Source organism: Cibotium barometz, chromosome 5, assembly GCF_041138505.1.
Source record: "Cibotium barometz isolate CiBa-2024 chromosome 5, ASM4113850v1, whole genome shotgun sequence".
Classification (NCBI taxonomy): Eukaryota; Viridiplantae; Streptophyta; class Polypodiopsida; order Cyatheales; family Cibotiaceae; genus Cibotium; species Cibotium barometz.
The window spans coordinates 31,956,477-32,028,565 of NC_141050.1; the positions used below are offsets into that span (position 1 = coordinate 31,956,477).

The 72,089-nt window shown below is 41.7% G+C and overlaps 1 protein-coding gene across 2 annotated transcripts; it reads right to left on the reverse strand.

Moving 5' to 3' along the window:
• Positions 1-13,056: 13,056 nt before the first annotated feature.
• LOC147638362 (putative methyltransferase PMT3) lies at positions 13,057-53,541 on the reverse strand. 2 transcript variants are annotated; one of them, XM_086798288.1, is made up of 8 exons: positions 53,153-53,541; positions 51,847-52,230; positions 51,523-51,687; positions 15,098-15,280; positions 14,420-15,014; positions 14,129-14,241; positions 13,790-14,010; positions 13,057-13,632 (listed from the first exon to the last, which is right to left on the reverse strand). In XM_086798288.1, exons 2-8 carry the CDS (start codon positions 52,213-52,215, stop codon positions 13,317-13,319), a joined length of 1,962 nt encoding a protein of 653 aa, XP_086654414.1. In that variant the 5' UTR covers positions 52,216-52,230; positions 53,153-53,541; the 3' UTR covers positions 13,057-13,316. The 2 variants fall into 2 exon arrangements, with proteins under 2 accessions (XP_086654414.1, XP_086654415.1); XM_086798289.1 differs by lacking the exons at positions 51,847-52,230; positions 53,153-53,541 and adding an exon at positions 51,156-51,292 and having other exon boundaries at positions 51,523-51,648.
• Positions 53,542-72,089: the final 18,548 nt, after the last annotated feature.

A 72,089-nucleotide genomic window follows, 5' to 3' on the forward strand; every position in this document is an offset into this window, starting at 1 on the left:
CGAGTCACGTGCTTGATGATGAACAATTGATTTCTCTGACTCAAGGCCAGATGGTACTCCAACTTGAAGAAATCCTTGACGTTCGGGCTCAAAGAGTTTTCAGTATAGTGGAAGTTCTTCCCTCTAGAAGATGCCACCTGGGAGAAAGAAGAATTGGTAAAATATTACCCCCACTTTGCGAGATGAGGACATCTCGTGTTTTTCAAGTGGGAGAGGATGTAAGATTCCTCCTCAGCTTGAATAATGAATAAGCTTTTACCTCAATCCCCTGTAATCATTCCCTATTTCAGAATGCAAAAAAATATTATTTTTTCCTGTTTTGGCCTAGGGAGAAGAAAAATTCTAGAGAGAGATAATTCAATATTGAGATATTTTTTGATATAAAAATTCTCCTAATATCTAAAATATAATTCCCTGAAATAGAAGTTCAAAATATATTCTCTAATGTGCACTAGGAATCAATTAAAATTTGTATTAAAGGCCTTAGCCTAAGGGTCCAGATTTCAAAAAATTTTGCATTATGGTCCAATTAAGGTTCCAATGGGCCAATAGGGTTAATCCAAGTGTTGGGATGACATAAATCCAAAGAATAAAAGAAAATCCCAAAAATGATTAAATGCTCACATAAGATAAAAAGTTGATTGAGTACAAGGTTTATTAGTTAAAAATTATGAGATATTAGTAAAAAAATGAGATATTTAGAAGAAATGATGCATTGTTGACACCTCAGTAAGGAGGGAATGCCACATCAAGGAGGTGCCTTTTTCTTCATGATTACTTGAGTTTTTAAATCCAAAAAATGGGATATTTTTCTCTCTCCTCTCTCCTGGATCAAACTAGATAAAAAAGAAACCCAAACTGGTCCAAATCTTGTCCAAATTGAGTCAAACTGACGCTAGAAAGTCCTAGAATCCAGTTGGACTTGGTTAGTGGCCTCCCTCACCTATGAATAGACCCTCAATCCTTTGTATTCTCATCTTTGAGCTATACCATGCTAGTATTATCTTAAAATAATCATATTTCTATTATCCCTTAATTTTCCTCTTCTTTTGGGGAGGTTGGAGCTTCTCTCTCTCTCTCTCTCTCTCTCTCCCCAACAACTCTTGAAGTTGCTCTTCTCCTCTTGGTAACCAATTGATTGGTTGGGGGCTTCACTAAATAAGGAAAGAATCAAGCCAATCTTAGTTGGTAAGATTAATTTTTATGGTTTTTTTAAATTATCTCAATAACTTTCTTCTCAACCCCTCTCAAGCTTGAGAAGCTTTCAAAATGATTGTTTTTATACAAATCAAGCTTTCCCTAAGATTCTTAATTTTTAACTAGAATTAAGTTAATCTTTATGCTTATTTGTAATGCTTTTCTTAAGTAAATCTCTCTCTAAAAGAATAGTCATCTTTATGGCTAAATCTTTAGTAAAAGAATGTTTCTCAATGATAATCTCTTATTTCAAAACTAAACTCTAGGCTTGATGAGCTAGAGATTAAGAAAATGATATTTTCATGATTTTGTGCTGGTAAAAATAATGGTTATTTCTTTTCAGATTGTTTATGAGTAGATAAAAATTATTTTAATTCATTCTAAACGAGAAAAAGATTATCCTAGTAAATTGGAAAAAGAGGAATATCTTAATTAGCTTAATCTAGTAGAATAATCATAATTATGTTTATAATTATGATTAAAATTATGATTTGAATACATAGTTTAAATTTAAGCTTTTAAAAAAAGGAGTTCTATCATATTTTCATTACAAGCTTTTATTCTTTTTGAAAATTTGAGAATTATCAGTTATAACAGCGAAGCTACATAGTAAATTTTTCAGAAAAAAATACATATCTTATTTTTATGCATAATACTAAAAGAGGAATTCCTACCATATTGTAGATTTAGCAATTTTAAGCAAAAAGAATGATTTTGACTATATTCATGAAAGAATACTTTTTTGTATTTATGCATAATTATTTAATTAAGAAAAAAGAGAAATTTTTGATAAATTTATTTTATGCATAAGAGTTTTTAAATGATAAAAGAAGAATTCCCATGACATTCGAGATTCAATCATTTAAATGCAAAAAGAGAAATTTTTGGCATATTTAAAAATGGATATTTTTATTTAATTTAAAAAGAGGAGTTTTCTTGGTATTTAGGTAGAAAAAGGTTTAGATTAATTTTGATGATAAAAGAGAAATTTTTACCATAATTCCACATAGAAAATTAGGGTGTACTAATGTTGATGATTAAATTGGTGGAAAGAATATTCTTAGATATTTTTATGTGGATAAATCAACAAATTGATATATACCTAAAATTGGATTAGTGGAAGAAGAGTATTTTTATTAAATCCCGATATTCTCGTATAGAACTATTTTTTTAATTCTATTGTGGTAGAAAGAAACTCATAAATTAGAATTTTCTTACGATTAGAAGTTCCGTTAATTTATTTGAAGAAAATCCTTAGGAATCAAAGTTAGAAGTAACCCGAATAATTTTTGGTTAGACCCATGACCGTAAGAATGGCGGCCAGTAAATTACTTGTCCATCTCTCGAATCTGAATCAAGCAAAAATCTCATGTGACCAATTGTGTAAAGAATAGACTACCGTTGAATTAGAGTAGTTTTCCTTTAACTGCAAAATCACCAAGAATCAAGTTAGAAATTTCGTCAAATGATGGGTAGATTACCCTGATGTGAGATCAATGATTCTCATTAAGAAAATCTGGATTATGGAAAAAAAAAAGGGTCTTATGGAATCAAACTCAAACCGAGAATTCTACTTGCATAGAACCTCTGTTTTTAAAGGACTGTTTTACGCTAGAATGCTGGAGGAAGCATTTGGTTTGTGATTAACTAAGGAGAGACTCATTGCAACAGCTGGTGGGGCAGTCGTCGAGGGACGTTGCTCGCGGCAAAGCCTGCCAAGGTCTTGACCAGCCTCGATATGGTTAAAAAGGTGCACTTCTGTACGATGGGCGAGGACTGACAAAGCGGTCCGTGAGTGAAGTGCAAGGACACCTAAGTAGGATCCTAGAGGGTTCTGAGACCAGGTGATGCATGGGCTCGCGGTTTCTAAGACACCCATACGTACGTCGAGCAAGATATGGATAAACTGGAAGGAATTTACTTGTGAACTGGATTTCGATATTGGATCTCGTTGGTTGACCAACTGGTCTTCAACGGAGAGTCCAGATGATATATTTTTGTAAAACAATGGACTCAATATTTTGGAGGATTATGATTAGTAATACTATGGTTTCATTGAAAGATTATTTTAAAGATAGCCGAATATGTTAAAATGGCAATTTCATATTGGGTGTGTAAGTGGTATGACTACCTTGAATTTTGCTTGAAGCGCCGACTAGGGGACCTGGGAATTCTTTTCCTTGGTACCCGGGCAAAACATAACCAAATTTTTATAAAGGAATCCCACCAATACAATGGTTGGGCGGTTGGCTAACCCATGGGCCGGTTGTGCTGGATCAGAGGATTCCTACGATACAAATAGTTACGATTAAACTACGTTAGCTAGCTTAAGTCCTAGGAAGACCCTTGTTCCGTGGGAGGGAATCAGCGGATGTGCCTCGCTAAAGGGGGGGGGGGGGAAGCGGTGATTCTATGGACCAAGTGCAAGTCTCTTCCTTGATCTGGCCATGTGACTCTCGGTTTCGGTCGGATCAGTTTGGTTAGTTAAGACTTTGACTTGTTAGATCAATTCTCCCGTTAGATGATTTTCCTGGTGGAATCGCTCGTGCCTTCCGGGCGAGGGAAGTTTTTTCGGGTTCGGTTTCGGAGGGACCGTCGGGCTAGTCTCTTGTTTGGACATCCGTTGGGTGAGGCCCCGAGTATGGATCCCTGCCCCGCGTGAGAGGCTGACGGCCGCTTCCGCCGCCGCCAGCGTCCTCGGAGGGGGCATCTCAGAGTGGTAGGGGGTCTCACAAAAAGAGACCTTTACAAGTATTAGGCTTCCCAATTTTGATGTTTTGGTTCATATGCATATTAAATTCCATTATGTGATGAGAAGAGGACAAAGCTAGAGCCAAAATCAAATAAGTATATTTTCATTGGATATAGCTTGTAGATAAAAGTATACATCCTTCATGATTCAAAGATAATGAAAATTACAACTAGATGATGTAGTCTTCGAAAAGACATTAGCTATCACTTCAAAGGTGTACCAACATGGGCGAAGCTCGATGTTCAACACCAATCATCAAGGTTTTGAAGGAGCAGTAGATAGGTGCCCTAGAAAGCCAATAGCTCAAAGACTCTAAAAGATTCATACCTAGGTGGTTGTACTAGACCTTGAAAGACTTATGAAAGTATTGGATATTTGTAAGATTTAATTATTTATATTTACACACACATGTAAATATACATAAACATATATGTATGTATAAATGTTATGTGTATACATAAACATATTTGTATGTATAAATGTTATGTGTATACATAAACATATTTGTATGTATACATATATATGTTTATATATGCATATATAAACATGTATGTATGTATAAATATTATGTGTTTGTGTGTTTGTGCATGCGCAACGTGCATATATGTGTGCGCATGAGTGTGTGTGTGTGTGTGTGTGTGTGTGTGTGTGTGTGTGTTTTAGTAGTATATGTGTCAACAAAATCTCTTGAGTTGTCTTAAGTCTTGGTCCTACTCTTGGTCTTGCTCCAACATTGTAACTGTTACTTATGAAAGAAAGCAACATCTAGCTTAGCCTTGGATTAGCCTAATTAGCCTAGATTAAGGAAAGCTTGAGAGATTAACACTAAAGGACGATGGAAAGTAAAGTGTAATGATAGTCCAAAGACTTCAAAAGGTGTATCAAAGTTATCCAAAGTTACAATAGTCCTAGAGCACATGCATTTTATAGTCCCAAGGCCCATGTACCCTAACCCCACATGTAAATGATCATAAGCCCATGTGCCTAGGTCCATCCCATGTACATGTGCATCCACCATCCCCTCCTAACATGATTTCGTCCTCGAAATCTAAGGTTGGCAGTGCATGAAAATACACATACAAGAGACTAGTATATACAAAAGCAAAAAATCAAACTTATAGTTCGTATACATCCAAGTGTGGAAATGAAGATCATGGTAACAATGTTTTTTCAAACTCCAACAAGCGAATGGCAAGGGGTTATTGGCTAGATTTAGCCCACTCCATAGCTTCCCAAATTGACTATCATAAAAAATACTCCTTCCTTGGAGGAAACCATTTTGTGTAGTATCATGAATAACCCTCTAAAGAACGGGTTGAAGCGAAGCCTAATACTCATTGCCTTGATAAGATTTTGTAAGTAGATCCAAGCAGAGTTATGGGCCTCCACTGCCTAATATTGGTCTTGTCCCCACCTTTCAAGGACAAGGTGGATTAGACCCTCTATGAGAAAAGGAGGCATCATACCTGCACTCAACATCTCCTACTACAAAGCAGTAGTAACCTCATCACCAATGTAATCCCAAAATCACCAAAAAGAAGGACAAAGAGAGACCATCATCCCTTGGGCATTTGTCTTTTGAGAGGGCAGTCAAAGTATGTGTCAGCTCATCCTTCAAAAAGCATGTCAAAATTTCCAAAAAGAATGATAAAGAGAGACCATCATCCCCTAGGCATTCATCTTTCAAAGGGCAGGCAAAGCATGTGTCAGCTCATCCTTCAAAAAGCATGTCTCGGCTCATCCTTAAAAAAGGGGGGCATCCAAAGGGGCACACATATCATCTGTAATAAGCCTAGACATGCACTCCTATACTTTTTGTTGTGAAACATCTTTATCCAAAGAGCAAGCCTCTGCAGAGAGCAAGGCATGATAAAAGTTTGAGGCAATACTCCTCACCTTATTAGGCTCAATGAGAAATTCTTCCTGAGAATCTTGGAAGCATCTCAAACTCTCCCTATTGTGCATAGGTGCATGCACTAAGAAAAATGGTTTATTGCATATGAAAATTGGATGGTTCACCTAACTAGAGCCATGATGCTAATAAAAAAAAAGAGGCCAACTTCAACCTTATTTTAGAGTATTCCGTTCTTGAGGCTTAAAAGAAAAAAAGAAGGGCACCTGAGGTGAAGAGGAGGGGAAAGGGACGGAGGAAGAGGAGGCAATGAAGAATAGGGAGGAGGAAAAGGGGGGAGAAGGGGAGGTTAGCAAAGAGGAGGAAGGAGGAGGGTTGAGCAACGAAGGCGGAGGAAGGAGGAGGAGAGGTTAGCAAAGAGAAGGAAGGAGGAGGCAATGAAGAATAGGGAGGAGGAAAAGGGGGGAGAAGGGGAGGTTAGCAAAGAGGAGGAAGGAGGAGGAAGGAGGAGGGTTGAGCAGGAAGGCGGAGGAAAGGGCAACGAAGAGGAGGTAGAGGGGTGCGCGATGATCCGCCATAGGCAGGGGCAGGTAGGCAAATGAAAGGGTAGTGAGGCAAGGAAGGGTGTAGGTCAGGGATGCAATAGGGGAGCACTCAAAATGGGGAGTTGCTAAAATGACCAAATTATCAATTTTTAAATCTACCTTCATTGCTCCATGTGCTTTTCATGCTTAGGACAGAATATCCTTCCTCACAAGAGCACCCATATGCAAGATAGTTGTGTGTCAGGGTTCAACTGGCACAACAAGATGGATGTTCGCTAAAAGGATAGATCTGGCAATGCTTGGATGCCCAATATATAGGATCTCTAGTCATACTATGTGTGGTGCGACACACACACACACACGCGTAGAGAAGTACATAGACAGATTGTTGAAGGAGACTATGGCAGATGTACTAAAAGAAGAAACTCAATTAAAGCAGATATAATAGGATTGTAACTGAAAGAAGATAACTCAATTAAAGTAGATATAATAGGATTGTACTATTATACGCAAGACAAGACTACAAGAAATCTTGTACATTACTCTATGAGAATACTCTATAGTGTGAGTGAGTGAGTGAGAAGCTACTTCTCTCCAACTAACTCTATCTAAGTATGCTTAGGAGGTTACTTATACATCCGAGCATGTCGGCTACATTTAAGGTCTAACGGATTGATTATTACAAGGTAATGTACAAAGTAGTGGATAGTCGAACAATGCAGTTTGACATGTACGCACACACAAAGAGAATCACACAGATAGATTGTTGGTCACACAGATAGATTGTTGGAATGCAATGAAAGAAGAGTACATAATTAAAGAAGATGCGACAAGACTATACTATTATCTATACGACAAGACTACAAGAGAACTCCTCTACATTACTCTATGAGAATAGAGTGAGTAAGTGAAGGAGAATCTACCTCTCTCCAACTAACTCTGTCTAAGTCCGCATAGGTCACTCATACATCTATGCTTACTAGTTACATCCAAGATTCTGACGAATTGGTGATCACAAGGTAATGTACAAGGTAGTGGGTACATGGGCAAATGCTAGCAAGTTGTGTTTTATGGAGTCGAGGCCATGTGGCTAGACTAGTAATACCAAAGTCTGTTAGGAGGTGGATAATGGTCTGACGACCTTCATGAGGTTTGACGACACTTCAGGTAAGGGTGGGTTCCACATATCAATACTTGGCATGCCTAGTGATTCTCTACTTTAGCAACCTACAGTCATTGTCAAAGAAATGATTGATAAAGGGGTGGAGGTGGTATTATTGGATTTATAGGCTTTCATGCCTCTTTCCTTTCTTTGCATTTTTTCTCCATTTCATAAGCTTCTACGGCTTTTGTACTGCACCCTAGGCTGTCCTCAGGCTATGGATCCCATGATTTGATCAAAATGTTTTTATGTGGAGGGGTGCAAACTTTGATAAGCAGATTCCTAAACATAAAATTTTTCTTCCATCTAAAATTATGTCCAAGGGTTTGATGTTTGTGCATCTTCCTAATCCAATACCATCGAGTTGCCGCCTTTTGATGTAAAAGTAGCCCCTTGCCTTATTGCAAAGAGGCAGTGCTACTTACTATACCTGAGGTAGTGTCTTGGGCTATAGTCACAAGATGTGACTCTCGGACTGCACACAGATCTGCTAAGGTGGTTTTAGGCTAATGTGGCACCTTGTTGTGTAGGATTTGAGGGCTTTTACATATCTTCCATCAGCCGTGTTAAGACACTGTGTGTAGTCATGCTTGTTTCTTAAAACATTAGCCTTGAGTTTTTGCTTGCCGTTTTAGTCTTCATGTCTGCCTGCACATCTACAGGATCTTCTGGTTAACACTTTAACTTGCGGATCTACTGATACTCATTATGCAAACACACTTTTTCCAATTTCTTTCCTTTTAATGTCTAATGCATATGTCAGCCTCTTGATTTTTTTGTTAGCCTCCAACAATTCCTCCGATAGTTCCGTGTGTGCATCATTTTCTGACAACTTTTTTTAATTCCATTACCCTTATTTTGAGTCTTTATGTTTCAGCATAGTCGCCTTTTTTATTTGCTATTTCTGAGCATTTGATGCCTTGTTAGTATCCTCTTTGGACTCCTTCCTTTTGGTAGTGCTTACCTTATCCTTACCAGCTCTTTGCAGACTGTTTTTGTAGTTGCTTTGGCTTTTCCTCCAGGTGCTTTTTGAGGTCTTCTAAATCTATGAATAGCTTGGCACTTTTTAGTTATCTCATGATGTCTGTTAGCTGACTCGAAGTCTCGACCTTCTGGAACCTCATCATCCTGAGCTCCTCATGTGTCGAAGTGGTTGTCATCAAACTGTGTTAACCACTCCATCGGTAAATCACCGAAGGTGGCTGCAAGCTCGTCTCTCTTCAACTCCTTTAGCATCTCGGACCATGGACCCTACTAACTTCCCATGCTTGCTCAAACTGCTTAACATGGATGTATGGATCCTCTGTTTTCTTCCCTTTGTATGTTGGGAACTGTTTATAGCTAAAGTTGTTTGCCATTTTGACTCCTTACTCAGGTTTGGCTTCTTGGAATATTCCTTGAAATCCTAAGTACTCTTGTTGCTCCTTTGCCTCTTGTTCTTGAGCTTCTTTTTGATTTTACACTAGTCCTTGCATTAGTTCTTAGATCTGCAGTGGTTCTTTGCTAGTTCTTGGGCCAGCAGTGGTTCTGCTGCTAGTTGCTAATGGTTCTACTGCTAGTTCTTGCATTAGTTCTTGGGCCTGCAATGGTTCTACTGCTAGTTGCTATACTGGTTTTGTGAGCAGGGGCAGCTGCTACTTGGGCTCCTCTGGTGCTCCTTCTCCGTCTCTACTAGGATTCTTTCCAAATTAGCATCATGACTATTCCCCGGTAGGATCACAAAAAGTGTCAGGGTCAATGGGAACAATAAGATGCATGTCTGCTGATTAGGACAGATCCCATAAAAATGCTTGGATCCCACAATTAAAGTAGAACATGACTCTACTATTATCTGTAAGATAAGACTACAAGAGAACTATTGTACATTACTATATGAGAATACACTAGAGTGTGAGTGAGTGAGTGAGAATCTACTTCTCTTTAACTCACACAAGTTGCTTATACATCTACGCCTATCGATTACATCACATTCAACATCCTAACGGATTAATGATTACAAGGTATTGGGTACATAGGCGGATGCCAACGGCAGGTGGCGTGGTGTTATGGAGTCTGTCATCATGTGGCTATAGGACTAGCAATGCCGAAGTCCGTTAGGAGGTGGGCGACGGTCCAACAAACTGCATGAGGTCTAATGGCACTTCAGGTAAGGGTGGATCTCTCGGATCGACAAGTTGTCATCATTTATAAGAGCAATCGGTAATTTGAAATTATTCTCTCTGTCTTCTTATTTAGTTCTTATCCAATGAAAGTCTTGCTACTTGTGTTAACACCCAAGGTCTTTTTTCTTACATGGTATTAAAGCTTGGGCTCTAAACAAGGCTTCGTAACAAGTTATTGTGTATAGGAGATTTAGAGAAATGGCCTATATAAAATATCCATCAACGCCCGCTTGTTAAGCACTCCAAATAACATGGCCTATATAAAACATGCTTTGTGCAAAAGATATCCTTCTCGGATTCTTGAAAGATAAATGAAGTAGGGGTTTATCTCATGAAGACAAAATATGTGTGTTGTTTATTATAGATTATGTGGGAACCTACTTCAAAACCCCCCCCCCCCCCCCCCCCCCCCCCCAAATCTTATGAGGATGCATGGCAATCTTAAGGGTCAAGATGTTAGGATCATGCTAGATGATAGTGCAAGATACACAACTTCTTGAACTAACACTAGTCAAGAAGTTGGAGTTGCTAGTATGCGATGTCTTTGGTGAAGAGTACTAACAAGAACCTCTGGTATACTATGATAAAATCGTGTCATCGTAAAGTAGCAAGGACACTCAATAAACCTTTGTTTCAACTTTGAGATGTGACCATATGCGGCCAAATGGTTAAGCGACAACTTAGGTAGACATCATACCAACAAGTAGAGTCTTATTCGATTGCACCAAGGATAGAAGATCTTTTCATGACACAAATCCTCGGGTTGCTGAGCCTGAACGAGAACCTATATGACTTTTGATGGATCTACCCTCTTCCTTTTTCTTTGGGTACGTATGTTCATTAAGTTAGAGTGGCCAAGTTCCATGCATCTAAAATGAAGACTTTCATGATTAGCCTTTTGAAAATCCTCAAGTGACAAAACCATAGACTTCCATTGTCGCTTCTTGGGCTCCCCCTAAGCAGCACTTTCCAGCTTCCTTGTAGCCAACTTTTTCTTCTATTAAACTCCTTAAGTTCTCCTAAGTCTCATCCAAACATTTTATTTTTAGACTTCAAAGTATTATAAAAGATATAGACAAGCTTTATAGCATCTTCAAGAGTCTTAGAAGAGTGCGTATTTATAGTTATGAAAGTCTGATTCTTTGATAACTCCCTAACCATTGAGCTTTAAAATGCTTTCCCTATAAGAAGTGATTCATGTTGTACTTAGGGTTAGCAAAACATAACTAACCTGAGATAGACAATATGTACTCATCATGTGAGTGTAGAGAGAAAGAGAGAGATGCCAGAGAATTTGCATGACTCAATGATAGATTGATTCGATGTGTTGAAGTTCACCACGTATAATGTTTTTTGTAGGCTTTAGAGTAGCCTTAACTTTTGACACATGTCCACACACACACACACAATAATGACATGTGGCACAGTTATCTTATCCACATATAAGAGGTTACTCACATCCAAGTAGGTGCACACACACACACACACACACACACACATGAATAAGGCTACATATAGGATGGTTACATACACAAGATAGACACATACATGAAGCTCCCAAATACCCAACAAACCCCCCTTTAGAGTGAAGGTGGTGAGACCCAACATGCAGAGGAAGAAGCTACCTTCTAACTCCATCACATGCTACAAAGGAGCGATCTAGCCATGCATACCTCCCATGCCATGCTCATCCTCCAATCAACAAGAAACTGATGTAACAATGCCAACTCTTTGTCACAAGGGACAAATTATAAGTAGAGACACACAAAATGCACAATAACATTTATTACAAATATTTTTTGAGAGACAACCCGAGCAGAGAACCCTCATTGACTCAACACATAAGAAAACTAGAATGCCCAATCATAGTTTTTCTCATTATTGAGGAAAACCTCACTTGTTGGAGTTATTTCTTCTTCTTCAATCGACTCCTCGTCTTCAACAACAAAAGATCTGCATGGTGCTTTTCTTGCTCTTTCTCAAGCTTTTTAAAACATTTCGCTTCTTTGTTGCCCATTTGTTTGCAATGCCTCCAATAGATCTATTTATTGCTTTTTCATTTATGTACTCTAATAAAAGCCTTTTCGTGATCAAGGTTGTTGCTTGTTCCTCTTTATTTCTTCTATCCTTCTCAAGAAGCAAAGCCACTAGGCTTTCAAAGTTTGTAGCTACCATATGAAGGATTTCCAAAGTCTAAGCATACCGAGTGGTCTCTCACACTCTTAACGAGTACAACCACCTAGTCATCTTCAAGCTCACATTTAAGACTAGCAAATTGATGGGCTAGAGACCCAAACTTGGCCAAATGATCACTTAACTCTTCATTTTCATTCATTTTAAGATCATAAAACTTGAGCTTCAGCTCGTGGTTTTATTACAGAAGATACCTTTCATTTTTGCCTAGATTTACTTGCCTACAGATTCCAAGTTTACATGAGGAATCTGCAAGACGTCGGCCGCTCAAAGGATGGCTCTCTCATTGTGTTGCCGCCACATCTTTCGCTTGTCTAGTTCAGTATCTCACTTGGTTCTTGGTCGTCTCCTGAGACAGTTTCCCATACTCCCTCGCGCATTGGTTGCTTGGTGGGGAGCCCGGTGCTAGGGAATCTGTCGATCGCTGCCACTGACAGTGCCATGACGTCAAAGCAGAGGTAGGTTTAGTGGGCAAGCAGAGATGAGTGGTGATGCCACACGAGTAGCTCAACGCAGGTGCAAGAGTTGAGGTTGAGGTCCAGGACTGTGGCTTTGATAGGTGGCAAATGGCTGAGCAGAGGCAATGCGCCGGACTGAGCAAGTGCACAATGGCGGGGCAAAAAGCAGAAGCAACCGCAGGAAGCGCCGGCGAAGAACAAACGAAACAGTCGCAAGCAGAGAAGGAGAAATAGGGTGAACGGGAGTGTGAAATGCACGGCCCCACAGGAGGCGAAAAAAATGATCGTGGCAAGGCCAGCAGGCGAAAAAAGTACCGCCCAGCAAGGGCAGAGCCCTGCGGAAGGAGCAGGCAGCTAGGGTCCTTGCCCCCTCGGTCTGCTCAGCGAGTAGGGCTATCCTGAGGGCCGCCACTCTTGCCAGCAGACGATGGTGGCGTGCAGGCAAGAGGCAAAACCGGTCGAGGAAGGTGCCAGACCAAGGAAAGACCAGGACTTTGGCGGTGGGAGGGAGCCTGGATCTGATACCAAATGTTGTACTTAGGGTTAGCAGAACATAACTAACCTCAGGTGGATGGTACGTACTCATAATGTGAGTGTAGAGAGAAAAAACTCAGATGCACAGAGAGAGAATGCTCAAATGCACAGAGAATTTGCAGACACAGAATGCTCAGATGTGAGTGTCATCCTTTTGGTGTGCACACGTGCTCTTTGATGTTCTACTGTCATTGGATACTGGCTTATAAAACCTCTAATTTGAGAAAATTTAATACATTAAAGAATATGCGCCTGTTTGGGAGCAAACATTGAACAAACTAGGCTTGGCGGTTGTAAACCATTACACAAAGAATTGGCTATGGAGAACATATGGTGAAACATACATAGCATGCTAGTACCCTAGTTTGAGAGTGCTATATCAGTAGCTTTGAGTGATCAAAGCCAATCAAACGTGTTGCTGTTCCTTTCATTCTCTAAAGAGATGTAGAGAGCTTGCTCTGCTAGGCGTCATCATCGTCTGGTTTCAAGAGGTGCTTCCTGGCAAACAAAATTTTCTCATCATCATTTGAAATGTCATCTGACTCAGCTTTTACCACTTTTGACCAGGCATCCCAATGTAGAGCTGTTAGATGCATGCTTATCTGGTCCACCAGTGGCCCCTTGTCTCTGATTATTACAAAACCCATGGGCCTCAAGAGCCTGTCCATCTCCAGAAGCAGATCCTCCATGCTGCAGCCCTGGTTATCAATATCCGAGAAAATAGTCCAGGCATGTAGAAGGTCGTATGTACGAGGGTAGGTTGAGAAAGCCTCACACCTACAAAGTCCCATGGTTGTGTATGTCATAAGCACAATGGAGGAAAAAACATCACATAGGAACCTTCATGCATGCCCAAGTCCAATGAGGGACTTCAAAGAGTGAAAAGCTACTCACAAACACGTCTGATGGAAACCATGAACAGGAATACACTCACCAGTTGTGCAGAGAACCTATCAGGCCACGATCATATATGATCTTCAAAGAGTTGGGAACAGAATTTGGGACAACATTCATGACCCAAACTGGTTTCTCTTTCAAGGCAGCAGCAAAGCCACCAAAATGAGCCTTCATATCCATGATATTTCTGAAAGTGTGCTCGTCCACTTCTGAGCTTAGCTGCTTCCAATAGAATTCTACCCGTGACCGCCAAGCCATCTAACACCATGCAAGTGTTTAGCTTTTGTATTGAACAAGCAATCAATGACAAGTAGTAATAAAAGCTAAACATTGCAATTAGTACATGATCTCAGATGTCATAGTTGTAGATCTATACTTTGTCTTTTCGGAAATGTTTGTCACTGACACCCAAATCCTTCAAACGCAGAGGTGCAGAAATCAGCCTCCTTGGCCAAGGTGGCAATCCATTCCCATGAACACGATCATTGTCTGCATAAATCCAGGTGTTATATCCTTTCAGTTATGAGTGAGCCAATTAACTCCTAGCCTGTTTTGAACTTTTTGTATGTTAGCCCCCAAAACCTTCCAAAAAAAAAACTCCTGGCAAGACATCTATAAAAACACACAGAATATATCCTTCCTAACACACGGAGGACATAAATCTTACCCTCTGGTAATGGTGAAATGCATGCTCTCATTTGCACATCCCAGGCAGCATCAGGGTCATCCTCTTCATCACATAAAGGAGGCTCCGTGCCTTCTGGTCTCTTTTTATAGCACTCGTTTGTCAAGGGTTTCATCCATATAACAGTTTGACCCTCCTTAGCTGCAATTGCCCAGCACATTCTTTTCACCAGATCAGACATATCATTCCATATTTGCACATCTTCTGCATCATCCCTGTAGGCAGGTGGAGAGGACCAAGCGAAGAAACCACCTGGCCTCAGCATTCTATCAACCTCCAAAAGAAGTATACCATCTCGTTGAAGCCAATCAATACGACAGCGAGAGCAATGTGCAAGATCAAATGACTTGCTAGGGAAAGGCAATCTCATGGTTCCTAGGACACCAAGAGTAGAAGGAATTCCCCTCTCTAAAGCAAATTGTATTTGATTCTCATGCACATCATTGGGAGCAATAGACATGGTTAAGATTTCCAGAGGTAGCAGATAAGCACCAAAACTTGCAACCCCACATCCCACGTCCAGGGCAGTTCTTATTTTTCCATGATTGCTCAAGTCTTCATGCGGATATTTTAGCATCTGCATAAGATACAATTGGATTCATCAGAATCTTATAGAAGCAAACTCCATACCACATTTGGAATTTCAGTGTTAACACCAACCTTTGCAAGGGAAGCAATGTACTTGTCAGCACCGTCATGGAAATGGGTTCCTCCTCCAGGAAAATTTACTTTATCCCCATTGATTATCATCCAATGCTGATCCGACTTTTCCATGGCGAGGAATGTGTGAGGTACATTAGACTGCCAGACTTCATCTCTGCTTGCCGGCCACCGGATTGGCACCTGTCAAACAAAATTCACGTAAAACACAAAAAGTAAGGATTTTCTACAATCACAGTTTTAGTGAGTCAACATCCATATAATAATACATCAACTTTCTCAATTATGTATGTCACATTCACGTGTTATGCTAGGGCTACCAGTTAGGGTCAAGGTTTAGCAAAGGAACCAGCTCATGTTGTGAGCTCTAATCTATTGAGGGACGAAAGAGGGCAAACAGAACAGGTAGTAGCCGTCGGCTGCCTACCAAACCAATGCGAGTGTGAATGCCACTAAAAGGCAAGTAAGAATATTTTTGAGATCTCTGAATTCACGTAAAACACCAAAAACTATATTTTTGAGATCTGTGAATTCACGTAAAACACCAAAAACTACGGAATTTCTACAGCACAGTTTTAGTGAGTCAACATCCATACAGTAATACATCAACTTTCTCAATTATGTATGTCACATTCATGTGTTATGCTAGGGCTACCAGTTAGGGTCGATATTTACCAAGGGAACCAGCTCATGTTGTGAGCTCTAATCTATTGAGGGACAAAAGAGGCAAGTAGGCATATTTTTGAGATCTCTGAATAGAATCCATCTCCTCGTTCTACAGAGTCAATCCATGTTGTGATTAAGAAACTCAACGATGAATTTCAAAATTTGCGTCATAATACGCACACCATCACTGGGTTTGCCAATACGGTTACTCACCTAGCCTTACTTACAGTTATAGAAAACTGATGATGACAACAAGGGAGTATTTCTCTTTGGGTTTGATACAAACATCCATTGGGATGTTCAGATGTTTTGTCACATGCACTTTGCATTGCAATGCATGGTGACAAGATGGCTCATCATCGGTGCTCCATCGTCCAGCAGTAGACCCCTTTAGGATTTGATATTGTCGTATGCTATAACCCCATTGTAATCCTTAGTCCAGGATATGTCAAGCGCGAGCTGCGTAGGTCATTCCTCAACCTTGTTAGTCAGTCAATCAAGTCCCTTAACCCACTTGGAGAGAATCATTCATGCATGTAGAGTCAATAAAAACCTTAGGGTTTGCATTAGAAAGCATTCTGCATTTGCATAGCATTCATCCCAGATGCATATACATCATTGCAGAAGCATTAGAATAACATTCAGATTTATTCCATAATTTTACCATATTTTCAATATTCTTTACATAATATTTCAGCATTACTACCATTATTCCACATAAGCAAGTCGTATAGCAATTTATTGCTACAGTCGGCCAGCTTCACAGCCAGCCGACCAGCAGCCTTATGCATATAAATAGCATCTTTTAGTTCATTCCATAGCAACTCATCTTCATCTCATAAGCGATTCAGTCCACAGCATATTAGAGCATCATCGCCTGAGCATATAGAGCATAAATCATCAAAACGCAGCAGCCTGAATTCAGCCCAAGGAAAGAGGCGATTCAGTCCTTGCGTTTTCAGCCCTTGAGCAGTTTTCAGCATTCACACATCCGCTCGTTTGCTACAGCCATCTTGGTGAAGGTAAACGCAACTTGTTCATTCATTCATAGTGCATAAACTCAGCCTAGAACAGTCCCAAAGCAGCCCCTCTCTCAGCCTCAGGTTGCAACCTTCCTACATTCCATTGGAAGAGTGCATTGGCATTGAGATCAGTCATCATTGGTGCTTCTACAGCCGGGTACAATTCAGCCCGACTCTTGGTCTTTCAAAGGTCTTGTGTTTGGCTTATCTACAGTCCAAAGTCAATCTTACATTAATTCTCTTCAAAGATACTCAAGCAAATACTCCTAGCAATAGGAGGGGGCCCTTCAATGGGTAATTTGCGACCCAATAAGGTGTACAAATCTCTCTCTCTCTCTCTCTCTCTCTCCCATCTCTTAAAGTTTGAAATGATAAAGTGGATTGCTAAAGACTCGCAAAACTCAAGATAAAGAAGGCAATGTGAGACTTTGTGTAACAGGATCCTTCATCTACACATAATTCCGCTGCATGTTACATTGGTATCAGATTCAGCTTGTCCACACACACTGCATCCTAGTGTGAAAGCATCCTTGGATGGTCATACTTCGCTCCGGCACGACCACCGACTTTAGTAATATGCCTACAGAGGAGAGTACACATCAGTAGGAAGGCGTCTCTCCATAGTCGTCTGGGGGTTGTTTGAAACAGGTTTCCTAAAAGTTTCAAACGCGTTTCAAACAAGTTTCGTAAAATCAGTCCAAAGTTTCCTACAAGTTTCCTACCTACAGGTTTTTGCATGTACAAAATTTCAAATACATACTGTATAAAATATGTAAAAATAACACTAAATGCATAGAATACATGGAAACATCAATTTGAAGCCTACAGTCTTTGAATCACAAATAACAAAAGAGTCGCACAGGTTTCGATGTTAGAATCTGGGACCAAAAAAAAAAAGGTCAAAAAATTTGCTTTAAAAAAACGTGTTTCCTACAAGGAAACGTTTCGGAAACATTTCCAAGTTTCCTTCCTTGTAGGAAACGCGTTTCCTAACTACTATGCGTCTCCCTCGAAGGAGACCATGCTCTTCCACCACTCGCAAATACCATAGCTCTACTCCGAGCACAGAACCAACTTCTCATGGAGCGTCTCCAACTCTTGGAGGCAACAGTAGCAAAACCCACTCCACCAGCTACCACGGACTTCATCTCCCTCTTCTTTCAGATGGAATAACAAAGACGAGAGGATGAAGCCAAATGGTAGGAAGAAAAAGCTGAAGCAGAAGCAAGAAAACAACAAGATAAAACAGCCAGACGAGACTATGAGGAAGCCCACTGCAGGCTTGAAGAAGACCGACGTCAGGCTGAGCTCGTCGCTTGGGAGCACCAACGAGATCTCGATCGAGAGCAAATGTTACTCAAACACCAATGGGAAAAGGAGGCCATGCATCTGAAATTTCAGCACACCCTCTCTTCAAGTTCCCCACCCATAGGTGCCACCAACCCAAATCCCGCAACGTTAACAACCGTTATCCGAACTCAACCGAATTTTAGTAAGTATGATGGTAATTGTGATCATTTGGCTGTCAATCAATTTATTCATCAGTTTAATGCATATTTTCCTTTGGCAAAGCTAACAGATCCTTAGGATAGAGTCCACGTAGCGGCTCCCCACCTCACCCGCAATCAATTTATTCATCAGTTTAATGCATATTTTCCTTTGGCAAAGCTAACAGATCCTTAGGATAGAGTCCACGTAGCGGCTCCCCACCTCACGGGTGAGGTGGCAACATGGTCTAGTATCCATACAAACCAAATCACATGTGTCACAGCTTTTCGTTGGGATACCTTTGTCCATGACCTAAAGACTAGATTTCTCCCTCCCCAGTATTTGACCAACCTAGCAGATGAGTTCTATGGACTCAAACAGAACGGGTCACCCGTGCTTCAGTTTTCCGGTAAGGTTATGACTTTAGCACAACGGTAAGGGTTATCTCAGCAAGCCAAGATGGATCAATTCATTCATGGATTAGATCCTAACATCTGGTTCACAGTTCGTAACTTTGAACCTAGCACATATGACCGGGCTTTGACTCTTGCTCAAAATGAAGAAATGAAAATGAACGGAGGCAAGCCCAAGCAAGCGTAGTCTCGTACCTGAAAGAAAGTGAAGCAAATATAAAACACAAATGTAGGCCCAAGTACAAGACCTGCAAATGTTGGAAACTGATGTTTATTGTTGAAATTTGAGCACGAGGGAAGCCCGTAGGTATTGTACAATGGTAAGAAGTAGTAGCAGTTGCTAATGACCTCAACTGAATGTTGAAAAATGAGATGAACTGAGGGAAAGGGAGTTAGCCCTTATATATTTCCCCAGGATGCTAATGTTGGTCGACCAGCTGTAGCAGGCCGACAGCATGGCAGTAGCATAAAATGCTACAAAAAATGTCTAAAAATACCAAACAATGATAGAAAAAATGTTGAATAATCTCTGCTAAGATATGCCAATGCAGGGCCTCATAAATGGCCAATACAAGCATGAAAAAGGTGATGTAGACCCTTTGGAGATGATATAATCCAACAGTACCAAGCCCCAGCCCGCCGGGGAAGGATAATTTGTCTTCTGAAGACGCTGAGACAGACAACAGTTCTAGCTCTAGTTTAGGAGGTAAGGAATCCAAGCTTAAGAAAACCTTTGTGGAAAAGGTTAAAGCAAGCATCACTGGAGCATATCTTCTTCCAAAGGAGCAAAGGAAGTACCTAGTCAAAAAATCGATGTTTTTACTATCATACCATTGGGCATAGTAAGAAGGATTGTCATAAATGGCAAGCGGAGCAAGCTTCCAAAGAGCCTTCTGCCACATTTGCCGCAGTCTCTCCCGCTCCTCCAAACCCACCTGCTACCACCAATGCGGTTCAGTTCTTATCTTCTATGCATCCCATGCCATCCATGGTACTTGATGCTACGCAGGAGAGTGAAGGCTACAACCACACAGAAAAGCCTGATCTGAGCTTATGGCTCTCCCAAAGGCCGCCTGTTCATAGTCCTTTTTGACATGAGCAGTTCTGAGGACGCCATCTCTCCCCAGTTGGCTACCAACATGAGCTGTACATTAGTGCCCTCTCATTTGGAGGTGTGAAGGGAGCTAAAGAAGCTCAGCTAAAACAGTTAGGGTTTCATGTGGGAGACACACACAGAGAAGAAGGGGGAGAGAGAGAGAGACATGTGGGGATAAGTCAACTCAAAAGTATATGAGTGTGTGACTCCCCTATCACACATGTATATTTGCTCTAGTGCACATAGTGCACTTAGTACATTAAAAGTACTAAGTGCACTATGTACTATAAAACTTATGGGCTTGTACACACTATAAGGGTGGGCATAATGCCTTTACCCCAACAACCTCCCACTTAAAGGCAATATGCCCTTAAGTGAAGGAAAAGAAAAAATCAGCATGTACGTGATAATATACAAGGCCATATCAAGGCTGAAACTGGCCTCATCCAATGCCCATCAAGTGTCTGCAATGAGCAAACCGCTCTGGAGGCAAACTCTTTGTCAACAGATCAGCCGGGTTGTCATCCGTATGAATCTTGACAAGCTGAATCAGCTTGTTCTCTATCACCTCTCTAATGAAGTGATACTTCACATCCACATGCTTCGTCTTTGCATGAAAGACACGGTTCTTTGCCAACTGGATGGCACTCTGACTGTCACAATGCAACAATGGAATATCCCCTGTATAACCCAAATCAACCACTAACCGAGATAGCCATAATGCCTCCTTGCAAGCCTCTGTGGCTGCAATATACTCGGCCTCTGTAGTAGATAAGGCAGTGCACTTCTGCATCCTGGATATCCATGACACAGCACCTCCTGTGAATGTAAACACATAACCGGTAGTAGACTTCCGGTTATCTGGATGACCGGCATAATCCGAATCCGTGTAACCATGCACTAATGCATCCTGTTTGCCGATGCAGATGCACATATACTGTGTGCCCTTCAGGTATCTCATGACACCTTTCACTGCTTCCCAATGCTTCTTGCCAGAGTTGGCCACGTATCTAGTAACCACTCCCACTGCAAATGCAATGTCCGGCCTGGTAGCAACCATGGCATACATGAGACTGCCACAAGCTGAAGCATACTGAATCTTGGCCATATCAGCCCTGTCACTATCCGACTGTGGGCTGTCCATAGCACTGAGTTTCACATATGGAGGCAAAGGAGTACTAGTCTTCTTCCCCCCCTCCATATTGAACCTCTGCAAAACTTTGCCAATGTATTCCTTTTGAGACAAATACAACACATGCTGATTTCTGTCCCGAAGTATTCGCATACCCAAAATGTGATTTGTATCACCCAAATCCTTCATATCAAAGGTCTGATGCAGCCTCTTCTTCAAGGCATCCATCTCTTTACGAGATTTCCTGGCAATCAACATATCATCAACATACAAGATGAGGATCAATAGATTGCTATCCAAAGCTTTCTTGGTGTATAAGCAGTGATCTATGTCACTCCTCCTGAAATCCTGGGATTTCATGAATGTATCAAATTTATGATATCATTCCCTTGGTGCCTGTTTGAGCCCATAAAGACTTTTTTCAGCTTGCATACAAGCTTCTCCTTTCCATTCACTGCATAACCCTCTGGCTGTTGCATATATATCTCCTCATGGAGATCACCGTGAAGAAAAGCAGTCTTCACATCCATCTGAATCAAATCCAGATCATCATGAGCAACCAGAGCTAATACAGCTCTAAGTGTGGTCATTTTGACCACTGGAGAGAAGATCTCATCAAAGTCCACACCATATTCCTGCTTGAAGCCCTTAGCCACTAACCTGGCTTTGTATCTTGGCTTTGCATCAGGTGCAACTTTGAGCCTGTAAACCCACTTGCATGGCAAAACCTTCTTGCCTGTAGGCAAATGCACCAACTTCCATGTTCCATTTTTGTGGAGAGAATCCATCTCTGACTTCATAGCACGCTCCCAAAGAGCCTTGTCTGCCCTCTGTAAAGCCTCCTTATAACAAGAGGGCTCCCCACAGTCAGTGAGCATCAAGTAGTCAACCCCTGGAACAAACCTGTCAGGGGGTCTGGAGGGTCTTGTGGACCTCCGTACCCAATGATCACCATTTGCAGGTTGCTGTCCAACCTGCATATCACCTATTGGTGGCTCCTGTTCCATGCCATAAGGTTGAAAGATCATGCCCGGTATCTCCTCTAACTGTGGGATATCCATAGGGATATCTTCCGCCATCTCTGGCTGTCCATTTGGACCATTTTCAGCACCATTTAAGGACTGGTTTTGTTGCTGTAATGGCTGATTTACAGTCCTTGGTTGTTGTCCATGATGTCCATCATCATCAAAGATGACTCTGCCAGGCTCCTGTTGCCTTGCAGGCTCTTTATACATGCATGTTTCATCAAAAAAGACATCATTGCTGCGTATAATCTTTCTATTCACTGGATCCCAAAGTCTATACCCCATTTCACCTCTGTCACCATATCTTAGGAATATGCATTTGTGAGACTTAGGATCAAGTTTGGTGCGTATTTCCCTGCGTATGTGCACGTACGCAACACAACCAAACACTCTCAAGTGCTTGTAGGACGGAGGCTTCCCTGTCCATACTTCCTCTGGCACTTTCCCACCAAGCCTCGTGTTAGGTGACCTGTTTATAAGATGAACGGTTGTCATAACAGCTTCAGCCCAAAAACCATGAGGTAACGCAACATGTGACAACATAGAACGGACCTTCTCCTGAATGGTCCTGTTCATCCTCTCTGCTGTCCCGTTTTGTGGAGGATCATAAGGAGCAGAGAGCTCCCTCTTGATGCCTTTAGCATCACAAAAGTCCTGAAACTGTTTGGACATATACTCTCCACCATTGTCGGAACGCAAAGCCTTTAGTGTTTTGCCAATTTGATTCTCAACATGAGCAACAAACTTCTCAAACACTGAGAATGTATCACTCTTCAAACAAAGAGGATAAACCCACACCTTGCGTGTGGCATCATCAATAAAAGACACAAAATATTTTGCCCCTCCCAAAGAAAGCTGAGGCATCTCACATACATCTGTATGCACAAGCTCTAACTGAGCATCTTTCTGTCCAAGAACTTTCTTGTGGGGGCATTGGAGTTGCCTGCCATATATACAATGCTCACAAAACTGAAAACTTGAGAACTTTAGAGAAGGCAAGTAACCAAAACGAGACAATTGCTCCATTCCTTTTACACTCATGTGTCCCAACCGGCTATGCCACATAGAGATTTCCGGCAGCTCGGTTGCATTTACATTAGCATGGTGACAAACACCAGCATGCATGAAGTAAAGAGTGTCCACCTTAGAGCCTCTGGCAACAATCAGTGAGCCCTTACTAATCTTCCACTTTCCACTACCAAATGTGGTTACATAACCAGCATCATCAAGCTGTCCAGTAGAAAACAGGTTCTTCTTGATCTCAGGCACATGCCTGACATCATGGAGCATAAGCTGTGAGCCATCTGAGAACACAAGCCTCACATCACCTCTGCCAAGAATCTGGCATGCATGGTTGTCACCCAAATAAACTACTCCTTCATTGCCAGCAGTTGTAACTTGGTTGAACACAATGCTAATCAATACACTTAAATACACTAAGATTTGAAGGACACTTGCTTTGGTTGAACACAATGCTAATCAATACACTTAAATACACTAAGATTTGAAGGACACTTGCTCAAATACAAGAAGTAAATTGCTGAATTGACAAGAGACACACAATGAGCCGGAACGGCCGACCCCTCCCTTGAGTAAATTGTATTACTATTGGAGAAATTCAATACATAGCTTCACGGGCATCCATTGCCAAATCCTCCATGTCAATGCATATGAAATTCAGCATTTAGAAAACAAGGGTATGTCAATGTAGATCACCAAGGAGCTGCCTTGATGCCCGGCCCGACTTCAGTGCCCATATTCTCTACCATTGGCTCTATGTTCTACCAAGCAAGGTAGCAACATCTTCAAGAGCACATAGGACAAGAGAAATACTACACAGGGCGGCTAAACAAGGAGTCCTGCCCTTCTACCGAGTAAGTAATGACAATACATTGTCCAATTAACTTACCAATCTTCATAGAAGTTGTTGCAAGCGCAATCCTTCGCGACAAAAGTCTTCAAGAGGATGAAGGGAACCTTGGGAAAGCTTCCCCTATGGTTCAACTTGAGAAAGGAAGGCTGAAATTAGGGTTTTCAGCAAAAAGACCAGAAATTACAGCAAAAATGAGAGCTGTTTTGCTGAATTTCAGTCATTGGGAGTGAGTAGGAGAGTGATTAGCACTTGGAAACACTCTTGGAAGCTTGGAAAACACCCTAGCAAGTTGGGTATGGCTATGGAGAGCTTGGAAATGGAGAGAAATGGTGGAAAAACAGAGTTTTCAACCTCCAAAAATCCTCATGAAGAGAAAACACGAATTTCTCTTAATAAGTAAGTGAATTGGGGTCCAATCAGGTGAAGGGACATGGGGAGATGCCCATTTATGAGTAAAAAGGGAGGATCAGGTCCTGGACATTGAGTCTTGTCCGCCTCGGGACTTCAGTGAGTGTGAACTTGGAAGAGGTCATAATTTATAAGTGACTTTTGGGCGCCCAAACTTTAATGAAGTGGGAACGCACTCACTTATAAATATTGGCTAAGTCCTAAGGGCTATTTGAGCCTAGATTGGGTAATACTTACCACCTGTTCACATGCCACACAACCATGTCAGCAGACAGTTTCACATGCACGGTTCACGGGCGGGCGTCCCCTTACCCGGAACTACACATAGGTCATGCAGGCATGAAAACAGCATGCAATTTCATTTGCAGGCAAGCACATAAAGATGCTATGCAATGCAGCATTGGCATGAGCAATTTCCGTTCATGAAACCATATAAGACCAGGCGTTTCCAGGCAAGTATATGCAATACCAAACCCAGTGGAAAGCCAATCCTCCAGGCGTTTCCGGGCATGTACACAAAGGCACAAGTCCCAGCGGAAAGCCAAGTCCTCCAGGCGTTTCCGAGCATGTACACAAAGGCACAAGTCCCAGCGGAAAGCCAAGTCCTCCAGATATTCCGGGCAGGATAACATCAAGTCCCAGCGGAATATCATATCCAACTATACAGCATGACACGTGTCAATCACCTGCATAGGCATATTCCATAAGCCATGGACACCAATCCAATATGTACATAGTGTGAAAGCAAGAGTGAACCATTTGGGTGGCCAAATGGTGACATTCCCCCCCGCTTCTAAACAGTTGTCCGCAACTGAAATGCATCCAAATATGTCTGAAGCACATGCGGGCAATCTTTGAAGAACTCTTCATCTACCCATTTAGCATCAATGGGAAGATAGTTCTTAAACTTCACAAGGTAACACCTCACAACTTTACCTGCAGCAATTTTGCGTTCCTTGTGATACACAATCTGCTCTGGCTGCAAGATCTCCTCAAGCTCATCCACCTCTGGTGGATCCTCAATGGCCATTTCACTGGGCTCCGGCCCTCCATACTTGCGAAGGAGACTCACATGAAAAGCATTGTGTATGTGCCAATGACTAGGTAATGCCAATCTGAAAGCCACTTCATTGATCTTCTCGATCACTCGAAAAGGTCCATAGTACCTAGTTGCAAGCTTAGGATATGCACCCTCTTTGCCAGGCCTCTTTGCAAGTCTTGCTTTCTCAAATTTCAGCAATACCCAATCATTCTCTTTAACATCTAATTGCCTTCTATGCTTGTCGGCAGCCTTTTTATGCTTGTCTTGTGACCTTGCAATGGCTGTCCGCACCTGAGCAAAAGCAATATCCAAGTCTCTTACATACTCATCAGCTGCAAATATCTCATCCTTTGTGCGAAGGATGGGTGGCAAAACCACCTTACCATAAACAATCTCAAACGGGGCCTTTCCCGTAGATGCATGCACCGTGTTGTTGTATGCAAATTCCACAAGCGGTAAGTACTTCTCCCAAGAAGACTTCTGATCCGACACATAACATTTCAAGAGATCCAACACGGCTGAATTTGCAGCCTCACTTTGCCCATCCGTTTGAGGGTGATAAGCTGATGAGAAGTTCAATTTGGTGCCCATATTATCAAATAAGGCTCGCCAAAAGAGACTTGTAGTCCTGGGATCTCTATCCCCCACAATGGACTTCAGCATTCCATGATGTTTGAACACTTGTGCAAGATATATTTTAACCATATGCTCAGCTTTGATGGTCTTTTTGACCGGCAAGAAATGAGCTTGCTTGCTAAACCTGTCCACAATTGTCCAAATTGCATCATTACCCTGTTGGGTACGTGGCAAGTCCATAATGAAATCCATTGTAATACTTTCCCATGGCTGCGTGGGAATAGGCAATGGCTGAAGCAAACCTGGTGCCTTTTGCCTATCAAATTTGACCTTTTGACAGGTGATACATGCACGTACATGTGCCTCTATGTCCTTCCGCATACCTGGCCAAAAGAAATACCGCTCAATCATGTGCGTAGTAGGCATTATGCCTCTATGACCAGCATATGGAGGAGCATGGCACTCATCCAAAACCTTTTGCCTTATGTCAGACACACCACATAGGCAATTATCTTTCATGAGATAACCCTCTTTGATCACATATGAGACATGTGCATGACCAGCCATCAAATCAGCCCAAATAGTGGCAAAATCAGCATCCGTATGATACAAATCACGCATGGTAGACAACTCTCCATGAGAGGCAACCGAGATAGCTGCTACATACGGCTTTCGTGACAATGCATCGGCCACTACATTCTTCTTTCCCGGGGTGTGCAAGATCTGAAAATGAAACATAGAGAGGAAATTGGCCATCCTCATATGCTTCTCTGACAATTTAGTTTGAGTAAGAAAATATCTCAAACTCTGGTGATCTGTCTTCACAGTGAAATCAGCCCCAAGAAGGTAATGTTTCCATATAGTAAGTGCATGAATTACAGCCAAGAACTCTTTCTCATAAATGCCAAGAGATAGCTCTGTATCACGCAATCTACGACTCTCATAAGCCACGACATGTCCCTCTTGATTAAGGACAGCCCCTATGCAATTTCCAGATGCATCACATTCCACACAAAAAGGCTTTTGCAAATCCGGAACAATCAACACTGGACCATGAGTAGTTGCATCTTTCAATGTGAGGAATGCATCTCTCTCTACATTCGTCCATTTGAACACGGCCTTCTTCTTTGTCAAATCATGCAAAGGAGAAGCAATCCATGCAAAGTGCCGAATGAACCTGCGGTAGTAAGAGCATAATCCAAGAAAACTGCGGATCTCATGCACTGAACTCAATTCGGGCCAATTCCGAATTGCATCAATCTTTGCAAGATCCATCCGCACTCCATCTTTGGACACAATATGCCCAAGATAATGTATCTCTGACAAGAAGAACTCACTCTTCTTTGCATTTATGAAGAGTTTATGCTTATGGAGCTCTTCAAAAACAATAGCCAAATGAGCTTTATGCTCTTCTTCGGTCTTCGAGAAGACTAGGATGTCATCAAAGAAGACACCTGTAAATTTCCTGTACCCACGGAATATGCGATCCATCATTCTATTGAATGTAGCCGGGGCATTTGTAAGACCAAAAGGCATAACAAGATACTCATAAAGCCCAAATGCTGTCCTGAAAGCAGTTTTGTGTACATCCTCAGGCACTACACGCACTTGATGATATCCACTCTTGAGATCAATTCGGCTAAAGCATGCCGATCCATCCAACTTGTCAAGGATGTCGTCTATGCGTGGAATCGGAAACCTATTCTTGATGGTAAGCTTATTCAAAGCTCTATAATCCACACACATACGAAAGGATCCATCCTTCTTTTGAATTAAGAGGACGGGTGAACAATATGGGAAAGAGCTTGGCTGAACCAAACCCTTCTCAAGAAGCTCATTTACTTGCTTTATGATCTCCTCTTTTTGGGATGCACTTATACGATAGGCTGGCCTATTAGGCGGTGAGCTACCCGGCACAAGATCAATGCGATGATCTTCCGGTCGTACAGGTGGTAACTCATTTGGTAACTCATCAGCAAAACAATCATTGTGCTCTTGCAAAAATTTCAGCCTATCATTACTAAGAGTGTTTACATGTAGATTATTTTTCCCAACATGATCTCGTACAAAAATCAAGTACGCAAAAACACTCTTTTTCATTACTTTCTTAATTTGTACATGAGATACAAGGGGAATGGTATCACCCTCTTCACCAGCATCAATTACATGTTCTCGGCCTTTATGTATGAAGGTGATCCTGTTAGTCTTGTAAGCCTTGCACGGATCAATACGTGTATGCCAAGGCTTTCCAAGCAATACATCACAGCCATTCAAAGGCGCCACAAGAAAATCCTCACGATCCACATAGCCTTGAATGTGTATGCGCAACTTGCCAAAAATAGGCATGACCTGCACTTCTCTACCAACAAAGGCAGCCCCTGCTTCAATTTGAGGACCCATGTCCTCCACTTCAATACCCAAAGCAGCTGCCATCTAAGTGGATATGAAATTTTCAGATGCACAATCATCAAACATGAACAAAGCGGGCTGATCCTTAAGTTGTCCCCAGGCTTTGCATACAACCCTATCTTTGCTATCATGTGAAGTGTTGCCCTGCACATCCGGAACCATATGCACATTAGGCTTCTGTATGTTAGCATTTTCAGCTTTGTTCTTCTTATTTGGGCATGCTTTTGCCATGTGCTCAGTGCTGCCACAAGTAAAGCATTTGCCTTCACGCATATATTGCTCCTTCTTCTCAGCACTAAGACCAAAGTTTGCCGGCTTATAAGGGCGCTTTTTAGCAAACTTATTTTCAGCTTTTGGACCTGATTTGGCTTGGTTTTGGTCCCTTTTAGGTGGCTGTCCATCATTTTGCAGGTTTTGGACAGCCCTCTCTTTGCCTTGAAATGAGGGTTTAGCCTTATTGGATCGACTCAATTTGAGTTTCCAATTGCTCGGTGGTAGTGGCGGCTGCGATTAATTGGTGTAAGGTATGACCAGGATACATTTGTAATCCCGCTTTGTACACGGGTTGCAATCCCGATTGAAACCTTCTCTTCCTTTCCGCCTCGGTGACATGCATAAATGGAGACACCTCCAAGAGCACTTTCCAAAACTTTTGTACATATGCATTTACCGATTCCCCCTCATTTTGCTTTACCCAATCCCACTTCATTGTTATCTCATTCAATGCATTGGGAGGCAAGAATTGAGCATAGAACCTCTCCTTGAACTCTTCCCATGATCTAACAGGATTCGGTGAGAGCTTCTCCGTGAGCCACCAATGGACAGCAGTGCCTTTCATGAACATGCTTACATGCCGGATCATGGATTTCTGAGTGAAATCCTCATCACTGAAAGCAATATCAAACTGGGCAATAAAAGCAAGTGCCTTTGATGCATCATATTCTCCATGATATGTGTCAAACTTCACAGATTTGTCTCCGGCTTTGAAGTCACGAGACTGCATGTGTGTGCATCTCAACATGTTTTCCCCCATGTTTGTCCATTGGGACAGCTCCTGTGACTGGCATCATTTTTGGACCAAAAGGTGATGCATAAGGCATAGATACATGTGCCCTGTAAGCATGAGGCATGGCTGGCCCCTCAACATGCATTGATACATTTTCAGCCATAACTTCTCCCTCACGAGCACACTCGAAGGCATGAGTGGCATGAGAGATACGCGGAATACCTGCACCAACAGAAAATTGCAGCCCATGTTGCATGTGTTGTGCATGTACATTTTCAGCCGGCAATGGCATTTGACATACATTTTGACCACTGCCATAAACATTGTATCCTTCACGGGCTACATGAGATATTCCTGCATGGCGTGAAGTCACTGATTGTTCCTCTCCCATCGCATGGAGGTTCATCCTCTTAGACATAAGTTCTTGTTCGGGTACTTGTGGGGATTCCAAGACATGTGGGATGGTTGCCTTTTCTACATAGGCATCCTCGGTACGAGCCAAGTATGCACATGCTGCATCCCTCGGTTGCATGTGCAACTCTTGAGCAATCATTGCCATTGCATGATCCATATAAGATTCAGCTTTCTTGGTCTTCAAACGGTCATGTACCAATGGATCCTCGCGGCGATAGAGATTCAATTCTTCTTGTTGTGCTTGGAGAAGAGCCTGCATACGAGTAAGTTCAGCCCTCAAGACTATGGACTCTTCTTCTTGCATCTTCTCTTTGCCACGGGACGGCTGTCCCACATATTCATGTTCCCTATTGTGCACCACATGAGTTTGCTCATCCTGTAAAGCATTGGAGGCATGCATTTCATTGTCCCTGCCTCTTGTATTAGCATCTCCAACATTCATTGTATGGCTGTCCATAATGTTCTAAGTGTAGAGATAGCTAGTGTTCACGGTGATTGTCTCTCACGATAGAAGTGAAAGAGAACCGTATGCTCTGATACCAATGTAACTTGGTTGAACACAATGCTAATCAATACACTTAAATACACTAAGATTTGAAGGACACTTGCTCAAATACAAGAAGTAAATTGCTGAATTGACAAGAGACACACAATGAGCCGGAACGGCCGACCCCTCCCTTGAGTAAATTGTATTACTATTGGAGAAATTCAATACATAGCTTCACGGGCATCCATTGCCAAATCCTCCATGCCAATGCATATGAAATTCAGCATTTAGAAAACAAGGGTATGTCAATGTAGATCACCAAGGAGCTGCCTTGATGCCCGGCCCGACTTCAGTGCCCATATTCTCTACCATTGGCTCTATGTTCTACCAAGCAAGGTAGCAACATCTTCAAGAGCACATAGGACAAGAGAAATACTACACAGGGCGGCTAAACAAGGAGTCCTGCCCTTCTACTGAGTAAGTAATGACAATACATTGTCCAATTAACTTACCAATCTTCATAGAAGTTGTTGCAAGCGAAAGCCTTCGCGTTGGAAGCTTTAGAAGTGTTGATATCTTCGATTTGCCGCAATCCTTCGCGACAAAAGTCTTCAAGAGGATGAAGGGAACCTTGGGAAAGCTTCCCCTATGGTTCAACTTGAGAAAGGAAGGCTGAAATTAGGGTTTTCAGCAAAAAGACCAGAAATTACAGCAAAAATGAGAGCTGTTTTGCTGAATTTCAGTCATTGGGAGTGAGTAGGAGAGTGATTAGCACTTGGAAACACTCTTGGAAGCTTGGAAAACACCCTAGCAAGTTGGGTATGGCTATGGAGAGCTTGGAAATGGAGAGAAATGGTGGAAAAACAGAGTTTTCAGCCTCCAAAAATCCTCATGAAGAGAAAACACGAATTTCTCTTAATAAGTAAGTGAATTGGGGTCCAATCAGGTGAAGGGACATGGGGAGATGCCCATTTATGAGTAAAAAGGGAGGATCAGGTCCTCGACAATGAGTCTTGTCCGCCTCGGGACTTCAGTGAGTGTGAACTTGGAAGAGGTCATAATTTATAAGTGACTTTTGGGCGCCCAAACTTTAATGAAGTGGGAACGCACTCACTTATAAATATTGGCTAAGTCCTAAGGGCTATTTGAGCCTAGATTGGGTAATACTTACCACCTGTTCACATGCCACACAACCATGTCAGCAGACAGTTTCACACGCACGGTTCACGGGCGGGCGTCCCCTTACCTGGAACTACACATAGGTCATGCAGGTATGAAAACAGCATGCAATTTCATTTGCAGGCAAGCACATAAAGATGCTATGCAATGCAGCATTGGCATGAGCAATTTCCGTTCATGAAACCATATAAGACCAGGCGTTTCCAGGCAAGTATATGCAATACCAGACCCAGTGGAAAGCCAATCCTCCAGGTGTTTCTGGGCATGTACACAAAGGCACAAGTCCCAGCGGAAAGCCAAGTTCTCCAGGCGTTTCCGGGCATGTACACAAAGGCACAAGTCCCAGCGGAAAGCCAAGTCCTCCAAATATTCTGGGCATGATAACATCAAGTCCCAGCGGAATATCATATCCAACTATACAGCATGACACGTGTCAATCACCTGCATTCATAGGCATATTCCATAAGCCATGGACACCAATCCAATATGTACATAGTGTGAAAGCAAGAGTGAACCATTTGGGTGGCCAAATGGTGACAGCAGTATATCTGACAAACAAGTCTCTGCAACCTGTGACATGAAAGGAGGCACCTGAATCAATGATCCATGAGTGCATACCATAACCATCTCCTGCATGGAGTGAATGGGCATCAAGGGAAGACATGAATAGGACTTCATCCTCACTGTCACCTACATGTGACACATTGACTTCTTCAATCTTGACTCCACTTTTGCCCTTTGGCTTTGCATCTTTGGCTTCATCTTTGTCTTTGTCTTTGCCTTTGCCCTTTTCCTTTTGATCATTCTTCCATTTGTAGCATTGCTTTTTGAAATGTCCCTTCTTGCCACAATAATGGCATTCCAAGTCCTTTTTGGAGCGGGACTTGCTCCTTCCCCGTTCTTGGCTTTTACCCCTTTGCTGGGATCTCCCACGTGCATTCATTGCATTGGACTTTCCAATAGAGTTGTTCTTCTTATTCATCTCCTCTTGAAGGAGAGCACCCTCCACATCTGCATATGACAGCATACCATTTGAATTGCTCGTGGCTGTCCTGAATGTGTCCCAACTCTTTGGCAAAGTGCATAAGAGAAAGGTGGCTTTGAACTCATCGTCTGAAACTCGCGGCGGCGGCAGGTGCCCAGGGGACTAGGGTCTTTGACACACTTGTTGATACCATCAATGCATATTAAAACACTTAAACATGGCCACAGCCTTAACACATATCCATCATCACTTTGCATAGAACATAAAAGCTGGACAAAACATCCACAAATGCTGAAAATGGAGCTTGCACACGTGACACCGCATAGAGGCCGGAATGGGCCGACCCCCCCTTGGAGTATTTTATTACCCAAGGAGAATAATATCATGTACAAGCTTTGAGGGCCTTACTCTCCCCACGGGAGATGCCAGATTATCCCTATACAAATGCCATAACACAGCCCAACACAAGGCTATCAAGCCGGAACATAGGCTGTAGAAATGCCGAGCCAACAATATAATCCATATACCTCCGTGTGGGTACTGATTCTTCCCCAAAAACCACGGGTCTTCATGCAATAGAGCTGGTACAGCAAGTACAACTCTCCATTCAGCCGGTACAACAGGTACAATGGCTGGTACAACAAGTACAATGGATGGTACAGCCGGTACGGTGGCTGGTACAATAGGTACAGCAGGTACAATGACTAGTACAACAGGTATAGTGGCTGGTACAGCCGGTACGGTGGTTGGTACAACAAGTATAGAGGCTGGTACAGCCGGTACGATGTCTGGTACAGTAGGTACAGCAAGTACAAATGATGGTACAGTAGGTACAATGACTAGTACAGCATGTACAGTGGCTGGTACAGCAGGTACAAAGGCCGGTACAACCGGTACAAAGGCCGGTACAGCAGGTACAGCAAGTACAAATGCTAGTGCAACAAGTACAATGGCTAGAAATCATAATAAATGATTAAATACCCTTGCCTTTAGTATTTCTTCGCGATGGAAGCCTCCAAAACAGTCCCCAACAGCCGGTATTCTTCATGGGCAGCCTTCAAGAGAGAGAAAGAGAGTAGCCATCATTAGGGCAGCCTGTAACGGTGGTAGAGGCTAGTGTGCAGCAAGAGAGCCTCCATTAATAAAGAGAGAGGGCTCCAATTTATAGATTTGGGCCTCCCATGAGCTAAAATGACAAGAGAAGCTTACGATGACAAGTGGAGAGCCACACAATAGCTGAAGTGACAAGTGTGAGGCCATTTGTCTCACTTTGATCCTTTTTCTAACAAGTGTCAGGCCACTTGTCTCACTTTGGTCCACTTTCTTGCCAGATGTCCCAATCTAAGAGATAGGTCCTTCCATAATCTTTACCTCTAAAAATATCCCAACTGGTAGACATTCTGTCATAGGCACTTTGCCAACTCTTGGTATCTGCTCAATTCCAGATGTAATGACGCGAACAGAATTTCCATCGGAGTCGGGCCAAAAATAGCAACTCTCCTAAATTTTAGGAGTGTGGTCCTTTGTATTCTAGGATAATCCCCCATTCCCAAAGCTTGTACTTTCCAAATATTTAAACACCCTGGAGTCCACTAAACCCCTTTCAGACTGGGAAATGTCCAGGCTGGTGACATCCTCCCCAGCTTCTTAAAAGTTGTCCGCAACTTTAAGCTTGTCCCATCGATTGGACGAGATGAGACAGTCTCAAAAACCCAATATAACTGAAGAATCCATGTCCCAAAGAAATGGGCGAGACTAAATAAGTCTCCATAATACCAATATCAAAATCATGTCCCAAGATAAATGGGCGAGACAGAAACAGTCCCATAAGTCCAGATATCATAATCATGTCCCAAGATAAATGGGCGAGACAAAACAGTCCCATAAGTCCAGATATCATATCCATGTCCCAAGTAAATGGGCGAGACAAAACAGTCCCATAAGTCCAGATATCATAATCCATGTCCCAAGTAAATGGGCGAGACAGAAACAGTCCCATAAGTCCAGATATCATAATCATGTCCCAAGATAAATGGGCGAGACAAAACAGTTCCATAAGTCCAGATATCATAATCCATGTCCCAAGTAAATGGGCGAGACAAAACAGTCCCATAAGTCCAGATATCATAATCCATGTCCCAAGTAAATGGGTGAGACAAAATAAGTCTCCTGCCAACAAGACATCGGTCCACATGACCCTTGGCATAGACATAAGTCCCGTCATGTCCACTTTACCACTTGCACTCCGTGTTGGTACTCTCACCACACACCTTGGATGAGAGGTGGGCTTACAAGAGACACACAATGAGCCAGAACGGCCGACCCCTCCCTTGAGTAAATTGTATTACTATTGGAGAAATTCAATACATAGCTTCACGGGCATCCATTGCCAAATCCTCCATGCCAATGCATATGAAATTCAGCATTTAGAAAACAATGGTATGTCGATGTAGATCACCAAGGAGCTGCCTTGACGCCCGGCCCGACTTCAGTGCCCATATTCTCTACCATTGGCTCTATGTTCTACCAAGCAAGGTAGCAACATCTTGAAGAGCACTTAGGACAAGAGAAATACTACACAGGGCGGCTAAACAAGGAGTCCTGAAAACAATCACTCGTCGCAGGCATAGATAACCTGGTGTTCCATATGCATTTCTGCTACACATAGTTTATAGGCGTTTCGGCCACCAACTCACACTACCCTCTCAAGTGCCCATGTTCCCTTCCATCTGCTCTTTATTGTTCCACCCACATGGTAGAAACAATCTTCAAGAGAGCACATAGGACAAGAGAACACTACACAGGGTATGTTGTGCTTGTCACTAACCTTTGAAGTGCCCATGTTCCCTTCCATCTGCTCTCTATTGTTCCACCCTCGCATGGTAGAAACAATCTTCAAGAGAGTACGTAGGACAAGAGAACACTACACAGGGTATGTGAATCATGAGTTCCATAAGTCCAATGCATCCCAAATAAAGGGAGCCAAAAAGAATAATCCATCCCAATAAAAGGGAGCCATAAACATAATCCATAAACCTGAGGATGGATCCAAATTCCTAGAAAAGAAGTCCAGGAATCCATCCACCTGTATACCATAATCCTTGTATACCATAACTCTTACCACATACTCCGTGCTAACCACACACCTTGGAGTAGAGGTGGACTTTATCCATAAAAGCATCATATCCATGAGATATCCAAAGATTTCTTCTCTATAAACTCGGACAGATTCGTCCATAGAAATTGCTTGTGAAGCCCAATATCTATATAAATCTCGTCCAAGAAAGAATCTCCATAGATATAATCCATCCCAATAAAGGGAGCCATAAAAAGAATTCATCCCATTAAAGGGATCCATAAACAATGTTTCCTTGAAACCATCTCAAGGCAAACAACAACACCTTTCTCCTTGCATAGCTATACAAGGGTTAGTGAACATCAAAAACACTTCATAGTAAATAGCAAAAGCACCAACTTTGCAAACTCAAAGTATACTTGGCTGTTCTTTGCCAGGTTGGTCATGAAGCCAAAAGAAATATCTCCTCACCATATCCTTAAGATATACCGAGATATATCTCCATATAGCTTGCCTGTAAGCTTGATAATATAATCCACAATATCCATATGGAAAGAGTGCTAAATGTGTGCACATAAAGCCAACTCCATACTTCCAAGATAAATTTTGTGAATTCATAAATCCTTAGATCAACAAGCTGTCTACTGCTCATGCTCTTGCTTCATAAGCTATGAAGCGGCTAGCCATGCTTAACGGCAATGATGGTAAGTGTGGTCCCCACTTGAGATCTTTTCTCTTCCTTATTGATAGAAGGAAGCCTATGCTCTGATACCAATGAAACTCGCGGCGGGTGCCCAGGGGACTAGGGCCTTTGACACACTTGTTGATACCATCAATGCAAAACTGTAACGGGAGGCGGACGCGTGTATTGGAATCGTATAAATGTGAACAAGATTATGAGCACTTAACACTTGAGCATTACAACATAAGTTTAGGTCCAACCAAATGGGAAATGGCCATAAGCTGTCCGGACTTCATTAATCTTGGTCCAACCAAATGCGAACGCATTATAAGTTGTCCGGCCACTTATTAATGAGTGTGGACCTGCAAACCAATAAACCTGAGTAGTAAATGAAGTAAGCTATAAATTGAGTGTGGACGCACTTACCACCTGCAAAACCCATAAGCCCACAGTTTTAGGCCCAAACAAGAGTGCACACACATGTCCACAAAGTGCCCGAGCGTCCCCGGTCCCTCGGGCTTCACAAGCCAAAATAACAAGCATTGTCCAGGTAGCAAGACAACGTCACACAAAGTAAAATAAAGTTATGGCATGCATCATTTATGCATTGTGCACATGTAAACTTGGAGAACCACCTATCATCATTCTTGTACTTGAAAATATTCCGCCTGCCATCATAACACACCATGTGTGCATGGCCGGAATCCACACGGGCACCGCCCGAAAGTCCACAAATGTCCTACCATGTCCTTGGACTCATATGCATCCACTCATATGATCCATACACATGCCCAGGTAAAAATACATACATGCATCCGCATGTTTCTAGGCCTGACACGCATCCGCATGTCCCTAGAATATAGGGGTTTGTGACAAAAACACTTAAACATGGCCACAGCCTTAACACATATCCATCATCACTTTGCATAGAACATAAAAGCTGGACAAAACATCCACAAATGCTGAAAATGGAGCTTGCACACGTGACACCGCATAGAGGCCGGAATGGGCCGACCCCCCCTTGGAGTATTTTATTACCCAAGGAGAATAATATCATGTACAAGCTTTGAGGGCCTTACTCTCCCCACGGGAGATGCCGGATTATCCCTATACAAATGCCATAACACAGCCCAACACAAGGCTACCAAGCCGGAACATAGGCTGTAGAAATGCCGAGCCAACAATATAATCCATATACCTCCGTGTGGGTACTGATTCTTCCCCAAAAACCACGGGTCTTCATGCAATAGAGCTGGACAGCAAGTACAACTCTCCATTCAGCCGGTACAACAGGTACAATGGCTAGTACAACAAGTACAGTGGATGGTGCAGCCGGTACGGTGGTTGGTACAGTAGGTACAGTAGGTACAATGACTAGTACAGCAGGTATAGTGGCTGGTACAGCCGGTACGGTGGTTGGTACAGCTGGTACGATGGCTGGTACAGTCGGTACAGCAAGTACAAATGATGGTACAGCAGGTACAATGACTAGTACAGCATGTACAGTGGCTGGTACAGCAGGTACAGAGGCCGGTACAGCCGGTACAGAGGCCGGTACAATAGGTACAGCAAGTACAAATGCTAGTGCAACAAGTACAATGGCTAGAAATCATAATAAATGATTAAATACCCTTGCCTTTAGTATTTCTTCGCGATGGAAGCCTCCAAAACAGTCCCCAACAGCCGGTATTCTTCATGGGCAGCCTTCAAGAGAGAGAAAGAGAGTAGTCATCATTAGGGCAGCCTGTAACGGTGGTAGAGGCTAGTGTGCAGCAAGAGAGCCTCCATTAATAAAGAAAGAGGGCTCCAATTTATAGATTTGGGCCTCCCATGAGCTAAAATGGCAAGAGAAGGTTACGATGACAACAAGTGGAGAGCCACACAATAGCTGAAGTGACAAGTGTGAGGCCACTTGTCTCACTTTGATCCTTTTTCTAACAAGTGTCAGGCCACTTCTCTCACTTTGGTCCACTTTCTTGCAACATGTCCCAATCTAAGAGATAGGTCCTTCCATAATCTTTACCTCTAAAAATATCCCAACTGGTAGACATTCTGTCATAGGCACTTTGCCAACTCTTGGTATCTGCTCAATTCCAGATGTAATGACGCGAACAGAATTTCCATCGGAGTCGGGCCAAAAATAGCAACTCTCCTAAATTTTAGGAGTGTGGTCCTTTGTATTCTAGGATAATCCCCCATTCCCAAAGCTTGTACTTTCCAAATATTTAAACACCCTGGAGTCCACTAAACCCCTTTCAGACTGGGAAATGTCCAAGCTGGTGACATCGTCCATTGCCAACTTTTGATTGATGACCTGGCTGACAACACCATTAAACTCATTTAGATGGGCTGTCATAGACGCCCCTTCCTTCATTCGAAGACCTATGAGTTTCTTCAACCAATACACTTTGCTTGAGGCACTTTGCTGGGCATACAAGTCCTCCAATCTTTGCCACATTCCCAAGCTGTCTTCTCTTCACGTATGTTGAAAAGTAAAGAGTGTGACACAGACAACATGATGGTGGATCTTGCCAGCTCATCCATATCTTCCCATTCTTCAGCAGTAAGAGAAGCGGGCATTACACACCTTTCTTTGATGGGCTTGTGCTGCTTCTTCTAGAGCAACACATTATAGCATGCCAAATGTCATAATTATGTGAGCCTTCAAGCTTTTTGATGTGAAGCAATGAAGAGCTCTCACCTGTGGTTGCCATAGCAATATGCAACCTTTGACACAGTCAATGCCTAACTCCCTACAAGATGTGCAAACACTGCACCAAAAGCACACAAAGTGCTCACAGTTGTTCTCCAAAGTTTACCTCCCACTGCGGAAGCACGAATGCAACTCTCCTCCCACTGAATGTGAGAAAATCACCAAAATCTGGTTGCTGCAGATACCAAAATCTGATAGGGGCGTCGTATTTGCTGACTAGTGTGCTGATGGTGCTACTGCTGTGCAGGTACGGATGCTGCTGTGTGAGCAACTCTTGGGCTGGTGTTGTCAACTGTGGAGCTTTGAAAACTGCTGTGTACTGTTGTCTAAAAAACTGCTGTTAGATTGCAGGTACAGTATCTGGATCAAGCGTCTGGCTGCTGGCAGTTGGAACACGTGCAAGGCGAGCAGGTGTCGAGTGGTGTGGCTACAGGTCGCCAGCTCTGCAAGAAATCGACGTTGGGCACAAGTGCGCCATCATGGACAGTCTGAAACAGCAGTATCGTGACGCAGTTTTAGCAGTCGAGTTAGCTGCTGCCGACGGTGTGGCCTGTGCGGTGAACAGCCGTGTGTGTCGCGGGCACTGGAGACAGCCTTGGTGGAGCGCTGTCATGTGCAGGCGTTGGGGTCAGCCGAGAGAAGGCGACTGGGCAGAGGCCATAAACTGTGTTGTAGCCTATACTGCAGCCGTCTGGTGTGACCAGGTATTTGACGTGGCTGTAGTGTCTGCAGTTGACAGCAGAGAGCAGTGGTGGACAGCTGTTGACCTGACAGGACTGCAGAGGTGATCAAGCTCTGATACCAGTTGAAGGGAGCTAAAGAAGCTCAGCTGAAACAGTTAGGGTTTCATGTGGGAGACACACACAGAGAAGAAGGGAGAGAGAGAGAGAGAGAGAGAGAGAGAGAGAGAGACATGTGGGGATAAGTCAACTCAAAAGTATATGAGTGTGTGACTCCCCTATCACACATGTATATTTGCTCTAGTGCACATAGTGCACTTAGTACATTAAAAATACTAAGTGTACTATGTACTATAAAACTTATGGACTTGTACACACTATAAGGGTGGGCATAATGCCTTTACCCCAACAAGGTGGGCAGGTTTACACCTGGTCTCCTCACCCACATTTCTCAAAAGGCACAACAGTTTCATTTTCAAGTTCAAAAGACCTCATTCCAATGAGATTTCATTGTCTCGCCTCTTTTGGGATGTGACATGATTTTAGGAATCCAATGGTTTCGCCAGTATGAACCCGTTCCCAATTGGGGGTAGGACACTTTTATTATCTCTTAAGGTTTTCCTAAGCCTGTCATGATTCGTGGCGATAGGAATATTCTTGGCATTCCTTTGATTTCTCATCTCCGGGCCCACCAAGCTACCCACAAGGAGACGGAAGGAGCATTGATTTCTACTCATGCTTGGACAACTTCTATCTCATCGATAACAGCTGTCTTATCTTCTTCTTCAGTCCCTCAGTTAGCAGATCTCCTTTCTCATTCAGAAATTTCCACCCAATATCCCATCCTCTCGTCCTGAGGATCATCGTATCGATTTGGTCCCTGGGATAGAACCTCCTAGCAAGTTTTCCTATTGTCTTTCCCAGACTTTCAAGGGCAAGCTAGATCAGCAGTCAGGACTCAAATATTTGAAACATGTTCTTTAAGGACGCGTTTTTACAATCAACACATACCACCAAGCATTTACGTGGCTCCCAACGATGCCAAGTGCCTAGTGGAGTGATCGGCACACCAGACAAGGTCAGCTCTTCCACCAGTTTGGAGGAATAACCAAGTCCATCCCTGGTCAACATAACCCAGTGATAGATGCTCTTAGTAGAAAGCCCAGGATCCAGACCATGCAGGAGTCTACCATTCTCGAGATCTCTAGAAAAGACTTGGATAGCATAGACGATCAGTATGTTTATTCCAAAGAGTTTGATACTCAATCCAGTTTGGCCCTCAATTTTGAGCCTGGCCATTATTCAATTCACAGACATGCAAATAAGTCTAGACGAGATGTCCACTTCAAGCAAGGGGATATGGTCTATTTGCATATCACGAAACAGAGATTGAAACAAGTGGACAAACGTTGTCCCAAGCTTTCTTTCCATAGTTTTGGACCCTTTTCTACAATGAAGTGATGTCTCCATGAAATTGAAGTTGCCTAACCGTTGGACGATGCAAGTTGTTTTCCATGTTTCTTGGCTAAAACCATATGTTGGACCAAAAGCGTTTGATGTTTCAGATGAACAGCAGCCAAACGTGGCAGACGAATCAGAAATCATTGAGCCTGAGAAGATCCTTCTTCATCGTTGGAAGCATGGTTCCGGTCGAAGACTCCGTCAATTCTGCACGAAGTTCCGCCGAGATTGAGGTACCCACGAAGCCGTTTGGCTAGATGAGGAGTTCTTTCAAGAGTACCCCTAGTTATTGGCAGACTACTTGGAAGCCATGAACCTGCCGCCAAGCTAAGCAGAAGGGAATGTCACATGCACTCTGCACTTTAGTGCATGGTGACAGATGGCTCATCATCAGTGCTCCATTGACCCCATTGTAATCCTCTGTCCAGAATATATAGAGTCAGTAGAAACCTTAGAATTTGCATTAGAAAGCATTCTGCATTTGCATAGCATTCATCCCAGATGCATATACATCATTGCAAAAGCATTAGAATACCGTTCAGATTTATTCCATATTTTTCAGCATTTGATACATAATATTTCAGCATTACTACCATTATTCCACATAAGCAAGTTGTGTAGCAATTTATTGCTACAGTAGCCCAGCTTCACAACTAGCCGACCAGCAGCCTTATGCATAAATACTCCAGCCAAGAAAACGATGAAAGCATCTCATAATTCACAAGGGGCTAACGCTTCCAAGGGGAAGACTTCAACCAAGGTAAAAAGTGCAGGTCGAGATTTTCTCTTTATTTTTCTAATTTACATCATTCTAATAAGCAAATACACCATTCGTGGTGGGGGCCCTACAGAGGGTATTTGGGATCCAATATTGTGTCCTCTTCTGCCTCTCTCTCTCTCTCTCTCTCTCTCTCTCTCTCTCTCTCTCTCTTCTGCACATCTACTACAGTTTTGTGCATTATATTCATCATGAAAGATTGTTGAATTCTGAGCATTGAAGTTACCGATTCGACCACGAAGCTTCTGCATGCTACATTGGTATCAAAGCCTTCTTCAAGTGTGAAGATTTAGCCAGAAAAACCCCCAAAAAAAAAAGAATTTTTTTTCTCGCTTGTGTGGTTGGTTTCTTGACTCCGTTGGACCACCCCCTTTCAGTGTGACTCCTGTTCCTCGAAGGACGGTTGGTTTTCAACCTCCGGAAGTCCCCCACACACAGTGGATGGTCAAATTGCGCTCCAAAAAGGAAGTGCATTTTCCTACTATGGAGCCACGACGACGAGAGAGAACGACAACCTTGGGACCAAAGTGCACTAGGCAATCCTTCTAGGACAGCAGGCATGAACGAACAGAAGATATTCTAGCAGATGATGCGACCAATCGCAGAACAGGGTACCAAATTGGAAGAGCAGAAGGCGCAAATCCTGGCCCTGGCAGAGCGCACCCGTTCTACAGCACCTCTTTTTCCGTCTCCTCCTCCTCTCCTTCTGTTTCCCAAAGTCCAAATCCTCTACTACATGACCCTTTTGAAGACGTGCGACCGCAATCGAGTTCAGTGCTCAAGTTGCAGATGCGAGCATCGGAGATTCGACCGATGAAAGACCGTGTGGCAACAGCCCGTGCTACTGCACAAGACAACGCCAGGCGACGCGTAAAACACGAAAGATACCTTGCGGCTTTGGACGCAAGAATGACACCAACGGCTTCCTCGAGTCATTTTCTCGAGAAAATGAACTTCAGTAAGTATAATGGTAAACTCGATCCCACAACTCTTTATTCCTAGTTGCATCAGTTTGAAGCATATTTTGCCGCAATTAGGAAAAGTGATACTGAGTGATCTTGGCTAGTTGGTATTTGGAAGGTGAGGCCATTCCTTGGTGGACCCAGTGGGCTCATGCCCACACCAGCTAGGTATGGCAGCTTATGCTTGGGACGAATTTGTCCTCGACCTTAAGCGACGGTTTCTACCGCTCCATTACCTTGAGCGACTCGAAGACGAGTTTAGGGGAGCGCATCAAAACGCGCAACCAGTCCTTCAGTTTGATGTCAACATTTGGCCACCCATTTAGTTATCTCCATTTTTGGTGCCCTTTCTATGGGATTGTCACTCCATAGAGCAGCCAGATTTGTGCCGTGTTCACATGAGGCCAGGCCAGTGTCTCATGTGAAAGGGGCCAGTTACCTTGTGTCACATGGACGAGAGCTAGCCTCGTGCCATCCGTGTGTCTAGGATCGTGTCATATGGACAGGAGCCTGTATCGTGCCACCCGTGTATGGCCAAGACGGTGTCTTGTCCATGGGATTGTCACTCCATGGAAGGATCCGTATTTGTATCACGTCTTGCCTATGGGATTGTCACTCCATGGGTTTTCACATTCTGTCGCATCAAATTCGTACCCGACTAGAATGTCTTGTATAAGTTTCATGAAAGGGGGATTTTTCCCATTACATGCACACGTGCATTCATCTTTGCATGCCTGAAACTGTTTTCGTTGACTTGTATTCGTGTGTTTGCCTGCTATGATGTGCCACTTACTGAGCGGGGACACCTACCAGTGAGCCATGTACCCTATCTTCTGACATGTTTTATTACATGTGAACAGGTGGTAAGAATGATGTATTCATTTATTTTAATGTTTTTATTCTAACCTTTGAATTTATAAGGCTTACAGGTTCACACATAATAATAAGTTGGTGGACAATATTTTAAAGTGACTAAGGCCCAACTTATTGGGGTGTCCCTGCTTGTATCCTAATTACCCAAAATTACATGCAAGGAAGAAAGTGTATGGGGAAACTTACGTGAAGTGGCTACGTGGAGAGAGAATAATCGACCACTTGCCTTCTTCATTTGGGGACAGCCAATTTGCTGAACAGCCGACCATCATTTTTGCAATTTTTGAAGAGTTGGCCAGCCCATTGGTTCACACAAAAGAAGTCAAATTGCTATTGGAAGCCATTTGGGACAGCCGACCTGCACTGTTGCTGTTTTCGAAGAGTTGGCCAGCCCAAATCCCACACAAGAGGAGTCGACTAGTTATTGGAAGCCATTTGGAACAGCCGACTTGCACTGTTGCTGTTTTCGAAGAGTTGCCCAGCCCAAATCACACACAGAAGGAGTCGACTAGTTATTTGCATTGTTGCTGTTTTCAAAGAGTTGACCAGCCCAAGCCCAAATCACACACAAAAGGAGTCAACTAGTTATTGGGAGCCCTTTTGAACAGCCGACCTGTATTTTCGCTGTTTTTTTCGAAGAGTTGGACCAGCCCATATCTCACACCTAAGGAGCCGACTTGTTTTTGGGAGAACCAACATATCTATCACCGGGAAGGGTGTAGGTGAGAGTGAGTACGAGAGTGCCTGTTTGTGCATGGTCCGGGAACACTGGGTGACCACCTAGCTCTACCTAGGAAAGGTGAAGATTGTTCGTGATCGAATTCTTGATCCGTGGATTCTCTACTCGACCAGAACATTTGCCTGGTTTGTGATTTTCATTTTGCATGGATTCTGTTATGGCAAAATATGGCTTGGTGTAAGCACATATACCTTGTACTTATAAATACTCCAAGAAATACAATAGTATTGAGGGGGGGTGGTGTCAAGAGTAAAATTTTATTTTCAGCTTTGTTTTTATTGTATTGTTCCATTGAATATATACCTAGATGAATCCAAGAACATGCCCAAATTCACCTTATAAGAAAGTGCAATTTATAACCTCATGGTAGTTATCCACAAGACAAAAAACCATCGACTCCATCATGCATAGTATGGACTAGATACTATGACATCCCCACTAACGTTATCAGTGCCCAATAGTGGGTGTAGAACTTGGTATCAATATATGCTCCCACACACACACACAGCATACATTCATACAAAGGTCTGTGTACTGAGTTTCTGTCAGAGCTTCGGAGATACAAGGCAAACTCAGCCATAATGAAGCCTAGCACCAAGGATCATAACAAATAGAAAGAATTATTACAACAAAAAGGTAGTTGATAGAGCATATGCACCACTAAAGATAGAAAAAATTAACATAATATCAACTGGCTGCAACTTGGACGAAAACTTCACAATGTGAAATTTGCATATCCGCTAATACAGCATAAAGATATACCTAGATGAATCTAGGAACATGCCCAAATTCACCTTATAAGAACATGTTCCACTCTTAATTGTTAAGTGAACTATAATTGTGTTTTGGCTTCCGATCAGTGAGTCCAGTTACATTTGCCAATAAAATTTTAAACTTATGTTTGCAATTGGGCTTATCTAACAAGGACAAGAAAGGGTAGTTCCTTTATGGCTTGGACACACAAATCCAGGGGGAGGTGCATATGTTTAGGCCAACCACCTTCGAAGACGCACTCTCACTTGCGCAAAGTGCTGAAATGAAGCACAATGGTGGAAAGCCCAAGACTTCCCAACTTGCCACTCCCAAGGAAACTACCTCAGGGAGGAAAGGCCATAACCAAACGGGATCTTTCCCAAGACAGAGCACTCAATTTCCCGAACTTTCCTCTCATAAGCCATTTACAGGCTAAAAGAGAAATCAAGAAAGACACACAGTGTGTGATGATTTACATCCAGACTACCCAAATGGTGGCCAGGGCTTCAGAGAAGTATCACGTTCTCCATGACAAGTTCCAGAAGATTTTTCTTCGGGACTCGGAGGACCACAGAATAGACCTCCTCCCAGGCTCGGATCCCCCAAGCAAGTTTCCATACCGCCTTTCCAAGGCAATGGAATCGAAGTTGGAACGCCAACTCCAAGAACTATTGCAATCTAGCTTCATACGTCCCAGTGTCGCCATTTGCAACTCCGATCCTGTTTGTCAAGAAGAAGAATGGGTCTTCTCGATTGTGTGTCGATTATCGTGCACTCAATAAGCTGACTATCAAGAGTAAGTTCCCAATGCTTCGAATAGATTACATTCTCGAGAGGTTGAATGAAGCCAAGGTGTTCTCGAAATTAGACTTGAAGAGTATGTACCACCAAGTAAGCATTGTTGAGGGAGACATCCCCAAGACAGCCTTCCGTACAAAACGGGCCCACTATGAATTTGTTGTCATGCCTTTTGGCTTGACAAACGCCCCAACCACATTTAACCGCATGATGATGCATGTGTTCAAGGACTTAATAGGAAAGTATGTGTTCATTTTTCTGGACGACATATTAGTATTTCAAATACCGTTGTGCAGCATGACATTGATGTGGAGAAAGTCCTAAAGTTGCTGGAAAGCAACGAGCTTTACGTCAATGAGAAGTCGGAATTTTATTTGTTCGAGGTTCACTACCTTGGACACGTTATCAATGCCGAGGGCATCCAACTTGATCCGGCCAAGGTGGCCAAGATTGTCAATTGGGTAGTACCACAGACTGTGTTTGACATCAGATCCTTTGTGGGTATATGCCAGGCATACTCCACCCACATAGACAAGTTTTCCGACCTCTCGGCGGATCTCACCGATCTGCTAAAGGGTGTCAAGACTAGAAGGCAGTGAATTCGAATGACTCCACGAGCATTGGAGGCATTCAAGAATCTCAAGGTGGCTTTGTCAAAAGCGCCTTGTCTAGCGCTAACCTCATGTTTAGAGCTTTAGCAGTGGGCGCAAGGGGCAGCTTAGAGCCACCCCAAGGGGCCAGGAAGGCCCCACGCAATGCCCACCAATCCTTGCTTGGGCTAGGCAGGCTATTGGCCAGCTCTATGGGGCCTTGCCAGGCAACCGACAAGGCTATATAAGCCCTACCCAACACGTCGGCCAGGTGTGGGAAGCAGTCCCACACCCATGTGCAATGCTGCCCAACAACTTGGGTACTGTCCCAGCCGTGCGCGATTTGGCCAGCTACTTATGTGGTATGAAACTAGTTAAATGCATAATTTACCACGACCTAGTCGTGAGGCTTGTATAACTGGCCGACTAGAGGACTAAGGGGATATAAATACTCTAGCCAAGAAAACGATGAAAGCATCTCATAATTCACAAGGGGCTGATGCTTCCAAGGACCAAGACAACCAAGGAGAAGACTTCAACCAAGGTGAAAAGTGTAGGTCAAGATTTTCTCTTTATTTTTTTGATTTACATCATTCTAATAAAGCAACTACACCACTTGTGGTGGGGGCCCTACAAAGGATATTTGGGACCCAATACTGTGTCCTCTTCTCTCTCTCTCTCTCTCTCTCTCTCTCTCTCTCTATATATATATATATATATATAGAGAGAGAGAGAGAGATACTGAATTCTGAGCATTGAAGCTACCGATTCGACCGCGAAGCTTCCACATGCTACAGGACCTATTAAATAAGGAGAAAATAGATAGAAGCCCATAAAACAGAGAAAGCCCCATAACACTAAGATGCGCAATTTCTAACACAAAGCACATTACCTCTTGTCAGAAGCTATTTGCTACCTTGAGAGATGCACCCTCATGTGGTTCAGTTCTATGTGCTAATGATGCATCATATGCCATTAAAGGCATTGGGGATGTGGAGTTGATAGCATGTAATGGTGTCAACAACATCACCATGAAACGTTTCAAGTCCGAAATGTTTCAATCCGAAATGTGGAGTTTCAATCCGAAACGTTTCACTCTATGACAAGCACCAATTGAAACGCCGAACCAAAACACCTATATATATATAAAGTCGAGAGAGAGAGAGAGAGAGAGAGAGAGAGAGAGAGATGCTAGGTCTACTATTTGCTAGTGTGAAAATCTCAAAATTACTCACATAATACATTACCACGAGTGATAACACCAAGTATAAAAGACATCTCTACCATTAATATTTGAACTTCAAATCTCAAAGTTTCAAAAATTTAGGCGTTTCACTTTGAAGATTTATCATGGTGACCGTGAATGGTGATGCATTTATGTTACATGATGCACTGTATGTGCCAGGCATATGTAATAACTTAATCTCTATGTCTGCTTTAGCAAAGACTGGCTTTAAGGTTCAGTTTACTGATCATTGTTGCATAATCTATGACCATCGAGATGTAGACTCTTTAGTCATTTCTGGCACAATATGCAACAGATTGTACAGATTGGATGCTTATGACAGGGTCTCTAACTCTCATGATGCTTTGGTTGTCTCCACTTCATCTATGTTATGTGACACCGTGTTGTGGCAAGCTTGGTTTGGTAACTTGAACTTTCCTTCTCTTGTGCGCTTGCAGAAACATAATATGGTTCATGAGCTGCCACCATTGCAACTACCTGCGAAGCATGTATGCGAGGGTTGTGTACTAGGAAAAATGCATCGGCACTCTTTTCCCAAGGATGGTAACTCTGCGAGCTACACGACCATTGCAACTCATTTACAGTGAGTGATATATGCAACCCCATGAGGGCACCATCCTTTGGTGGTCAATTATATTTTGTTACATTCATTGATGACTTCACCAAGCATACTTGGGTTTATGGATTGAAGGCCAAATCAAATGTATTTTCAGCTTTCAAAGCCTTTCTTCCCTTGGCTGAAAATGCTTCACGACATAAATTGGTCACTATGCATTCAGATCAAGGGCATGAGTATTTATCTAATTAGTTCATAGCTTTTTTGCAGTCCAAGGGCATCTCCCATCAGTGTACTACACCTTACACTCTGTGGTAGAATGGTGTTGCAGTGTCGTAATCGTACTCTTATGGAGATGTCTCGTCATGTGTGCTAACTATATGCTGAAACCGCTGCCCCATTAAAGCCTTGAAGAATATGACTGCATAATGGCCTGCAATAATCGTATACCTCTGGTAACTCACATGAGAGTTTTTGGAAGCATGTAATGAGGAGACCATTTCTCATGCTGATGCATTGGGGACAATGACAATTGGGTAGTAGCCATGCGTTCAGAGTTAGATTTTATTGAAAAGAATCATACTTCGGAGTTATGTGACTTGCCCACAGGCAAGCATGCTATAGGCACGAAGTGGGTTTTCAAATTGAAGCGTAGGCCTAATGGCTCTGTGTATCTCCATAAGGCACGCTTGTATGCCAAAGGTTATGCCCAGTAAGAGGGCATTGATTATGAGGAAACTTTTGCGCCCACGTCACGTATGACTACCATTCATTCTGTCACTATTATGATTGCAAGTAAGGGTTGGAATCCAACTGAAAGTACTGTTTATGTTTGCCCCACAATGGGGACAAAGTGTTGATCCTTACTCTTATGCTCGTGACCGGTCTTGATGACGAAATTTCAGCTTTCAAAGCCGAATTGCAGCATGATTTTGAGGTCACAGATCCGGGTTTATTGCATTATTATTTGGGTATACGCTTCGTACCCGTTGAGGGGGCATTATGTGAGCATTATGCTATCTCAGCAGAGATACATATAGCAACTTCTTGAGTGCTTTCAAATGACACATTGTAAACCTGTTTCCACTCCTATGGAGCCAGGCCTAAAACTGTCACTTGAAAACGTGCAAGGGCCAATAATAGCCGGGTTATTACTATGTAAGTGACCTTGGCATCACTTATTAGACATAAGAGGTCAAGTAGTCACAAGGTGGCCTGGGGGTACCAAGGAAGCATGCAGGATCTCGTGGCCATGGAGCTACAAGGTGGGTGGTTTGGCCTAGTGGTATGGAACGCTAGGTTGGGGCCATCAGTACCAAATAGGCTTGTGGCAATCAGACCGCAATGTCATGTGCACAAAGTGTATCTACCGTGTGCTGCACGCACACAAGACTAGCTTCAAGGCTTGGGGAAGCTTGGAGCTAAGCAGGCTGATTGGCGAGCTGGGCTAGGGATAGACTGACGGCGGGCAGGCACCCAAGTATGGACGGGCAGGCGCCCAAGTGTGGATGCCCAATGACCAGCCAAGAGTCTATAAAAGGGTGGCCAAGGTTAGTTGTTCATAGAGTCTCGCGAGTCTTTGTGAGAGCTCTATGGTCAAGAGCTTGGATCTAGTGCAGACATGCACCTGCTTCATGCAGTTGAGGCCAGCAAAACAGTCTCGAGGCCCGCGAGGGTAGCTCCTTGGCGGTATGGGACGTCATGGGGTAGAGATTGGTCGGTGCGTCTTGCTAGTTAGCTCAGCTCGTGGCTCGGTGGGAACAGCCAAGACTTGTGGGTTTTGCCCCACGGCTGTCATGGTTGGGTGGTGAGTCAGGCCTGCACCCCCTTCACGTTATTTGGCTTTGTTTTGCAGGTTTCAAGTCTTGTTTCAAGAGCGTTCTACAAGGAGATTCGTGGGGATTTGACACTCAGGCTCGGGGGTGGTTTGAGACACTGAACGTATGGTTGGGTAGTGAGTCGCTAGCCACAATCCATCACGGTCATGCCATGCATACGACAACCTCATGTCAATGAAACCTCGTTAGGGTTTCGGTTATAGGTCAGATAATCCTTGGGTGTGGTCTATGTGGACCTTCCAGATATTGCCGAAACAGTATTTTCTGTTTATATGTATCAAAATGTATATACCTAGATGAATCCAAGAACATGCCCAAATTCACCTTTTAGGAACGTGCATGTTATTTACTCAAGGTAGTCAACCCACAAGACTATATAACTATCAACTCCATTATGCATAGTATGGACTAGATATTGCGACATCCCCACTAACGTCATCAATGCCCAATAGTGGGTATAGATAGACCCTAGCCAACATGCCCTAGACCATAGCCAACATGTATCAATCTGTACATAGACCTTAGCCAACATGTATCAATCTGTACATAGACCTTAGCCAACATGCCTCCAAAAGGAAAACCTAAGCCTGTGACTTGTCCCACCTATCAAGCATCACATGGCTAATGACTGACCTGACCCTTGCTATTTATAGGCTCATGAAATTGCCCCTACATCTACCTGACTGCTGTCAACCAGGTCCTTGGACAACAACATACCAAAAATCCCATAAACAGGCTGGTCAATGCCTAAAAAGGCTCCTAATCCCAACTACAATAGGGGATTTAAGCATGTCCACATCTGTGCATGTGACAAACAAAGACGAAAGAGTCATGAGGAGATATCAAACAATCAAAGGCTGCGGCCCTGGTTATAGTAACGTGTTTGTAGATGGTGGTAGAATAGCAATAAAATTTGGTTTCTGTCAACACATTAAAAAGTTAGAAAAAGTACCAAAGGAGTTAAGGTCAACATTGCTAAGTATGGTTTCTGTTCCACTTGGGGAGAGCATGAGGTAGAACTAAAAGCTTAAACCTTGTAACAGCCGTCGGATGACATCAGACAGCAGATTAAACTTAGGCTGGATACACAACCTTCCTTGCGCATATGACGAGCAGAAAGTTGGACAGGCAAGCTTGCCCGTCCATCCCCGACAGGTAACCTGGATGGGCCCCACTGAAGCATGTGGTTCAATTTTTAGACGTTGTAAGATGATCCTAACAACACAGATCTGCATGACACGAAACAGAAGAGTGAACAGAGCAGAGGTTGGTTGTCTATCCAGCCTTAGCACAACAGTTTAAGAGAGAAATATTGCCAAAGAATTTCATAAGCAACCATGACAAGAAATATACTTTGTTTCAGTGTTATCATACAGTCCAGAGCAAACATCAAAGAGCAGTTATAACTTGTAATGATAGAATTTCTGGACGCAAACAGATGTAGCAGAAGTGTGCATACCTTGTAGTTTGGAGGTGGAGGTATAAGGCAATTAAGTCTACGGTGTGAGGGAGGACAATGACGCTCATAATGTTCCATGAGTGTGAGATTTAATTTCAATTTAAGCTGGCTGTGTAGATGTCGATCCAGGCATGGTATCAGCTCTGAGTGACGCGAATCACAAACCTGACAAGTCATTCTAGCAATCAACATCCAGTTCATGACCACACTGAATCTAATCAAGATTTATCTAGGCTGAATTTTTCACCCCAACTGGTGAAACATCTGAAAGCAAATGGAGGAGAGATGCCACTTTGTGGATTATATAGAAGAGGTATAACTTACAGGGAAGGTCTTGATGGATACATCAAAAACACTGTCTGCTGCATTGTCAAAAGTCTCCTGCTTCATTTGTCTGATCTTAGCACCATCCTTGTCTAGAATCTCCTCATCTTCCCCAGTCTTCAAGCCAGCATTATTCATTTCATCATCCTCATCAACCTCTTTCCCAAATCTTCTTGAGAGCAACTCCGCATCACCTTGCACACGTGATGACTCCCTTTTGTGCTGAAGAGTGGACCTGAAGAAGGAGCCATAATACACACACACAAAAGACAGAGCCACCAGCATCAGACACACTGAGAGAACCAGGCGTTTTCTCTGAGAACCATCGTTGCGGCCCCTCATCTTAACCAAGCTGTATTTTCCCCACATTCAGCAGCTCAAAGCCTGCACAAAGAAATAAGACAGCAAGCAGACCTGTGATCCATGTCATGTTGGGAAAGCCTGATTTGACATCATCAAAGGCATGCTAGCAACGCCTGATCTGTAATCTAGGGCTTAATTTAACAGAAAGATATAAACCTTTGTGTCATGATGCTTCACATTCCAAGCATGGCTTTATCGAGAGAGAGAAATGCTATGATCTTGCCATGGACACTAGTAACAGCTAAACAAGAAAAGTTGCAGATGTAAGGAACGCTAAATTGCAGAAAAGGTCTAGGTGGACAACGTCAAAAAGTTCAAGCAGCAAAAACTGTGACATTGAAGGAACTGGGAATTTCGGAAAAATGATGCTTTGCAAAAACCTTCCCCCCAGCCTGCTATTCTTCTCTGATAACAGAAATGATTGTTCAGATGTTTGTCCATGCTCTGACTGTTTAACCTAATTCCAAAGACACTTGGCCTTGCACTGATTGTTGAACCTAATGTTAAAGAACTCGCCTTGCTGTGATGGTTAAACCTAATGCTGAAAATTAAGTGTTAAATCTACTGCTGAAGATGAATTGGTAGAGCTATCGTTAAAGCTTGATGGTTTAACCTAAGAACTTTGCCCTTGCTCAAGCATACGTCTAAATGCTGATTAATTACCATATTCTCTTGATGCTTGCATGAACTAATGCTTTAACCTTTCTATAATTGTTGTCCTCCGCTCTGATTGTTAACCCTAATTTTGTAGATACTTGCCTAAACTAATGTTGCCCGCGCTTTCCTTGGGAAAAGGTGATGCTGCGTCTGGTTAACCTGACGTTAATATGGTTGCCCTTGCTGTTAATGCTAATGCTCAGATGAGGACTAGACAGAAAGAATAAATCTCGCTTGCAATATTGAGCGCAGGTTATAATGGAATGCGGGCAGCAGAAAGCCTTACCTAGTGGAGGCAGAAAGACGCCGAAATGGCTGCCTTCGTTGAAGCTTTCTATTCTTCTTTTCTTCATCCGAGGGCTTCTGAAGATGACCCGAGCAATATCGCCTCTTCTGCTGCATTTTCTTGGAGCGCCATCGTTGTGCTTGAAGAAAATCCTGTGCAAGTTGAGCTACGCAGAGCAGGTCTTCTTCCTGCAAGCTGCAGAAAAAAACCCTAATGTAGTGCAGGAGGAACAAAACACCGACGAGTGAGAGCTTCTGCTGCTTTTCTCTGTACACGTTTCCGATTCGAAGCTAATCTCGGTGCTAAAGAAAAATAAATAATTAATCTTGTGTTTTGCATACGCGGCATACCACACCTCATGGAGCCTCGTGAAGTGGCCCCCATCTCCCCCTCTCTGGTGCCAGACATGTGCATGGTGCGTCGGTGGATGCCCATTGCAATTTGCCAACATGTAGGCCCCAACGCCGTAGCTTTTTTGTAGAAATTGAAAACAAAATCGCAACCCCAATTTCTCAAAGGCTGGCCTCTTTTTTTTTAAGGCTTCGAAGCCCACTTATTTCACCATTGATCAAACACGTGATTTCACCTTCCACTTCTCAAAGGCTAAGAAGTCACCAATCCTCTTTGCTAGAGCCTAGGCTCTCATATTTCTAACCCTATTAATTTCACACCGTCCCTTTGGATAGCCAAGGTCTAAGATAACCCACTAGAACCCTCCGTGACCCGCCCATGCACATCCCTTAGCCACCTTGCAACCCATCCCTAATCCTAATGGCTATTGAGGGCTATATCTCAAGAGTCTATCGAGGGTTGCCATTGACTACACCTCCTTCCACTACCCATAGCTGAGGGCTATAGCTCAACATTCTATCAAGGAATGTCCTTAAAATTTATGGCCTTTTTAAACCTACTCCTTCTAATCTCCTTTGTAAGACACTACATTTATTAGTACAAAGACAAATCTCTCACCACTCACTTACCTTTCCACTCACTTACCTTTCAAGATAGAATTGAACGGCATAGATCAACCATGGCAAAAGCATATGAAAACACATAAAAGCATAAAGTACTTAACACAAGACAAAGCATTAGGTATGAGTGGCTCCACTTCCCACACGCCGTATTTTTTATATTTCTTCAAAAATAGAAGCCGTAATTAGCTTTCCTTATAAAATTGGGCTTGTCTTTTACAAAAATAACCATAATTCTTGCAAAACTAAGGTTGCAAACATAAATAATTGCACTCACATGTGCACAAAATATAGCCCTGATTATACAAAATGGGTGGCAAATATAATAACAAAATGTCGGCACATGGCCATATAAATAAAGTAGCTCTGCATGAAACTGTAAACGAAAATGTGCAACCTTACATGCTAGTCGGCACTGTCATAGTGCTCATCACTTATTACTCAACAATGCCAACCATGTTAGTTACATACAATCAATCCCAACATGACATACAATCAATCCCAACATGATAACATATGATAGGCACAAACATAATAGGAAAAGTAGCCTACTCAACAATGCCAACCATGTTAGTTACATACAATCAATCCCAACATGACAACATATAATAGGCACAAACATAATAGGAAAAGTAGCCTACCCTTTTGAATCTTCAAGCCTTTAAGCTTAGCATGATAGCATCATGCTTTTCATGGTGATTGAGGGAGCTTGATCTCTACAAGAAGAACTCCATTGTGAGTAGACAGCTTCCTCTCGTTTTCAGCTTCCCAAAACTACATCCTCAGCCAACCTTACGCTATCTCCTTTTATGGTTGTTCGCCCTTCATGGTTAGAATTAGCAAGAGAAGGTAGTGACCTAGTCGCCTGGGAAGAGAGAGCATTAGGAATAGTATATGTGATGAGTTGCCAACTCGCTACTGTGCCCACGATGAAGTATACCTATGCTCAGCCAAGCTTGCGCCCACGAAGTGCGTGCTTCATGAGTGCTGGGTGTCCACCTTCTCTGCACTGCTATCCACATACATATAGCACTATTAACACTAGCTCAGTATATAACATAGGATCATCTGTAATACCTATAACATTAGCATGGCTCCAAATGTACATATACCAATAACACTAGCCCATTAGTAATATGAAAACACCCATGACACCAACTACCAACATGATGCAATGGTATTTTAAGCATCCCTATCTACCATGACACCAACTACCAACATGATGCAATGGTATTTTAAGCATCCCTATCTACCATAAAAGGATCTAGTTATCATCCCCCTTGCTTGAGTTTGCAATTGTCCACAATTTCTTGTTTGCTTAGATGAGTGGATAAGAACTAGACAAGTGCAAAAAATATCGCTTAGGCATCCACCAAGCATCTTCTATATCTAGATAACATTCAATTCTCCTTAATTGCATGTTTGCTTATATGAGTGGATAAGGTCTTAAGAAGTGCAAAAATATTGCTTAGGCATCCACCAAGTATCTTCTACAAGATGGTTCTTGAAGGTTAAAAGATACTTGGTGTGTAAGTGTTTCCATGCATATGGTAGCGTGTTAATGATCAATGATTGTGTTAGGTTTAAGTATTTCCTCTCAATCAATAATTAGAGGTGGCTCTTCATAGGTAGGATGTGAAGGAAGTGGTCCTTTAAATGGTTTCAACAAACTCATGTGGAAAGAATTATGAATAAATGGCCTCACCCATTCTAATACATCATCGAGAGACACCCTGCCTCACAAGTGTACAAATTAAATTGGAGGTTCAACATGAATGAGTCAAGGTGTTGGGGTTGGGACTCCTACGACTCCTCCTCCTCCTCCTCCTTTTACTAGAATTGCATGCATTCTAGGAGGAGTGTTGTTGGGGGTTGGATGATGTAACCTTACCATCAATTCTAGAGGAGTGTAGGTGGGAGTTGGATGATGTAACCTTACCCATCAGTTATGGATTTCCAGTAGTGTCCCACAGAAATGGTTGCCATTGTTGGGAGTTGGATGATGTAACCTTACCCATCAGTTATGGATTTCCAGTAGTGTCCCACAGAAATGGTTGCCATTGTTGATAGCATACTCATATCAAAGAATGTGCATAAGCGTGTTCCCTAATGAGAGAATCAAGCACTATGTAATCAAGAGGCAGAGGTGCACTTGGAAGTGTTCTTTCCACTAGGGCACTATAAAAAGTGAATTCTGCTAGAAAGTGAATTTTGGAAAGCCACTAGTGTTTTTTCTATAGTGCCCTAATGTTCTTTCCACCGGGGCACTATAGAAAGTGAATTTTGGAAACCCACTAGAACCTCCAATTTCCCAAGCTCCTTTCGAGAGTGCTTCGTCCTTCCCTATCCTCGCATGTGCATCTATTAAGGTTAAGCCAAAGCCAGATGAACGAGTGCCATGGGTCCTTTTTGTACTTCTTGAAGAATTAATTAAAAACTTAAAAAATACATCAAAAATTAAAACAAAGACTTGAATTAAATTGAAACCAAATAACATAGCATAACACAAGGCAAGAGAAATAGAACAACATCACCATCAAGACAAGATTGGGTGCAATCTTCCCCCCCATGCCGTGTAGCTCCACTTCCACGACATGAGTATTTAGAGAACTGTATTCATAAAAATAGCCCAAGGAACTAATAATAGATGTGCGTACAAATTGGGCTTGCTTTTTCCACTTTTTGGGATATTCTTTACATATTTTTAACCATATCAAAATCCTTAAGGTTTGTACATATAAAATTCTTTGCCCAAATATAATTGCTAATGGGATTTGTTACATAAAATAACTTTATGCACATTTGCACATATAATAATCTTGTGCACATTCGCACATTCCATTAAGCTGAATCCTGTATAAATTAAATTAAGCATATTTTTCTAAGATTATTAATTCATCAAAAATATGATAAAATATATACTTGTAACATTCCTCCTGTTTGAGGAAGCAACTGTCCTCAGTTGTGTAAGAAAAATGTTGAGAGAACAAGATTATGCTCGTGTATTGATGTCATAACCTGCAAGGTAAACTTAGAGGTCCGAACATGGCTCAAATTAAATTAAGCATATTTTTCTACGATTATTAATTAATCAAAAATATGATAAAATATATACATGTAACAACAAGGCTCAAGGCAAGGGATTAGAGAAGGCTCCTTCTTCCCTTGCCAAAGCTTAGTGTGAAAATGCTCCTTGTGTTGGAAGCATAGCCTAGGAGCACAACCTATGCTCAATTTCTAAAACAGGTTCAAGATGAGTGTTTTGGAGCCAGACATGGAAAACTGACTTCCCTTGACAGTTGAATCGTGTCTCAGAGAAGTGAGTTAACATTATGTATGAACTTCTAGGTATAGACTAGCTCTGTGCAAAACTTTGTCTGAAATGAACTCTAAGGTTAGAAGTTATGGCCTCGGCAAAAATGTTCTTTTTACCAAGAAATCCAAATCCTAGAGATATAGAAATTTCAGCCTTTTACTATAAAAGAAGTCGAAAAAGGCCTCTAACTAGTTCAAAACTTGTCCAAATGTGGTATCAAATGTGGCGATTTGGATGTTTAGGATGTGAAGAACCCTGTATATGCTTCAACCCTATTTTTTAGAGGATAACTACTCATTTTAGAAAGGATTGCTATATATAGGCAATGACACTTAGGTGTTAAATTGAGACTGGATTTGGTGTGAGATTACTTTAAGCACTTATGTGAGAACTGGTATCAAGTCAAATATGATTTATCACTACTTGGGAAGAGGCCTATAGCCAAGCATGGAAGCCAAATAAGTTTCTATGTCCCAGTTGTTCTCACATACCAAGGAAGCAGCTCATAATTTTTGACTAGACATGGTTGGGTTATGATTTTGACTAGACATGGTTGGGTTATGATTTTGTCTAGACATGGTTGGGTTATGATTGGGTAATGGGTCTTTTTTTTTGTGTAAAATCGTACTTGCTTTAAGCATGGAATTGCTTGAATTCAGCCCTAAAACCACCCGAATTACTTATTTTATACTAAAAACAAGCATGTCCGAGCTCTTTGGATTATTTTGAAACAAGACCAAACAATGTTAAGAAGACACAAGATCAGATAAGCAAGTAGTCAATACACCGCTTGACATTGTTGACATCTCGGAGTGACTTTTTTGCTCTCTACTTGTTGCTAATTTTATCTAGGCGCATTAGAAACCAGTAAAGGCGGGAGTAGTAGAATAATCACGAGAAATCCAAACTTGGCATGTGGCTACAACTGGTGTCACTTTGCAATTGTCTGTTCTAAGAACAAATCACTGGTGCAAGTTCTAGAACTAGGCATGGAAAATTGATCCTCTAGGATAATTTCTTAGTCCAAATCTCTCAAATGCACAAGGTCTTTGTTCTAAGACCTAAGTTGATGGCCAAGTAGACCTTCTATGTGTCTAGCTTGATACAAAATCTTATTTGTATCGGATACAAGATAGGGCCATTGGAACCAAGTGAAATTAGGTTTGAATTCAGCTTGGAAACCCATCTAAGTTGGCCTAATTTTCAACCAACAATGCTTGAGTGCGGATGGATCTTGGTTTGATCCATTTCAAGAACAAACTAGATCTGATTGGCACCAAACTTTTGATAGGTAGAATGTTGGCACAATGTTTAACACTATTGGTACCTCATACCTACTTTTTCACTGTCTAATTGGCTAGGCATGGAAACCTAGTAAGCCTAGGGTACCAAAAATAGAAAAAAAAACATATTTTTCATAATGGGACCAAACTTGACAGATGGCTAGTTCAATTAATTATAAGCAAGAGTTAGATTGCAAAAAAAGTGCCTAGGATGGCCTCTAGAACCATGCATGGAAACCAGATGGGTTTCTCAGTCCATTTAAATCTCCATGTAAAAACTTCAAATTTTTATTAGCCTAGGTTGGGCTATGTGCATTGGGCCTCCTTTGTGCAAATCCTTGCCTGATTTGGGTCAATTGACTGAAATTTATGGTCATGCATGGAAATGCTAAAGTTCTAGCTTAAAACACTTCAGTTTTGACCAAATTTTCAGCCATGAACAAGTGATTGCAAAAGGTTTTAAGCCCAATGTGTTTCTTTTATTAAACACTCAAGTTAACATGTCCATTATGTTTCTTTTATTAAACACTCAAATTAACATGGCCTTGTTCCATCTTAATTTTATATGTTGTATTTTTGTAACAAAGACTATCTTTTGTAAGATGACATCATATCTTATAAAGTGGCCTTACTTTGTGCTTAAAAAAAGAAATTAGGAAAGTCATTGACTTCTTGTACATAGGCTAGACTAGTGTGCAATGAACTATTTTAAGTCATTGGCTGGCTAGACTAGAGTGCAATGGACTATCCATTATGCAAGTCTACAATCTCAAGCAAGAGGATGCTAAATCCATGAGATTACGATACAGTCCTCAAGAAAGGCTCAATAATGATTCACTCATCTTCCAATTCCTCATTGGATTAAAGAGCAATAAAATCCATGATCACCTCTACAGGTCCACCAGGCAATGTTTGACATATGTTACCATGACAAGTCTAGCCATTACATGCCTGGTAAATGTTACCATGAGGCGATCGACCTAGTACACAATGAGGAGAGGGATATGGAAGTTATCCATTCCAACCAAGAGTACGGGGATACATCCACGTCAAAAGGGGCATAGCAGGATAAATGTTACCATGAGGTGATCAACCTTGCACACAATGAGGATAGGGATATGGAAGTTATCCATTCCAACCAAGAGTAAGGGGATACATCCTCCAAAGCATCCACGTCAAAAGGGGTGTAGTAGGACAAAAGTGTTGACGAGTTAGTAGTAGATAACCTACTTAATTGTCTGCCAACATTGGCCCACCAACCCCAGAGAGTTAGATCATACTAGGGACGTACTCACCTATACCATATAGAGGAGATGTGGTTTGTTTGCCACCAAAATTGTACTAGCATGGAGTGTCTTTGACTCAAACCATACCAGCATCATGAAGTGTCTCTACAAACTAAGGATCTCACCACACCGTGCTCATTTCTAGCATTATAACACTTCTTATAAAGAAACCCTTAAAAGTGGAATCAACGCTAATGCCCTATGCTTCCTACACCTAGGCATTAGCCCTACTTGCACTTTTGAATTCTCTTTCAATTGTGCCTAGACCTCGAAATTCTTTACCAAGAGACATGTATTAAACATAGATTATGCCCTTGCCACCTCCAATATTACCACCTCATTCTACCCCATTGAGAGAACTTTGTGACCTTGTTAGTAGGTTTTGAAAGCTGAGAATTATGTTGGTTCAATTGTACAAAAGATTCCAAAATCACAAAATAGAATACCTATGAGCAACATGACCAATTTGGGTACCCCAAAAAGGGAGAGCTACATTTCATTATTTAAGGTTATGGTGTAGCCAAAGAGTAAGAAACCTCAACATGGCATGTCATGTAAGCCGTGCTTTTGTGTTATGGCCCATTTCTACCTCCTAAGGGACTCTCAACCATTCACCTAAGGGACTCTCAACCATTCACCTAAGGAAGGAAACGTGTAACAACCATTGTGGGATACTTACCTCACTTCCGAGCTTGGGATCTCCATAGCCTCTCCAAGCTCTAGTAGTGGTTGCTAGCTCCACTCTTCCGAGCCTCACCTCACCTTTTCTCGTACTGTCACTAAGAATTTTTTGCTTTACCTTTCAAGGACTCACTCTCACAAAGCATAGGGAGGCACATATACGAAGAACAACAAGCTAATCCTCTCAAATCTCTCTCTCTCTCTCTCTCTCTCTCTCTCTCTCTCTCTCTCTCTCTCTCTCTCATACATACACATAAGAGCAAGGAGCAAGGAGTACACAAGAGCTCAATTAGCACAAAGGGGGGATTGTGTCTTTGAATTACGAGAAAAATGACACATATATATCTGGCCTTTTTTGATACTCCTTATTGGCACTTGGGTGCCCAAAACTTAAATAAATGACTAGGTAACATGGATGTGGCCAGCTTTTATCATAAAGATTACAATGTTCATAAAAATCATCACCCCATTTTACTAACTTTGTTATTTATTATGGAGGAACAATGACCACCGGCGGACCAACACCAAAAGCATCAATAACATAGCTTCTCAATTCTCCCCACCACCACAACAAAATCTTCTACTCAATCATCAATGAGGACATGATCAAGATCAAGAAACTTGGGGAGATGTTAAGCCATTTGGGGTTAACAGGTGTTGCCATTATAATTCAAAATCAACTAGCAACAAAGAAAGAGATACCAAAAGCATGTATGATCAAACTATGAAGTAACGATGTCCAAATCTACAACTTGGACATGCACTTGAAAATGGTTTGATAGAATATTTATGGTTATACTAGCTCCTCTAAGAGCGTGCGACAAGCTAGCATTCCCCACAAATGTACATCATCCACGTATTATGAGACTAAGCATTATATAAGCAACAGGCCACTTATGAGCCTTGGGCACCTAGGAAACCATAATTTAAGTGTGTGTGAACACTTATGGTTTATATATAAGTCACTATCTCTCAGAATGTAGGATACTCTCCCATTGTGTAATAGAGTCTTATTCTTCTGATCCTCTTTCTAATTACCTACTCTAATGCATGATAGTGAGTGTGTGTGAGTGATTTGAGGTGGGAGGTCATCCAACGTGGTGGTGGTGTGAGGTGGGAGGTCATCCAACATGGTGGTGTGACAATGCACAGAATTGCTACGCATGGAGGTGTGGAGCTCTTGAAGTGGTGTGCCTAAGCTTGGCCACCATCAGAAAAACAATTGTGCTTATGTAAAGGTAAGCTCTTCAGTGTGAATGTGTTTCTAGGAGTGACCGAAATAGGTCATAACATTTTTGGCATTTTTGTCTCATAGTAGGGAGCAATCCCTTAGCTTTTTCCATTGTTGTTTGTCTAAATCTAACCCGTTGCCCATATATGTAATTTAACATCACCATACCATCATCACATAGTTTTGATTGTATGTAACGAGTCTAAAATTATACTTTGAATATAACATCACAATGTCATCATCACACTACATCACACTAGTTTTGATTGTATGTAACAAGTCTAAAATTATACTTTGAATATAACATCACAATGTCATCATCACACTACAGGGATCCCACCATTTCCTCAAATAGCTTCCCAAAACATAGTCTCTTAAGATTGGTGAGGTCCTCCAGGAATGTATCTGTAAAATTTACCTTGTATTTTTTTGATATTTCTACAAGAACAGCTACACCCTGGGCTCCAATCCCATGCCATATAGCTTATCTTCTAAGCCAATCCCTTAATAACTTGCATTTGTTGCATTGTCACTGAAATTGTTATTCAAGCAAAATAGAGTTCTTTGTATATATCAAGAAGACAGGGAAAGTAATTATTACTTACTTTTAGGGATTTGTGGATCCTTTAGCCTCTGCAAATTGCCATCAATCAAAATATCCAAAATATGTACTTTGTGGTCATTTGGCAACAACGAGCTAAGCTATATAGCTTATCCTTTGTCAAACATTCCAGTTTCTCATCCCAATTAACTTGCACTAGTCATCTACAACATAAGACCAAAATTAAATCGCAACATTAAAACCATAAAATGTTGTTGCCTCTACGAGATAGATAGAGAAAAGAGTGTAGGATTTCTTATTCAAAGAAACCTTCCCCTTGTGTAGGGTTTGCAATCACCGCCAGCCACCTTTTAGTATGCCTCCCCTTTCTTTCATCTTTATAAAATGCAGTTCTCCATTTCTCTTTAAACTCATGTGCATGCAATCTATCTACTAGGGGGTCAATATCTCGGGTGGCTACGAGGTACTCATCCTATTATTCATGAATTACAACATTAGTGGATAATATGCAAATGTTAATCATATATTGCAAGTGTCAAAATATTGAAGGTTTACCTGGAATACTATTTGGGAAAGTTTCGAAAGGTTGCAATTATGCTAGGATTGGCGACCCTTTTTTTTCTACGTCAAGGCATGCTTGTCCATCCATGCCTTGTTTATCTCTCTAGTGTGCTTCATAATTATTTCTTTGTTTGCCATCCTAAGCGCCCTAACGAGGCACACTTTGTCCACAGGAGATGAAGAAACATAGACCACTTCATTCATCCTATGGCAAAAAAATTTAAGATTATGTGATGAAAGATTGAAATATAGTACGTCGAATATTCCAAATTCAAAGAGACTTAAGACATATATTTTCTTTCTTCTTTAAGCAAGTTATCACTATATGAGAACCTCCCCTTCACTATCCTCATTGAATTCAATAAGGATAGCGTCAACACAAGGATATCTTGATAAGACATTCTTGAATGCTACAATTAGATAGTGCGAATCTAATTAGTCCCAAAACTATTTTATAAAACAAAAGACCGTATTCAAAAAGTAGGCAATTTAAGTAGATTCGCATTTATTAATCTCCTCCATCCATGCCACAACTCGGTGATTGTTGTCCTACACAAACAACATCTTGTTGCTCATGAATTTTTACTTTGTGCCTTTGATCATATTCTTGAAGTCCTCGTTTGTCAATTCGCTAGATGTCATCCCATGCAATAACATCATCTTGAGTCACTTCTCTAACAGGATTATGGGATGAGGAGATATAGGAAATGAGTTTGCATCTATCGGCAACATAGCCATTCATATAGAGTTTCCTTGCCATCTTCTTGTACCTAAACTACGCTCATCATATAGAGGGATTAGGCACAAGTTTGCACAAGGGAATAGGTGGCAAAGAAGTGGATTTCACCAAAACTACAATGTACACACACACATGTTATTCTTGGTAATCCAAAAAAAACCTTATGTAAGGTTTGATAAAAAGTGGATAAAAAATGCCTTCACTTTGTTAAGACTTTGTAGGAGTTCTAATCCAAGCGAGTTGCATAAGTCGCCATGAAACCGTCTTCATTCTCCCCTTCTTTTTTCAATTCCCTCGTCCACCTCTCCTACTTCCTTAGTTTCTTCAATGGATTTTGAAGAAGTGCCTTTCTTCAAAGACTTGATAACTCGACCTGTATTCCTTCGAGGAAGAGTCCAATCATCATCATCTTCCTCTTGCACTTTTTTCCTCTTCTTCGTACTTGTCACTTCTTGGCTTGCTTGTCTGGCAAGTGTGCTCTTTACGTGTTTTACACGCTTTGGATGTGGGGTTTCCTTTGATGTGCTTACACATCGCAACAATCTAAACACATCGATATATACAAGACAGATTGCTATTAAAAAAAACATTAAAAAAGAGCATAATTAGAAAGGTGGAGAGATAAAATAACACTTACGCAATCTTTGGCTTGCCACACAATGATGACGCGGCAAACCAATTCCATGGATAGTATCCACAGTGGGGTCTACATGCAAAACGATCCTTGTAGCTGCCTTGGTACCGTTGAATATCAAGGACACTCGTGTCTCTCTTTGGAATTGAGGAGACGCCATGTAAAAAAGAGGACGAGCAAGTAGCATGATAGAGAAGAAATAGATTGCCGAATACAATCACTTGGAAGGAAATTGAGCAAGGTAGAAAGAGTCCTAAAAAAATATAAGAAAGAGAAGAGGTGATATATAGAGAGCAAAAAAGCAATAGAAATAAATAGAGAGAAAAAGGATAAATTTAAAAATAGGGTTTTAAAGAAGAAGAGAGGAGAGGGAAGAAACAATGAAGAAAAGAGAAAGGAGAAGAGAGGAAAAGGAAGAGAGAGAGAGAGAGAGAGAGAGAGAGAGAGAGAGAGAGAGAGAGAGAGAGAGGAAAAAGATAAAGAGAGTGAAGGAAGTGTTGGTTTGTGTGTGTGTGTGTGTGTGTGTGTGTGTGAGAGAGAGAGAGAGAGAGAGAGAGAGAGGGAGGGAGGGAGGGAGATCCGTGAGAGAGAGGGTCTCTGAGAGAGAGGGAGAGAGGGGTTAGGGGGTGTCATTTTGGTTGAGGGAGGGGGGAGAGGAGCGTTTGGCATTTAAGGAGGAGGGTGAGACAAAGCGTGAGGTGTTCGCATTTGAGGGAGGGGGGCGTTCATGTTTTAGGGGGGAGGGGAGCGTTTGGCGTTTGGATTTTAAGGAGGAGGGGGAGACGTTCACATTTAAGGGGGGAGAGATGTACGCATTTAAGCGTGATGGAGGAGACACGCTTGTGTTCAAGGGGGGGAGGGGAAGCTGTAGTCTGCCGCCCCCCACTAAGGGCAACGGTTGCCTTTAGTGGGGGGTGTGCCACCCCTCAACCTCACTCTAAGGGCGACCGTCACCCTTAGTTACAGCAAGGCTAAGGTTGGCCTACTAACTAAGCGACGGTGGCCCTTAGTGGGGGTGGGGGGTGTAACACCCCTCATCCTCACTAAGGGCAACCGTCGCCCTTAGTGAGGGCAACGCTAAGGTCACCCTTGGTTGGGAGGGGGGTGTGTGTGCCACCTCTCACCCTCACTAAGGGCGATTGTCGCTCTTAGTGAGGGCCCTTAGTGTAGCCCTTGGTGAGGGCCCTCACTAAGGGCGATGATTGCCCTTAGTGAGGGTGAGGGGTGGCACAACCCCCTGTCACATTTTGTCTTGGTGGAGAAGTGTTAGAGATACTTCTAAATCTTTCCACTTAAGTTATCATCTTCACTGGGTGTGTTATTGGCCTGCTCTCTCTTTATCTTCTCTTTCATTTAATTACCTGTATTCAGTAGTACAAAAGTACTCTTAGCAATGTAGAAAATTAGACTTGTAATGGACACTTAAAAACTACACAAGGGTCTATACTCTTTACTTGGGATTAAAATGAATGGATTAAGTACTATACAAAGATACAAGGGATTAAAATAGATCAAGTAAGAACTATAATTGGGGGTGGGACATGTCACTTCGGGCTAAAATCAATGGCTTAAGAACTATACAAGGCTTTACTTGAAATAAAAATGGATGGAATCATAAAAAAAAATAATCATTAAATGGGAGTTAGTTATGAAATAATCATTAAATGGGAGTTAGTTATGAAATAATCATTAAATAGGAGTTAGCTAATCATTAAATGGGAAAGAAGAATGTTTTTATGTTTGTTAGAATATTAATGACACTATTTATAATGATTGAAGAATATTTTTATGTTTGTCAAAATAATGATTACTTTTTAAAATGATTATTTATTAATTTTTAATATGTATAGAATTAGTGATTAGATTATGAATTTGTTCTCATTAGTTTGTTGTGTGTTTGTGAGCTAGCTTTCTGAGAGCTTTTCTTGTCATGGAGTACACTTCTTTTCACATTTTTGTAGGAGGTTTGGAGAGTGATCTTGTTGTTAGAATTGTACAGGGTCATTTTTATATTACTAAAGCTGATGATTTTGATGCAATATTATGTCTTCATTCTGGATTGAAAGTTTTTGCAATCAAACCACAAGATAATGGTGTAGATCATCTTATATCTATCCAGTCAACTAGACCTGCTGGAGAGGAACCATGTTATATCTTTGATAAAGATATAATAATAGAATACCTTGTTGTTCCAATAATAGGAGAGTCAAGCAACACTACAATAAGCACCCCAAAAGAAGTCATTATTGATCTTACAATATAAGATTTTCCCACAAGTACACCACTTCAAAAGAGTGTGGTCAAATACTTATTGTTCGAGGAATCTCATGCTGGTGTTCTTCATAGAATGTTATTAACAAGCACACATATTAACAAGCACACATATTGATCTTACAATATAAGATTTTCCCAGGTCAAATACTTATTGTTTGAGGAATCTCATGCTGGTGTTCTTCATAGAATGTTATTAACAAGCACACATATTGAGAAAGTAAAAGAGATTTCTCAAATCTATAATGGCAATGTGGCTTTTGAGTTGCCAAATGTACATGATCCTTCAACCTCTCCAATGCAAGGGATGGAGCAAGAACATGATGGCCATTATTGGGTGAAACCTGCGAGAGTCACGTGAAGTTTGTTGGAGTTGTATGAAAGAGTTCCTATGGGAGGCTTATTTGAGTGCACTTATGCCTTGTGTGAAAGCAGAACTATGAATAGTACACTGAATATAACATTATGGATTGGTAAGCTTATTATCTTGGCTTAATTTTAGTAAATTTTGATTAATAAGAGTATTTATTGAAACTTTGTAATTTTTCACATAATAGGAAAGCTCACATAGAAGCTTCCCTCGCTGGGCTTAACAACGGATGGATATGGATCACTAGCTTGTTTCTACTACAAGAACAAACCTATATGTAGAAGAATGTGTGGTGCTACGGTGTATTATTGTATGCCTGTTGACCCACATATGACGAGATTGATGAGGGGAACATTTGCATGAGATGCAAAGGGGCAAATCAAGCGGATATGGTAGCCAACAGGAGAATAGATTCAGCAATTTCAAGGACAGCTATAGTCTTTGATCATTTGGTAATTAAGGTCAGGCATATGGAAGTGTTTGTAATTGAGACACTGAGGAATCACTAGTACGCAATGAAAAATACCGAGTAACTATGGGAAAGAAATTATCATGCACATGTCCCGATTTTTAAATTAGGGTGGGTGTCGAACGACCATATTGTGCATGCAAGCACCTTTATTTATATATTTGCGTATCTTTGGGTTAGATGCGAACCATAATGAGAATGTTCAGCAATAGGAAAACAATGTGAAAAGGAACTCATTTTGTAATGATGACATTGTACTATAGTTTTGAAAAGATCCTTCATGTTGCAATAGTAAAATGTCCTTTGTCTCAATTCTCTAGCAAAGACTATTTACTTTTCATTTTTCTAATGCTTTAGTAAGACAATCAATATGGTTGTATGTTAATGGCTTAAATATGTTAATTCCATTCATCTACTTTTCTAAATTAAGTGGATAGCCATGCATCTATTTTTCTAAATTTAGGAAAAAGCCATGTATCTACTTTTCTAAATTTAGTGGATAGCCATGCAAAGTACCTTTTTGCTTTTAGCTTTGTGTATGTATAAATATGACCCCTGCCTCTTACTCTAATTCTCACTTCCAGAACTTATTGCCTCCCTCTCCCTCTCATTGTATCTCTCCCTCACCATTGTTCTCTTCCTTATAACCCTCACCATCATCAAAACTAACCTTTGTTGATCTCTTACGGCTTCTTTAAATGGCCCGAGCTATACTCTAAAGGAAACCCTGGATAGCGTTTGCAAATATTTGTGCAACAAAATGGGTCGAGATACGACAGAACATCTCATAATCATGACAAAGGCCCCCACAATCTTTGGAGCAAGATGCTGGTGGATGAGCTTATTGATTCTGCTGATTTGTATGTGTGGAATTTGAAGATTGGAAGCACTTTTGGCACTTGTCAATGTCATGAGAATATATTTTAAGTCCTCTAGAAAAATATTATTAATCCCCTCTTGAGTAATTTGGGGACGCCTAGATTACTTTTGCGTCATGTCGGCTAGGTTAATATCGTGGATGACACCACTATAAATATTAATATGTGTGGTATATGACGTATGTTTGAGGCCACCTATGATTATTTCAGTTAGGTTTGTATGGCAGGGTGATTCCTGGGGTACTTACGCCTGGTAGTCATGAGTTGGTGATGATTTGTGCCTGTTTAATATTTGTGGGATTAATTTAATAATTAATTGGGCTTATATTTTTAGGTGATGAAGACTATGGAAATTGAAGAGTTTACTTTGGAAGTGAAAAGGTACTTAGAGCAATCTTCATTCTTCACCTACGCACTTTAAAGTCAAAGCAGCATTTACTGGAACAAAGTATAATTGCATGCAAGAGGTGAAAAGTTTGGATTTATGCATCAAACCTTTAACAAAAAAAAGGGATTTCTTAGTTGCACCTTTACAAGGGGTAGATATAATTTTGGGTATGCCTTGGAGACACAAATACAATCCTAATATAGACTATGACACTCATAGCATTTCTCTAAGGAAGGACAATGAAAATATTATCCTCCAGTGTCAAGTCAAAGGAGAAATGAGTCCTTTGTTGAGTCACACTCAAGCAAAGAGAGCTTTAAGAAAAAGAGACAAGACTTATACGGTATGGGTTAACCAGCTTGATGCTGAGTCTGACACATCCAAAAGACCAAAGTTTGATCTTTTTATCCCCAAATTTAGTGACTGTTTCATGGAAGATCTGCCTCTAGGATTACCTAAGTCTAGGCCTGAGGATCATAGTATTGACTTATTGCCTGGAAATTCTCCGTCTTGTAAAGCTCCCTATAGAGTCAACAATTTAGAGCAAAAAGAAATCCAAAGCCAAATAGAAGACTTGCTAGAGAGAGGCCTTATTCGACCTAGTAGTTCACCTTTTGGAGCTCCAGTACTTCTTGTTAAGAAGAAGAACGGAACTTACCGAATGTGTGTAGACTATCGTCATTGAATAAGATTACTGTCAAGAACAGATATCCTATTCCTAGGGTAGATGATCTTCTTGACAAGCTTAGAGGATCAAAGGTCTTTAGCAAGACTGACCTAAAGTCTGGGTATCATCAAGTTCGTATGACTCAGTCTGACATTTTCAAGACAGCTTTTAGAACCCAAACTGGTCATTATGAGTTTTTGGTTATGCCATTTGGTTTGACTAATGCTCTAGCTACTTTCAGCCGTATGATGAATCGCATATTCCTTAAGTTTCAAAGTTTTGTTATAGTGTTCTTTGATGACATTCTTGTTTTCAGCAAGGATCGACAAGAGCATGAACAACACTTGGAACAAGTGTTCAATCTTTTGAGAGAAAATGAACTGTATGTCAATCCTGAAAAGAGTTCTTTCTTTCAAGAAGAGATTGAATACTTAGGTCATATAGTGTCGGCCGAAGGGATTCGTGTAGATCCTAAGAAAATTGAGTGTATTGCTTCTTGGCCTACGCCTAGAAACATACATGATCTTAGATCTTTTCTTGGCTTATGTAGTTATTATAGGAAGTTCGTCAAGAATTTTGCTTGTATTGCTCATCATTTGACTAAACTCCTTAAGAAAGCTACAAATTTCAAGTGGACTGAAAAGCAAGATAAATCTTTTGCAACACTCAAGAATGCTTTAACACAAGCACCAGTTCTAACACTACCTGATTTTCAAAGACCATTCTTTATAGTAGTGCTGATGCTAGTGGCAAAGGATTTGGAGCTGTTCTTATGCAAGACAACCATCCTATTGCTTATCAAAGTAGAAAGCTTAAGCCTGCAGAGCAAAATTATAGCACATATGATAAGGAATTAGCAGCAGTAGTGCATGCTTTGAAAATCTGGAAGCATTACCTAATGGGCTCTGAATTTCTTATCAAGACAGACCAACAAAGCATTAGGCATTTGCTTACGCAACCTCTTATTTCAGATAGGCATATCAAATGGGTAGCTTTCATTCAAAGTTTCCAACCTATGATTCAATACCAACCTGGAAAAGAAAATGTTGTTGCCGATGCTTTGAGTCGACGACCAAATATCAACAACATTTCCATAATTGAAAGTGAACCATTTGTACTTATGAAAGAAACTTACGAAGTTGATCCATTTGAAAGTGAACCATTTGTACTTATGAAAGAAACTTACGAAGTTGATCCAGATTTTTCTCAAATATAGATCAAATTGCGTGAAAACAATTGGACACCTCAAGGAAGTTATTCTCATATAATGATGGCTATCTTTTCTTTGAGAAAAGATTGTGTGTTACTCAACCTTACAGACAGCTTGTCTTGGAAGAGATGCACCAACCACCATTTGTGGGACATAGAGGAGTTTCCGCAACACTTCAAGTAGTTTCTTGAGAATTCTATTGGCCTCATTTGAAGAATGATGTAGCTAAATTTGTAGCTGAATGTAACATTTACCAAACAATTAAAAGCTACAAAGGCAAAGCTTTAGGATTGCTTATGCCTCTACCTATTCCTGATAGACCATGGGAACAAGTGTCTATGGACTTCATTACTGGCTTTCCTACTACTTCCAGTCACCATGACATGATTTGGACAATAGTGGACAGATTTAGTAAGCAAGCCTATTTCATTCCATGTAAAAAGACACTAACTTCTCAGCAAGCCACGAACATATTTGTTAAGCAAATTTTTGTTCATCATGGACTACCCAAAGTGATAGTTTCTGATAGAGATTCTAAATTTTGTAGTCACTTTTGGGTTGCTCTTTTCTCAAACTTAGGCACTAAGTTAGATTTTTCCACGGCTTTCCATCCGGAATCGAATGGACAAACTGAAGTTACAAATAGCACTATCTTAGATATGCTTAGAGCCTATGTTTCCCAGCAACCTAGTGCATGGGATAAGTACATACACCTACTCCAATTTGCTTATAATAATACTCCTCATACTGCTACTGGTCGAGCACCATTTGAGATTATCTATGGAAGAGCATTGCCTATTCCGGCTACTAGGCTCTCTCATAAGATTGAAGCTGCCGACCAATATGTTAGAGACTTTGATCGCATTTTATCTGAAGTGCGTGATTGTATTGCAAGAGCTCAAGAGAAGTATACATCTCAAGCAAATAGGAAGTGCAAAGATTTTTCATTTCAAGAAGGTGATTACCACTTTTGAGAATTGAAAAACGTCAATTAAAGAGTGTGGAAAAATTCCCTGCCTGCAGTGAAGCTAGCGCCTAGATATTATGGGCCATTTAAAATCCTTCAAAAGATTAATGATGTGGCCTATAGACTAGAGCTTTCATCTAATTGGAATATCCACAATTCTTTTCATATCCATCTCTTGAAACCTTTTCGAGGAACACTTCCTACTCACCCCCCAACATATGAGGAACCACCTCTTATTGAAGGAGAGGAAGAAGTACTAGTTCCTGATGCTATCATTGACCAAGAGATAACAACAACAAGAACAGGTAATCAATACTTCAAGTATCTTTTAACTTTCAAGAATCATCCACAAGAAGATGCTAAATGGATGCCTGAGAAATTTTTTCGAGTTTACCCTGAAATTCTTCATTCTTTTCAAACCCAGCAAATCCGCAATTGAGGACAATTGCAAAT

Coding starts and splice junctions, on each gene's coding strand:
- LOC147638362 (XM_086798288.1), bottom strand. CDS start 52,215: ATGTGGGGAAAATACAGCTTGGTTAAGATGAGGGGCCGCAACGATGGT. Junction 51,688..51,846: donor TATCCATCAAGACCTTCCCT/GTAAGTTATACC, acceptor ATGACTTGTCAG/GTTTGTGATTCGCGTCACTC. Junction 13,633..13,789: donor ATAGGTTCTCTGCACAACTG/GTGAGTGTATTC, acceptor GGGACTTTGTAG/GTGTGAGGCTTTCTCAACCT.